Source organism: Cupressus sempervirens, chromosome 11, assembly GCF_028749045.1.
Source record: "Cupressus sempervirens isolate cs-2001-9-10 chromosome 11, ASM2874904v1, whole genome shotgun sequence".
NCBI classification, from domain to species: domain Eukaryota; kingdom Viridiplantae; phylum Streptophyta; class Pinopsida; order Cupressales; family Cupressaceae; genus Cupressus; species Cupressus sempervirens.
This window is the reverse complement of record NC_143128.1, coordinates 169,137,762-169,209,850: the sequence shown is the minus strand read 5'-3', so window position 1 is coordinate 169,209,850 and position 72,089 is coordinate 169,137,762.

Below are 72,089 nucleotides of genomic sequence, written 5' to 3'. Positions count from 1 at the left end.
ACAACTTACGAAGTCATTTTGGTGACAAAATAATTACTAGGTAATGATGGGCTGACTGAGAAGAGATTTATTAATTTGTTAGATATAAGAAAAGATCATATCTTGTGCAAGATAAGGTGTGAAATAATGTGAAGTTAATGTGATATGAATGATTAAGAAGAAAGCTTAAATGATATGCAAGCCTTATGTGGTGCAAAATCTAATGAATGATCAGAGAAAGTGACAGATACAATACTAAGACAATATTTTACGTATACCTACTCTTGTGAAGAAAATTTATTGTATATTGCATGTTAGGGCAGTGAGATCTTCTTGCATATATTATATTTGATTAACCAACTCCTACTAGGGTTGAGGCTTTTAACAAGGCCTAGTCCTCTAACAAGAACTTGAGACACTATATGTATTTCACAGACTCCTAACAGGGTCAATATCCTTAACACGATTCTTTTATTTAGTCAATCATCTTGTGGGTACCATCCCCATCAGGGTTTTCCTTGGCCAAGGTTTCACTAGTTAACAATTAATGGTGTTATGAGTTCTCTTTGTGCATGATTATATTTACTGTCAACATTGTTGGTTTACTTTCATATGCAAGTTATAAAGTAATTAACAATATTTGGTTGTGAGCAAAAGTTTGTAGAATACTAATTCAACCCCCTCTTAGTATTATCTATTTCTAACAAGCTTAATAGGAAAAGAGATGGAACCTTGTAGAGGATATACGAAACCATTACAAGTCTGAATCCAAGTATTAATTAAGTCATAAAAGTCATGATAATTCCTTTTATTATAAAGATGTTCCTTAGTGATGATGTTAACCATAGAAGTAGGATTAAAAAGACACCCATAAGAAGGATATTTTGCAATCTGAGTAGCAATATAGAGAGGACCATCTAGAGCCTTAAACTTATTAGTACAAGTGAATGAGATAGTAAGGGCTCTAATACCCTTATGTTTTAGTTTAGGTTGGTTATTAGATGCAGAGGGAATGTATTCATTAAGTGGAGGTAGAGGTTTAACTTCACATTCCACAACATTAACAATATTATGATTCTCTTGTTGTAAAGTATTGTAAGCAATATGCACTTCAGGAGAAACAAAAGAAGAATGACACTAAATGATAGTGTTTGTAGAATGCTGAGGTCAAGGATTAATATAAGTTTTAAGATTTTGATTAGAATGTGCCATATATTTATTCCCATTATCTTGACCCTCAATAGATAAAAACAATAACATCAATCAAATCCTAAATATTATGTTTCAAAGAATAAGATACTTCCGTATCATGTATGGGCTAGTGATGGTATTGAAAAAAAGATCGAGGATTGAAATGTGGACTTGATATAGAAGAAGGAAAAAGTGGTTTAACAAGTGGACATTTAATCATATTAGTACTAATCAACCTATTCATATTGGAACATGTTACCTATTTTTGTCCTTGCCAAAATTCGAATTCGAATACCTCTGCCCATCCAACGGTCACTCTCCATATTTTAATATTTAAAATGCCATGGAAATATCGAAAAAATAAAACATTTAAAACCTATAATATTTCCTAATTTTGTTTCTGCTTCCCTGTGATTTTCGTGCTATCAGATCTTATTCAGATCTATGGTGGGTGCTTCCTTGCATTTTGAAAATGCACTACCTTTACATAATGCAATGAAACCCCTTTATGACGCGTGGATCAATGGGACTATCTTCTTTGAAGCCATCAATGGCAGGGTGAGCTGGTAGTTTGATTGGTGCCTATATTCCCACATTTTGCCTTCCATTAGAGCTTCTAACACTGCGGACAAGCACCTTGGTGACATGTTTCTGGATGATGTCACAAAGGATATTCATGCAGGTTTAGAGGATACAGGTTATGTGCACCATTCGATGTGATATGATCAATGGCTGGCACATGCTTGCAAGATGAAGTTGCAAGGATGTTAAGTAATGCGGGTATGCCCCCTTGCGATGCGTAACACAGTGTGATGTCATGGGTCTGCCTTTCTCAGAGGGTGATGATGGCTTGTCTTTTGTGGTAGCTATTAGGTGAGTCAGAGTATGATAAGGGCATCTCATTGGTCTGCCCAACTAACTAGGTATATAGTCCTGCAGAGTTTTGATCATCGTAGATTCAAATGAAATCAAGGGCTGCCACTTCCCCACAATATGAAGATGCAAAGACTTTAAGTAATGTGAGAAAGTGCCTTGTTGTTGCATGTCCTTGTGGGCCTAGGCTAGTTTCATATGCTGCAAGGCGATGCCAGGAAAGCAGTACTAGTTAGATGCTAGGTTGTGTTGAGTAGGTTCATTGGGCTAGAAGTGTTAAGGGCAAAGTGCACTAATATGGAAAGTCTTTCATGATTGTAAGATCAAGGAAAATCAATAGTACTCATTAACTCACTATGTAAAGGTGCTTGAAAGTTATGTATAGTGAGGTAGTGAGCACATGCCACATGGATTGTGGGTCCTATTTCCCTTGGTGGGCTGCAAAAGCTAGGACTTACCAGACAGGTTGAAAAAGGCTAGGTTCCTATTGGTTGGTACACTGACAGGTTGGGTGTACCTTTAGGGCCATCAGATGGTGGTAGATGGACATTTTTTATTATGTCACTATGAGGAAATGATTGATCTTTAACTATAGAGACATAGCAAATATGGGACCCACCACTTCTTTAGGGTACTTGTGCAGTTTCTTCACCCTTAGATTGATTAGAAATCAACAATAAGTGCTTTTGTACAATATGGAGATGTGAGGACTTTAAGCAATGTGAGAGAGTGCCTGAAGGACACATGTCCTTGCTGGTTTAGGGAAATACATTACAATTAAGGCAGCTCAGATAGGGCTAACAGTTGGCAGTTACATCGCAGTCAGGGTTTGAGGAGGTGGTGCAGTTAGTTAAAAGATATGGTCAACCGCGTGGGGACTTTGTGGAGTGGAAAAACAAAACAAAATCATTGGCCCACATGGTCTATTCTGATCGTAGGGTTTAGTTGACCTGTTGACCTTGTTGATTCATGAGCCAAAAATGAAGAGAGATCAAATTTTCCCGCTGATCCCTATGATCAATGCCAACCACTCTTGGATGAATGCTGAACCTAAGAGAACACTCCATGCCCCCCAGTTGATCCATCTACCTGCTCAGAATGATTTAATGGCACCATTCTGTCTTCTTAGGGCCTTGTTCCAACAAAGATTAGATATCATTGCATCTTGATCTATGCTCAGATCAAATTTTCTTCATATCTCCATGATTATTCTCTGTAGGGCTTAATGGTGGTGGTTGTGGAGTAACTTTAGTTAGACGACATCTTAGTTATGCCTAAACTATAAAAGAAAATTTTGTAGATTTTGAAAAGGTCGACTCTTCTTTGACTTCTCTAATATTGCTTTGCAACTTTAGTGTAAATTCCCTTTGCCTCTAAATTGTATGGCATTCTACTTTATGTCCTTTAGCCATTAATGTGAAAGTGCAAGAACTATTTGCCTCTCATTGGTGTTTTGTAGAGATCTACAATCTTGCATGACTGTATCTCTTTTGGCCTATGAATGATATATAAGTGAATCTTGTTTTTCCTTGTGTCATTCATTTGGTTTTTCTGATATGCATGTGATTGTTAGATTAAAACAAGTTTGAATATGTATATCTTTTGGTGTCATGATGGTTCAATAGTGCATGTATGGGCAGATCTTGGTTTGAACACTCTATTTTGGTGCATCACCCCTTTAGATTAGAATAGCTAGATTTGGTTTTCATGCATTCCTTCTCCCTTTTCCTCTCCAAGAGTAGTTAGGTGTACCCTGATAGTAAAGGAAGCTGGCCTTCTTCGGAGACTCAACCTCATAGTTCAAGTCCCACAGCTTGGAGGTTGTTTCCATATTTCACAAGGTTGTCCTTAGGTAAACATTTTAGACAAGGGTGCAAAACTCTGTGACAACAGTTTTTGGCATGTCCAGTGGGACACTATTCAAAAAATTTCAAGTCTACTGGTGTCAAAAGGAAGATTTCAAGATTAATACCAAGGAGATAGTACTGGCTTTGGTGTTCAAGCCTTCAAGAGGCCCATTCTTCAAATACTTGGCAACTCTGAGCTTCAAATACATCTAGTTCCAAACCAAAGTTGTAGTAATTCATGCTCAAAGCTGAAACAAGGGTTTCTTCTAGAGGTACATTTTAGTATCAAGAATTTTCATTTTCAAATCCTAGAAGAAGGAGGACTAGAGTATCTTTATCACCAGTTAGGAGTGCAATAACAACAAATACACCTACAAGATCCATCTCTACTCCTCCTACTATTAGATCTCAACCCATATTACCATCAACACATATCAATAGATCACTTGTCTATATGGCACAGCCTAGAGCCCATACTTTTGCCACCTTTAATGGTGGAAGTCTTCTTTTATTGGCCCAAAGATATGACATACCAATAGCTACATTCAAAAGTATACTAGAGTTTACTGGTGAAACTTCTATCTCTCCCTTAGAACACATTCAAGAAGTTGTAAATTTCTGAAATATCCATGGTATTACAGAGGATGATGTTGCAATTAGGATTCTAGCCTCATCCTTGAAAGGAAAAACACTACAATGGTATAGAGGTTTGGCTCATAGTTCTATAACAGATTGGGATGGATTAGGAGCAGGACTGTGCAAACACTTTGAGAAAAAAATGACCATTTATCACTTTTAGAACAATTGACTACTATAAAAAGAGCCCCCTATGAATGTATGACTGATTTCAACTATAGATTTCAAAAGACATGGGATAGAATACCTGCTTCGGTAAAACCTACCCCTGGTAATGCCTTCTTGCATTACCATAGAGCTTTTAATAGTGACATTGCCACTTCAATCCAAACTATGGGAGGAGATACCTTGCCTAATGCCTATGACATAACGAAAAGGTCAAAAAATATCCTAATACAAGGAGGTAAGCTAGCTCTGAGGCCTCCCATGCCTTTCTTTCCTGATGTTCCAAATCACCAACCAGCAATGGCTTCTCTTACTATAACTTCCACATCACAATCCCTTGCTCTAGTCCCTCAACCTTCCACATCTTCAAATGGAATAGATGAAATCAAGGAGATGATGCAATCTATGATGCTAAACATAGATAAAAGATTGCAAGGTCAAGAGAAGAAACTGGAAGATAGCTTCTCTGTGATGCAAAAAGTGAGCAACAAGGTGGTGACTTTAGAGAGATAGCAAGCTCAAGGTAGCAAGGCTCACCAATTGCAACATCAAGATTTGAATAGTGGTAGGACTCCAAATCATAATTATGGGAACAATTCTTTTGAACCAGAATAGGCATAGTAGTCATGCTTCAACCTCAAATGTAAACCAAAGCAGGGCCATAGTTCCTCAAGACAACATGGCCCAAGATCAGGATTTTATTCCCTCCTGTAACTACTCCTATGATTGTTGTATGTGTTAAAAGGCTGAATCTTATTTGGCTTTGACCATCCAAGAGCTACCAGCAAGACAATCATACAAGGAGGAAAAATTTAAAGAGGCCTCATATATGCAAGGACAAGGAGATTGCTCCTTTATGAATCATCAGGTGGAGGAACATTGTAATGTAAACCAAGATTCCATTGCTCACAACACTAGGAGCAAAAGAAGAGCCATTGAAGATGCCACCCCTCCTCCTCCCAATCAGACCCCAACTTCAAATGTAATACCTCATGATCAATCAGCAAATGATCAGTCAAATATCTTTTAGCAGCAGAGGAAAAATAATGGCAAAAAGAATGTAAGTGATCCTCAATTTGTTCCATCTCAACCTCCTACAAGTGCAGCTCCCAAGGCTCCTACTAAAGAACCTACTACACCATTTAGTGTGGTAGAACAAATGAAGAAAAAAAATGTGAATATTTCCATGTGGGATGCTATTGCTACCATACCCATGCAAAAGAGGTTACTGCAGCAAGAATTGGAAAGTATTGAACCAAAGGATTAGCCACCCAACATGGAAAGTGCCACAAGCCTAGTACACCCATCAAGGGAGGAAGAAAAAAGTAAAAAGGTTAGACCCCCTCCATTTTATATTTCTTTAATTATAGGATATAAACTAGTCCATGATTGCATGATTGATTTAGGGGCTAGTATTTCAGTGATGCCTAGGTGTGTTGCTGATGCTTTGGGAATGAAATATGAACCCATTGTTAGGGATGTATTACAGTTGCATGGTAGTACTATCAAGACTATAAGGATCCTTAGGAATGTGGAAATGGCCCTACATGCATGCCCTGGTTGTACTATAACTCAAGATATATCCATTGTTGAAGTCAAGACACATTTTGCCATATGTTTGTCAAGAGATTTCATGGCCCAAATAGGTGGTTTCATATCTTTTGATTGGTCATATATGTCTTTTAGGACAAGATATGGGGCCAAAGCTTTAATCAAAGTAGAGCCTCTAGCTCTCCATCATACTGAACTGTACACCCCTAATCTCATCAACATGAATTGCACTATCCTAGAAATGGATGAGAATGACATATTAAATGAGCCTACTACTCCCCTAGTAAAGATACTCGATTTTATTTTAGATGAATGGGCTAATGCATATCAGTTTGATTCTATGTCAGAAACCCTTGAGACAAGCCTTAGTACATATTGTATATTAGAGAGGGATGCTCTAGTTCCCAATCTTGTGGAGAATAAAGAAGATATGAGTGGGATATGGAGCATGTACTTTGATGGCTCAAGGAATAAGAATGGATTAGGAGCTAGTGTGATGTTGATTTCTCTTGCACAAGTAAGGTACTACTTCTCCTTTAGGCTCTAGTTCAATTGCACCAATAATGTGGCTGAGTATGAATCCTTGATTCAGGGTCTCCTACTTGCTCAAAAAAGAGGAATTCAAGCCTTAAGTGTATATGGAGATAGTGAGTTGGTGGTTAATCAAGTGAGAAATTAGAATATCACCAAGAATGGTTTGCTCAAGTCTTATAAACATAGGGTATGGGATCTTCTTGAGGGTTTTAATGCATTTAATATTCAAAACATCCCTAGAAAAGAAAATAGACATGCTAATAGGCTTGCAACAATAGGTGCACCTCATGATGTTCCAAAGAATCTTGAGGAGGAGAAGAAGCAAAAAATAAAAATGGTAATAAGGCCTGCCATCCCCAACAACAACATCCATTGGAAAGTGTTTGAATCTGATGAACAAATTGTAAGCTTCTTACAGAATGAAGCAAAATTTTTAGATAGAAACCAGTCAAGACTGTAGGATCAGTGTGGTGATCAAATCATTAATCTCAGTTCCAAAAAATTGCCTAAGGGTCTCATTACCTTAGAGAGTGTTTTTAATCTTGATGACCAAGCAAGAGGTAGAATCTGTAGGAGTTTATGAAATCCAACTCCGCAGTCGCCAAGATCACCTACATGCAAATAGCTTGCTGAAGAGAAACCGAAAGAGCAAGAGCATGAAGCAAACAATGCAAGAGGAAATATTTCACAATAGGAAAATGAGATTGCTATGTGAAAAATGGATTAATTTACAATGAGAGAGAGACCGTTTAAAAAGGCCTCATGGAAGCTTGTAGAACAAGCTGGAAGGAGGTAGAGGAGAAAAATAACAACTCAGCACATATCCTCAAAAAGTGGAATATGCTAAAAAAGGAGAAAACTCCCGAGTTGTCAACAACAACCACTACATGCATTAAATACTAAATATGCATTAACCTAAGTAAGCTTAAGTAATAGAATAAATAATTAATTATTAATTATTTACTCTAACACCCCCCCTTAAGTGCAACTTAGGGGAATGCCTTAAGCTCCTAAAACTAAGATGAAATGCATAATGGGTCCCGGCAACGAGGCCATGTTAGGTACCCATGTACAATGCAACCTCTGTAAAATGGAGAAAGAGGGAAAACCCTGTGGGAAAAACCCTCCTCCAAAAAAGAGGTAAAAACAACATGCTAAAAAAACATGAAGTGAAGGAAGGAAGGCCTCAACCAATCCCCCCAAGGACAACTTCCGCCAGAAATGTTTCAAGAGACTCTCTCAAAACCATAAGTACAACCAGCCCCCCCATGAGAATAGATACCAAGCCCCCCCCATAATGATGGAGCTCCTGTAGAAATGATCGAACCAATGAAACTCCAATTCAGAAGGAACAAAGGCATGAAACAAGGAAATCCCTGCGTGAGAGGAGCAATTGGAAAGCCTAGCTGATGTCCAGAAGAGAATGTATGAGGAATCGAAAAGGGAATCCCCAAGGCAGGTGTGATGACATTGTCATGAATGTCCACTGAAGTATCTGCAACAAGTGTACCTGGAGTCTCAATAAATGAAGCTGGAAGATTAGGTAGAGTGGAAGGAGAATCTTGTAGAGAGGAAAAGCCCTCATCTGGTTGTGGTGTGGCAGTCAAAATAGGGATCTCAGGAACAATACAAAGGTTCAAGTGTCCTGACTGCACCACACGATGCTCCTGCGAAAGTGAAGTAGTGTGCTCCAACAATGGAGATGGTGGACCAAAGTGTGAGAAGGTATAGAGATGAGTGGAAGGATCAACTGCCCCTATAGCAATAAGATCTCCCATAGCACGATCTTGAATGAAGACTGAATCAGTAGTGAACTCAACTGTCTTCCCTGATCCACTGCGTGTAATCTAAGAAATTGAGAGAAGGTTGGCAGACAAAGATGGAACATACAATACATCATTGAATATACCATCTTGGATGTGAACTGAACCTTTCCCACAGACTGGTAATGCAGTGTTATTCCCCATGAGAATGTGAGGAATAGTAGAAGCCTCAAGAGTGGAGAAGACACCTTGAGAAGATGTCATATGGTGAGAAGCACCTGAATCCAGTATCCAAGGAACCTGTGAAGAAGATGCAATAGAAGCCTGTAATGCATGACCCTTTCCAAGATCTGATGTAGATGTTGAAGAGGTGGAAGAAGCCTGAAAAGAAGACCCTTGTGAGGTAGAAGAGGATGGAGAGGAAATAGTGCTCTTCTGAAGGAGAGCATGCAAATCAGCAATCTGTTTCTCATAGCCATCACATCTCTTCTGAAAACAACGTGCCTCATCATGAGATCCTTTCCCACAATAGGAACAAGTAGGAGTTGCGGTCTTCTTTTTCTCCTTCTTGTTAGAAGATGATGAACTAGTAGAAGAGGGATCTGATAGCTGCTTCAACTTCTGTTCCTGTGTAACCTTGGAAAGCAATGCCTGTGACTGAGAACTTGAAAGTGAATCCATTTGAGTAATCTTTGACTGTTCACGGGTTAACCGATTACAAAATATCTCAAATGAAGGCATCCTATGTCGATCACCCAAGGCATCCATAGTGGAGTAGAAAGTGGAAGAGAAGATCTGATACTGTCCCTTTAACTTTGAGAGTACCAAAAAGATACACTCATCATCTGGTTTGTTCTTCCCACATCCCTACAAAAGTGTACGTAGAGATTTGAACTTCATCAAGAAGTCCTCAATGGTGGGAAAGTGATCAGGTGTCAAAGAAGTCAATTCTACATCTAGTTAAAGTGCCCGAAACTCATTCACTTGTCCAAACAAAGTCTGAAATCTTAGCCAATAAGCCCGTGGAGTAGTCAAACCATCCAGGTGAAACAACAAGCTGTCTGAAATGTTGAGTGCAATAAGCCCCATGGCTTCATCCATCTTGTTCCTGTGTTGTAGAATCTCATAAGGTCGTTGGAGATTAGGCTGATGCTCATCCAAACAAGACCATAGACCTCTTGACATTAGAAGTCTAGTCATTTGTGCCTTCCATGTGTGGTAGTTGTGTGGTGTGAGATGGGATATAGATGGATCCACCATTGAGAGAAAGAAGAAGACGGAAGTAGAAGGGTCTTAACTAAAGTAAATTACAGAAAAGAAAGACACCCCCCCACAAACGTACAAAAATATCTCCCAAATACCACAAAAAAAAACAACTAAGGAGAGCAAAAAAAAAACTGGAAAGGAACCTGGATTTGTTGTGCAGAAAAAGCCTCTACTTTGACACCAAAAATGGAAGCTCAAACGAACTCAAAATCATGCGAAACTAGCACCAATGTGTCTGTCTCTGAGTCAGCTTTCCGACGCTTCTTTTAGATCGGAAAGAGACCTCCGTATGCTCAAGTTATAGCCAAAAAACCGACTGCTGCTCCAAAAAAACACTTGCTGGAAAATTACAGACATTGGCATAAATTTGACGGCCGTATGCCCGTCACAAACCAGTCACCGGAAAAAAATCCGATTATCGGGAAAAGACGTCACAGCCGGGAAGGTGACATCACTGCAGAGAAAAGATGTCGGAGGAAGCTCCGCCGGCGGCGGTGGCGCCCGGGAGGAAAACTTGGCGGCGCGATTGTCGTCGGCGGGCCTGACGCTTCCGCGGCGGTGGCGGAGGCTCCGCTGCGGCTGCGGAGAGCGGAGGCGGTGGAGTCCGACCGCGCGGCAGGAGTTTCGAAGGCACGTGGGCAGTGATCGGGTGGCCCCGCGGTGGCGCGTTGGCGCTGCTGCGGCGGTGCCCGTTTAAAATTTTTTTTTAATATATTTGGACTGTCGCGCGTCCGTACGATGGTATGGCCAGACCCTGAGACAAAAAAAATTTGCCTTCCGGAGCTCTGTCTCCAAAAATGGAAACTTTTATATGAATTTTGACTGTAAATGGCCTTCCGGATCCAATGGTGATGTCCATTTCTGCTGAAAGTGCTCCAAAAATTTGCTCTAGCCCTAATTTGAAGAAAAAATGCACAAACAAACTAGGGTTTGTGACTTCAAATCACGGCTTCAAAAATCCTTCAAACAAGAAGCAGCAGGGAGGCTCTGATACCATGTAGGAGTTGATGAAATCCAACTCCGCAGTCGCCAAGATCACCTACATGCAAATAGCTTGCTGAAGAGAAACCGAAAGAGCAAGAGCATGAAGCAAACAATGCAAGAGGAAATATTTCACAATAGGAAAATGAGATTGCTATGTGAAAAATGGATTAATTTACAATGAGAGAGAGACCGTTTAAAAAGGCCTCATGGAAGCTTGTAGAACAAGCTGGAAGGAGGTAGAGGAGAAAAATAACAACTCAGCACATATCCTCAAAAAGTGGAATATGCTAAAAAAGGAGAAAACTCCCGAGTTATCAACAACAACCACTACATGCATTAAATACTAAATATGCATTAACCTAAGTAAGCTTAAGTAATAGAATAAATAATTAATTATTAATTATTTACTCTAACATAATCATGAACTTAGCTTTTGATGAAGATGATCGTACCCCAGCCATGATTGTTGATGGAAAATCCTTAAACATGGGGAAGGTATGTTCTGAGATTGAGCAAGAAAGTTTTATTCATCTATGCCAAGAATTTAATGATATATTTACCTAAAAATATCATGATGTAAAGGGTTTTGACCCAAGTTTTTTTCAACATGCCATAGATTTAATTAATAGTGTCAAACCAGTAAGACAAAAATAGAGGCTAGTAAATCCCAAGATTGAACCCTTAATGAGAAAAGAGCTATCCAAATTGATTGAGGCCAATATAATTTTCCCCATCAAGCACTCATCATGGGTAGCAAACCTTGTCCCTGATAGGAAGAAGAATGGAGAAATTAGATTGTGTGTGGACTTTAGGGACCTTAACCAAGCTTCCCTTAAGGATCACAATCCCCTTCCGTCCATGGAGCAGATTTTGTTCAAGGTCAGTGGTTCAAAGAGATTTTCATTTCTTGATAGATTTTTTGGCTACAATCAAGTACTGGTCAAAGAATCTAATAGGTACAAGACTGTATTTACCACCAAGTGGGGTACCTATGCTTATTGTAAGATGCCATTTGGGCTAACCAACATAGGTGCTACATTTCAGAAGGCAATGGAGATGGCCTTCAAAAATGTGATTGAAAATTTTGTATTAGTTTACCTTGATGATATAATAGTATATTCAAAGAGTGTAGAAGATCATTTGGGTCATTTAAGGCAGGTGTTCTCAAGGTGTAGAGAGTTTGAGGTATCCCTTAACCTGAGAAAGTGTGTCTTTTCTACCAATCAAGGAAAATTATTAGGACACATTGTATCTAAGAATGGTTTAACCATTGATCCAAAAAGAACAAAAGAAATACTTGTTCTCCCTCTTCCTAAACATAAGAAAGGGTTGCAAAGTTTCTTTGGTAGGATAAATTTTGTGAGAAGATTTATCTCTAATCTTGCTACCATGGTCAAACCCCTCATGGCTATGCTCGAGAAAAGTATGGTATTTATATGGACCAAGGAAGGGAAGGAAAGTTTTGAAGAGATTAAGGTAGCCATAGCCTTGGCCCCCACTCTCATTAATCCAAATTTTGAAAAGGATTTCATCCTTTATACCTTAGGTGGTGAGTCAAGCATTTCTACTATCTTGACTCAAGCAAATGATAAAGATAAAGAGAAGCCCATAGCCTTCTTTACTAAAGGGCTTAAAGAGTATGAAGACAAATATAGCTATGTAGCTAAGTAAGCCCTTGCAGTCATCAGAGATTTAAAGAAATTTAGACACCTCTTGTCTCATAATAAAATTCATTTGTTAGTACCCCATGCCAGTGTGAAAGATTTTTTTTTGAGCAAAGATATTAGTGAGAAGAGAGCTAGATGGATTACTAAAGTAATGGAATATGATGTTGACATCTAGATCACCAAGCTGGTAAGAGGGAAAGGGTTGTGTAAACAAATGATATCACCTCAAGAATCAGATGAGGAAGTTGCTATGATACTAACAAAACAATAAGAGACAAGAAATGATGGCTGAAGGAACTGGATGGATGATATGAAGAATTTCTTATCAGGTAATGGATACCCTCAAAGATTAGATAGAACCAAAAGGAGACAGTATAGATTGCAGTCAATCCCTTATGTTATAGTTGATGATATCCTTTTTAGGAGAGATTTTAATGGAGCCTATTAAGATGCATTGACATAGACCAAGCTGAAAGAATGATTAGAGAGCTTCATGATGGTCCTGATGGTGGTCACTTCTTTGCAAGGACAACTACAATGAAGGTCATGAGGGCTGGTTACTACTGGCCGTCCCTATTCCATGATTGTCATAGGTATGTGAGGAAATGTGAAAAATGTGCTTTCTTTTTTGCTAAGCAAAAGCTTGTAGCTCTTCCTCTTCATCCCATTTAGGTGGATGAGCCTTTTGCTCAATGGGGATTGGATTTCATAGGCCCTATCAATCCTCCTTCCAATTCTGGTCATAAATGGATTTTAGTTGCTATAGATTACTTCACCAGATGGATAGAGGTAGTTACATTGAAGAACACCACATAATCTTTAGTTGTTGAGTTCCTTGATGGAATTGTAACTAGGTTTGGTGCCCCTTTAACCATCATTTCAAATAATGCAAAATCTTTTGTGGGAGCTCAGATTTGCACATGGGCAATTGATCATAATATCTACTTGAACACATCCTCAAACTACTATCCTTAGGGCAATGGTTTGGCTGAGTCATCCAACAAAAACCTAATTAGGATCATGAAAATAACCATAGAGGATAACTAGAGGTGTTGGCATCAAAAGTTGAGGATTGCACTGTGGGTTGACAGAATAAAACCTAAGAGGGCAATAGGGAATTCACCATTTATGTTGGTATATGGCAGAGAATCAAGGCTTCCAATTTCATTAGAATTCCCATCCCTAGAACTAGCTCATCAGCTAAAGCTAATTGAAGATGATGCCATGACAGTAAGAATGGTAGAACTGATGGAGCTGGAGGAGAATAGAAGTTAGGTCATGCAGACCCTAGAAATACATCAGCAGTAGGTGAAAAGGAGCTTTGACAAAAGGGCTAGGGTCAAAACCTTCAGGGAGGGTGATTTGGTTTTGAAATGGGATGCAGACAGGGCAAAACTAGGGAGGCACTCAAAATTTGATGCACTATGGAGTGGTCCCTATCTAATTGTTTGTTGCAAGTAGGCTAATGCTTTTCAATTAAGTAGGCTTGGTGGTGAAATTTTGCCTATCCCAGTCAATGGGATCTATCTCAAACCATGTTTCTGATAGGGCTTGAATTTTCCTATACATATTAGAGTAGTTTCCTTTTTGTTACTTTCTAGCTTTCTAAGAAGTGCATGAGCACATGTGTTTTGCTGCCGTAGAGGTACGGTTAGGGTTTTATAGTGCACTGATCTATAGTTTTATGACTCTATAGCCCAATGGATGCATAAGGTCATTGGTCATGCACATAGCTAACTTGCATCCCCTCTGAGTCACCAGAAATGTTACCTATTTTTGTCCCCACCAAAATTTGAATTTGAATACCTCGGCCCATCCAACAGTCACTCTCCATATTTTAATATTTAAAATGCCATGGAAATATCAAAAAAATAAAAAATTTTAAAACCTATGGTATTTCCTAATTTTGTTTCTGCTTCCCCGCGACTTTCACACTATCAAATCTTGTTCAAATCTACAGTGGGTGCTTCCTTGCATTTTGAAAATGTACTACTTTTACATAATGCGGGGAAGCCCCTTTGTAACATGTGGATCAGTGGGACCATCTTCTTTGAAGCCATCAATGGCAAGGTGAGCTGGCAATTTGATTGGTGCCAGCATTCTTGCATTTTGCCTTCCGTCGGACCTTATGAAAATGCGGGCAAGCATGGTGACACGTGTCCAGATGATGTTACAAAGGATATTCACATAGGTTTAGAGGATATGGTTATGTGCACTGTCCAATGTGATCTGATCAATGGATGGCACATGCCTACAAGATGAAGTTGCAAGGATGTTAAGTAATGTGAGCATGCCCCCTTGCGATGCGTGGCATGGTGTGATGTCATGGGCCCACCTTTCTTAGAGGGTGATGATGGCTTTTCTTCTATGGCAGCTATCAGGTGAGTAGGAGTATGATGAGGGCATCTCATTGGTCCATCCAACTAACTAGGTATGCAGTCCTACAGAGTTTTGATCATTGTACATTCAAATGAAATCAATGGCTGCCACTTCCCTATAATATGAAGATGCAAGGACTTTAAGTAATGTGGGTGTAGGACCAAAAAAATGGGTTAAAAGAATAACATACTATGAGAAAATCACAAAACTCAATCAACATACATTAGCACCCACTAGTCTACCATGAAAGCCAAACTAATTAAGAAAGCAATAGAAACCCCCTTTTTCGTTTGTAGCTCCCATGTTCTTCTTTCTTCTCCAAATGATTGTGGCTCCAATTCGCCTATAGTGCACACAAGGTTGAAGCCAAAACCTATGATGTGGATAATGCCATGAGAATACTTGAAGTGTGATTTTATGTGAGAGAGAGAATGCAATATGCAAAGAAGTAGAGACTCAAAGATTCAAAGATTTGGACTTTCAAAACTTAAGCATTCGGATCCAAAATGAGAGGAAGGGTGTCCATTTTATAATTTTCATGTAGGATGAGAGCATTGGATTTTTCACCCAAAAACATGCGATTTGGCAAGAGATTCCTATGATGCATATGACAGAATATGCCAAAAGTAAGATTCTATAACACATGCAAGTCAAATTTGGAAGAGAATCTATGACGCGTCATAAGATTCCTCAACCCACTTAAAGCCAAGAATCTATGATAAAGAAGCCAAATAGAGACATGTGTAAGAGGTAATAATATTTGATTATGACAAATCTCAGCCAAGTGTCAAAGGAGAATCCACGAGGTGTCATATCCAAGTGTCATGATGATGGAATATTTTATGGAATATTTGAATTAAAAATCCTCTTATTCCACAAAATAAGAATTAGTAGAAAATGGAATTAATGATGGAAAATGGAACTTAGGAAATTAAGAATTTCCATGGTTTGCAGATGATAAACCAATTAATTAATAAAATTAATTAATTGAGGATGATAATTAGGAAGAATAATTAGAAGGAATAATAGAATTAAATTATGGGTTATTTAATCCTATAGAGAAAATTAGTAGATAATTGGCCAAATTGATTAAATGAATGTGACAATATCCTTTGACGAAAATGTGACAATGATGGATATGGAATAAGATGATGAAAAGGTAGACCAAAGCCATGGTCAAATTGATTGATTGAAGTTGATAACATGCCAAGGACACATGCCATGAATTGGTTGATATGTAACATTTAACTGACATTGTAAATGCTACAGGATTGAAATTGATTGATAAGGTTTGATCATAATAACACTAACATACATTGTCAATATTATTAAAATGGTTGATGATGCCATGATCTGACATTGAAAGTCTCAACAACGTCAAAGATTGAATGACATGAATGATATTTTGACCTAGCACTGAGAGCCATGACAGTACTAAGGTCAGATTGATTGATGAGATTGATAGGTTTCCAAGGCACTGAAAGCCAAAAAAATGCCTAGGAGTGGATAAATGATGATTGATTTGAAATTTTTGATATATTTTGGGTTGATTAGGACTGATTTCAAGTGATTTTGAGTTGATTTGGGGTGATTCTGAGTTGATATGAAATTGATGTGAAGAAGGATACAAATGACGAAATATGGTCAATCTGGCCAAAAGATCAAAGTTAGAGAATGAGAAAATGGGACAAATTAGTATGAAGAAGTGATGAGGTCATAGATGTGAACCATTTTTGAGCATCTGCATTTTTCCCCTCTTTGATACAATGTGATTTAGAGCGTTGTATCAAAGAATAACTATTGAGAAAGCCACAACATGCCCCAGTAGGGATGATATATATGGGTGCCCCCTCAAAAAATTGACTAAGATAAGCATATGATAAGTCAATTTATCAACAACAAGAAGACAAAACCATAGCAACTGACGGAATGAAAATCAGAGCTAAAATGTGAAAGTTATGAGGCCTAGAGTGTAGACCCGAAACTGTGCGTGCATGCCCAAAATGATGGAAAGATGTCATAACATGAGGGAAATAATAAAAAATGGTTGTATTTGGTCAAATACGATGAGACAAATGTTAGACTGAGGTTGAACCAGGTGGAAAGCCATAGAAAGTTGATTGACAACGTAGGATGATGCAAGAATGCATGAATGCAAGATGAAGATGATTTGGTGAATCAGAAGACATGATCATGGTGATGGAGAATGAGATGATGAAGAAAGATGAGATGAGGAGATGTTAATATGATGGAAAGACTTTTACTTCTAGAAAGTGCACTATATGTCAAATGGAGCTTTATTTTGATATGTCAAATGGAGCTTTATTTTGATATGGCAAATGGAATGCAATGCATCATGGCATAAAGGGCCAGAGCGCAAATGCAAGCCTTTTGCGTAAACAAGCACAATGCAAATAGAGAATGACCTTGTCCTTCCTGAGGCATATGTACATGCCCTAGACTCTCAAAAGTACATTGTAACAGACAAAAATGGAAAAGATGACCATGAACCATCCTAGCCACTCTCATAGATCAATTTATATCATTGAGTAGCATAGGGACATGATCAAAGAAAAAACAAAGCAAAAATAAATCACTCACTAAACAGCATGAGCCAACAGCTATTCTTGTCCATTATTACGTTCTTGTTAATGTTTTAGGTGTGTAGATAGTGTTCGACATGTTGATAATGTGATAGTTCTGGTTGTGGATTTAGTTGATAAGTTGATAGTGACATGTTGGATTGATTGTTGGTTCATCCTGCACAGATATTGTGATTGGCATTGAAGGTGTAGTGCTTTGATTTTCAGTCTGCAAAGCGCAAGTGTTTATGCAAAAGGGGTGGTTATCCACAGTGAGTATGTACAAGGTTTATTGCAAATTTTTGATGAGTTTTGTGATTTTTAGGGTTTTGTGGAGACATTTGATTTTTTTGTGTAACTGATTTCTTCAGGTCATTTTATGATTTTTAGGTTTTTTTCAAGACATTTTATGATTTTTAGGGATTTTTTCAGATCGTATTTGAATTTTTAGGATTTTTTTCAGGACATTATGTGATTTTTAGTGATTTTTTTTAGGATCATATTTGAATTTTTAAGGATTTTTTCAGGACATTATGTGATTTTTAGTGATTTTCTCAAGACATTTTATGATTTTTAGGGATTTTTTCAGGATCGTATTTGAATGTTTAGGATTTTTTCAGGACATTATGTGATTTTTAGTGATTTTTTTAGGACATTATGAGATTTTTAGTGATTTTTTCAGGATCGTATTGGCATATACTAGTGTTAGCTCCAATCCATTATGCGATAGGTCCAATGGATAAAAAGCACTTAGGGATATGCCCCTAGTTCAAACTCAAGCTTACGCACCATGTAGGTAATATGCCCCTAGACAAGATGCAAATTATGTATAGAGGCCAATGACAAAGTGTGTGTGTAGACAGGTGATACTTAAGCAAGGTAATGAAGGACATTAACTAGTTCGTGAGCCATGATAAGGAACCAAGGATGTCTTGCAATATGAAGGGTATGATCAAGGAATGATAGAGGGGGAAAAGACCAGATGGAATCCCGATAGATGGAGGAGCAATAACTGATTACACATGGCACCTATTTGCCAGGTTTTCACCATGGTACTTGCCCAAAGTGCCTGTTTTCCAAGTTTTCACTTTTGGACAAAATTTTTCTCTTGACTCAAATTTTTGTGCCAAGATGCCTGTTTACCAGGTTTTCATCAAGGCATCCATTTTTTTTTTTTCATGACATTTTTCAATTTTTTTGGTATTTTTTCAGGACTTTTTGCAATTTTTTTTAATATTTTTTCATGACTTTTAGATGGAATCAACAATGTCACTGAAAAATGCTGAGAAGATATCTGATGTTGGTGCTACTAGCTGATGATCTCTGGATCCATGACTCACCATAACTATGGAGGATTTGTTCCAAGTCTGTAGCTAAAATCAAACCACTAGAAAGGCCTTGAGAGATACCATCGTGTACCGTATGTAAGACAATGTCTATCTCTTGCGAATCAAGGCATCTAAGGATAATTGGGTCAATAGAAATTTCACGTGGGATGTCACTGATGATGACATATGCAAAGGTTTGTTGGATAAAGGATTGATTTTGGTTATTGGACAAAGTAGGTAGTTGGATTTGGGGATAAACAAAGGGATATAAGGGAGGGTTGGGAGGGTTGAGACCAATGACCTTCCACATCAATGCTGATTGAGAGAGCTCCAGAAGACTTTGTGGCATGTTGAACACTGGAACATTGATATTCATGGCATCATATTTTTCATTTTGTATCAATGGGAGCTGCTTAGCTTTTGATTTTTTATAGTCTAATGGTGCCTTTTGATTTTCACCAAGAGACCTATGCTTGCTATCTTTTTCTCTTTTTGCTTTGTAACTAGAAAGTGGAGTTGGCTCCCCAAAATATGCCAATGTGTTCTCTTTAGAAGAAATTGCTTCTTTATGATCTTCAATCATAATTCCTTCAAAGTCTATTATGAGAGTGTCATCATCATCAAATTGATCAAAAATTGGTGGTCCATGTTGGTCCCAATCCAAAGGTTTAGGATAACATGAGGAGATGTCATCATTAGTGTTGAATGGGCTTTGGTTGAAGGTACATATATGGGTAACTGATTCAACTGGGTCATTGAGGTTATGCTCAGAGGCTAGGGGATTGTTGGTTTCAAGTGGGATATCCTCAGATGCCTTTTCATCATTCGAAACATCCATAGTCTTACATGTAGGTACCGTGGTACTAGGAGGACCTATTCATAATGATTTAAATCCAAGCCCCAAACTAGGATGTTGTCCTTCTGTAGTGATAGGTTCAATGATTCCTTATTTTTGAGATCCAAGACCACTATAGCCATCATAGCCTTGTTTCTGCATGATGGTAAACCCAAGTCCATACTTGCTAGGAGATATCAAAGTGGGTTCTCATTCTGCTTTTTCTTTCTCAATACATATGGATGTATTCTCATTGATAGAAGTATCATTCTTTGTACTAATGGGAGAAAGTGGTGACTCCCTAATGTGAGAGACTTGAGACATAAAGTACTCTCCACACCCATTTTCTTCAATCTTCATCTTTTCCTTGGCTTTACTGAGTATTATATCAACATCCACATACTTAGAGGAATTTGTGGGTTGTGCTTCATTATTTGTTGGGATTTGGTATGCAGTAGCATCTCTTAGATTAGCACAAAACTAAAAAGGATCTGGATCGCCAGGGATGGTAACCTTCACATTGTCATAGGAAAACTTCAAACATTGATGATATGTGGAAGGAACTGCTTTCATAGCATGAAGCCAAGGGTGTCCTAGTATCATGTTGCAATTCATTTCAATGTCTAGGACATGGAACAATGTGTCTTCAGTAGCTAGACCAACTCTGACAGGTAATGTGATGATGCCACTAGAGAAGTGTTCACCATCATCATAATATTTTATTGTGATTCTTCGAGATGGATCCACATCATCTTCAGAATAACCCAAATTGTTGACAACCTTAAGAGTACAGATGTTTAGTCCTGCTCCTCCATCTATTAAGACACGTCTGACTTTGGCATTATGGATGAAGACTTTGAGATAAAGGGGATCATTATGGTTTGGTTTGTCCTTAGGAATATCTCAGGGTGAAAAAGTATTATGTTGTGATGTAGATAGGTTCCCAACCATGGCTTGAAACTGGGCAACATCCATGTTATCTGGGACTATTGACTCTTTAAGGGCTTGCTCCAAGATCTTTTGGTGTTGGGGGGATGCACGCAGTAGGTCAAAAATGGATATTTGTGCAGGGGTTTTTCCAAGTTGTTCAACAAGGCTATAATCAGATGAAGTAGGAGCAGTAGGTCTACTTGGAGGTGCAGGTCTAGTAGAAGCAATAGGTCTAGATGGGGCTCCAAGTAGGGTGATCTTACTATGATGTGTAGTGACAGCACAACGAGGGTCTTCAACCTTCAATGTGAATGTGGATATGTGGAAGTCAGGCTCATTAAAGCAATTAATGGTGTAGTCATAGCTGGTGCGTGTGTAATTCACATTACCTTGTGAGTTTGAGTTTGAACTAGAGGGTTTCTCTTTGTCATGATTACCCAAAGGATCTTTGAAAATAGTGTGATCAGAGTTGGATGCTAACAGTGATGGATCAATTATAATGACACCATCATCAATAAGGTCTTGTATTGCATGTTTCAGTTGGAAGCATGATGAAGTCTTGTGTCCTTTGGTGCGATGGTAATCACAATACTTTTTGTCATCCCACCAATCTACTTTAGTTAATGGTTCATCTTTGATTGGGGGTAGCTACAGGAAGTTATTACTCAGTAACTGTTGTATTGCAGTCTCAAGTGGTATTCCCAATGGTGTGAATTTCCTGTCTTTGGTTCTGGGATGTCTTTTTTCTTGTGTGGAAGTCTTAATTTTTTGTTGTTGAGGTGTTGTTTGATTAGGAGTTTGTGAATTTGTAGGGTTTACACCTTTCAAAGTCAGTTGAGGTTGTGCTATGCTAATCGTGCGAGCGTCCACAATGCCATCATTAGTCACATTCTTATTTTTGGAGAAAATTTTTTCCTTGTCATTAGACGAGTTGGTGTTTGTGTTTTCTTTTTTTATCTTGAGGATTCCCTTACGGATAAGAGCATCTTCAATACTAGCCCCTTTTTTCATTAGTTTAGAAATGGTGCTTGGACTCTTGATTTTGAGTTCATACATTAAGTTCGGGACTAAGTTTTCAATGCACAAATTTACTTGTTGTTCTTCAGGAATGTCTAGTGAGCATTGACTAACTAAGCTTCTCCAATGCAATAAGAATGTGATGAATGATTCTCCTGTCTTCTGTTTAGTTGAGCACAAATCAGAAAGTGTCACCTCATTTGTAATGTTAAAGGCAAAGTGGGAGATAAACTTGTCTGCTAGCTCTGACCAAGATTTGATATTACCAGGAAGTTTGGAGTACCATTCAAGTGTAGGCCCACCTAGAGAATGACGGAAAAATCTCATAAGGTAAGTGGGCTCATCACTAAGTTCAGTACATAAAGCAAAAAATTCTTGGATGTGATCAATAAGGTTTCCTTTTCCTCGATATTTTTCAAACCTTGGAGCTTCAAAGTGTTTTGGGAATGGAGGTATATACATAATTTTATCGAATGGATTAGGACGTAGGTCCTTTTTTGTATATAGAGCCTGTTTCTTTTGGACTCCCAATGCCTCGACTTGTTTGGAAAGTTGTTTGAATTGTTGTAATAGTTCTTCATTGGGGTTTTGCATGATGGTCTTTCCTTCAAGTCTTTTCTGTCTACGAGTAGACCATTTGTTGTGGCGAGAACTATGTCTACTTGGTTCTAACATTTCTATGTCTGATGAGTCTGATGAAGTGTCACTGGGTGGTGGAGGTAAGTTGGCACCACGAAGATAGAAAGGTCCCTGTTGTTGGGGAACTTGTTGTGGTATTTGTGGGATTGACTGCTATTGTTGTACCATGTGTTGTTATTGTGCCGTGTGTTGTGGTTGTTGTTGGGATACCTATGTTGGTTGTATGTGAGACCATGTGTGTGCTTGTTGTTCTAGAGGTATCTATTGAGGTTGTTGTGGCACATGTTGTTGTTGTAACAAATGTTGCTAGTATGCAATTTGTTGCTCATGGAATTTTTGGTATTCCAACTATTGCTTGAATTGCTCTTGCTGTTTAGCAAACATCATTTGTTGTTGTTGGAATTGCTGCTGAAATTCTTGTTGATAAATTGTGTGTAAGTCAAGTATGTCCATATGGGATTGCATGTTAGAAATGTTGGATGTTTGCCCCACTTGTGGTTGTTGTCATTGTGTTTGATGTTGTTGTTGATATGTGGGATGTGTGTCAAGCAGATGTAGACTTGGTTGTGCCTTGGAAGTGTTGAGTCCTTGTACCATTGTAGGTTGTTGTTGTCATGGGGGTTGACTAAGTCCTTGAGAATTGAACATCATGTTTGTATTGTTGTTTTGGTACCTTTGTGTTTTAGATGTTCCTGCTTGCAACATCATATTGACTTGACTATGAGATACATTTCTATTGGGAATGTGTGTAATGCCAATAAGAATTTTCCTTTGTGTATCCATAGGGATGGTTGCACTTGATGTTTCACATGTTGTATTTATGAGAGGCTCCATAGTGTTTGATGTCCTAGCACTGGGTAAAGTTAGGAGCAAAGGTGTACTTTGTTGATTTGCCTCCAAAGAAGTTATGTCTGGCATCCCTAGAGCATGGGTCCCTTTAGGTGCATCTTGTTGTTGCATCATGTGACTAAAATCAAGTCTTAATGTCCTTTTGGGGTGTTTAGGGATTGGTGGTATTTCATCAAGCAAGGGGTTGACATCGATGTGTTCAAATGTACTTTGGAGGATTTCAATTGTTGGTTCTTGATGGGATCTTATAGGTGCCATTATTGCGTTTGAAAACTCCAAAGGTTTTTTTCCCTTGTCTAAGTCCAAACTTATCATGGGTTGGATGTTTTCAATTATTGTGTTGGTTTGATTTTTGGACCTAGGACCTTCCAAGTTTGGATTAAATTTGACAATTTCTTGAGTTGCCAAATGTTTGAAGTTCTTGTGAAAACTTTTGTCTTGACATACCCTAGCCATTTATTCATCAGTGATTCCATAATTAGTGTCATAGTCATCACTTAGGTGTACAATACCTTGTTGTATGTTTGATGTGTTAGGTTGGCTGAATTCAAATGAATGTGATTGTTCATCTTCAGGTGAGGTTGGTATACTTCCTTCTCCTGGTGGCATTGGCACGAATATAGGTTCAAAGTTAGGACTCCATTGAACCATCCCATGTGTGGGGGAAGTTTTTGGAGGAAATCTCATGGTAGGTGCATTGTTCAAGGTTTGATGTGCCATAGCTTAATTATGAGGATCTTGCGGATACATATTCAAGGGGTCTGCTAGTAATGGTTGTGATGCCTCGATTTGGTCTTCGTCCAAGGTTTGTTGGATTTTATTTCTTTTTCTTTGATGAGGTTTTGGTTGTTCTTGTGCCTCAAGAAACAAAGGTTGATAGAGTTCCTTAGGTCTCTAAGCTGATTGTCTCCTAGTAAGTGCTGGCATGATACCTAAGAGTGCAAATGCAATGGAATTTTTGAGTGTTTTGGGTGATTTTAGAGTGGTGGGTATGCAAGATATGAGTGTTTTTGGGATTTTCAATTGTTTAGGAATGTTATGCAATGTGAGGAAATGCTAAATGAATTATGATTTTGATGTGCAAAGTGAAAATTTCCTAGGGATATTATGAAAATGCAAAATGCAAGGTGATGTTTTGAAGCTTGACTAGAGGGGATGAAAATGACTCTAAGGTATGCAAAATGACAATTAGGGTTATGTTTTGGACTTGTTAAGGGTAATAAAGGTTGATTTATGCAAGTTATATCATGTAAAGGATGATGTTCTAGGGTTCTCAATGACGTTTGGGACATGCAAAATGAGGGTAAATGCTCAAGAAGGTAATTTGGTTGATGGACAATTTGGTAGGGTTTGGTAGTGAAAATGATGCTAAGAATTTTGATCAATGCAATATGAAGGGGATATACCAATAGGGTAAGTCAAAATGATGTTTGGGGATGCTAGGGATATGATTATGCTATGACAAGGGTATATGGAAATTTTTGAACTTAGATAAAACCTTTTGAAAGTATTTTGCCTAAGAGTTTAACCTTGTGATAAAGGACTTTGGATCTTGACCAAAAACTGATAAAAGACGAAAAGATCAAATTGATAAAAGATGAAAAGGTCAAATATATCAAGACATAGATAGATTTTGACCAAAGAAAATGATAAGAAAAGAGGTAAAAAGACTAGTCAAGATCCATTATCCGTCAACACTAGGAGATACTCTAAGACTTATACTTTGTCTAGATTTTTGACTAAATTCAAAGGTTTTGGGGGTTCAAAATGATGTTTTGAGGACTCAAAATGATGGCGGTGCTGAGAAAATATGTGATATATACAATGCCTATGATTAAAAAGGGGATTTTGGCTGCAGGATACGGTTTTGGGTTAAGTACAAAATGGGTAGGTCTAGAGGCTCCTAGATGCAGTTTTGGGGTCCTAAAGTGCAGTTTGGAGGCCAAAAATGGTCATATAGGTACCCAAGTGCACCCTAATAGTTCCAAGTGCACCCCAATAGTACCAACTACGTCATTGATGCACTTGGAGCTAGTTTGGGCGCAGTTGGTAGTTTCTAGGCGCAGTTGGTAAGCTAGGAAGAATGTTTGTTGATTCTGAGGGGTATGGTTACCAAACTGACATACCAGGAAGCCAAGATGCTAGGGTTGATGTTAGGATGGGTTGGGAGATGAAAAATTAAGGTTATGATGTATAGAATGATGTATTAAGTGAAGGTGATGACGATTAGGTTCTGTAGAATGCAGATCTGGGCAAGCTAGTGCAAGGGGAGCTAACCAGGTACCTAAGGACACTGTTGAAGCCCCAAAATGTTATCTAGAACCCAAAACTAGATCTGAAGACCACCAAGTGCACCCAGATAGTGTAGAATACATCAATGATTTAGTTGGGGCCTGGTTGGGTGCAGTTGGTAGTTTCTAGGCGCAGTTGGTAAGCTGGGCTAAAACATAGGCAATTCTGGAAGCTATGGTTTTAGGATTGATGTCACAGAGAGGTAAATGGTAGAGGACAGTGTTAGGGCTAGTATGAATGCTCACAATGATGGTTAGGACACTCAAAATTATGGATAAAGTGGTCAAGATGATGAATAGGTATGCAAAGATGCAAGGTGGTGAATGCAAAGTGTTGATTCTGAGATGGGAATGCAAAAACTAAGGAAAGTAAACTGAACCTAAATGGATGCAATATGAAAGGTAATAGATACTAAATGAGAGTTAAAAGGTGCAATATGAAGTCTATATGATGCATGAATGAGGCCTATACTAGGGTGAATGCAAGTGAAGTCTATGCAAGTGTGAGATCTACGTTTTTTCCAAGCACATTTAGGAGCACAAGTCACCATGTTTTCCAAGGTTCGAGTGTGTTGAATCAATGTTTGCAAAGTTTGATAAAGGTTGAAATGTTTTGACAATGTGTGAGGTTTTGAAAAGTTCAAATGATATCTAAGGTGTAAATTTAACAGTTTGGCTTTTATCTTGATTATGTTTTACACACACGCAAGACACATTAAGACAAGAATAGCTGTTGTAAAAAGTTAACAAACAAACCACAACCTAGGCTTTTAGGACTGTATCCACTGAATTCCTACTTGAACCGAAGTTCAGCCATGCTTATCTAGAGTGGACAACCTAGGATCTTGCCACCACAGGCTCCCCTTACAACACACTCACTTCTCAGGCTACCAAGATCCACTTCCCAAGGGGCATGACTTCCCAAGGGACTGTTGCCTCTACTAAGGACCACGAGAATGTAGGATGTCTTCACGGGCATGGGTGACCCCTTGAGCTAGTGGATAGAAAGGATTTTGGCCACTAAAACATGGTTTTTAGTAAGGGCATTCCGTTTAGCAAGTTAATGATAAACTTTTGTAGAAGGTCTCCCAGCTCGGAGAACTGAGGTTTGACGCACCACAAGGTTACTAGAGGAGAGCTATCACGCAGCAATACCGCTGACACAGATTTCACTGTAATCAAATTTTATATAGTGGCTAGAAAGTTGACCTAGCTTTGGCTCATTACTACTCTGAGGTTGTCCCCTGTCATACCCAATATCAAGTATCTTGGTCCAAGGCAGGCCTCCTATAGAAGTTACACAGATTTCTCTTACACCCAAAATCCACGAATGGTGAGGGGAGAGGATACGTCCAAAGCAACTCCTAAGGATTTAACACTGTAGACATGCCAAGAAGAAAAGAAAAAGGTTCTTTTTAAGCACCAAATGAAATGTTATCTAATCTAGGAAATCCACACACATAGTTTTGAAAGACACACAAAGCCTTCGACAACATCCTGCAAAGCACACATCAGTAGTTTGTTATGATCATATCTTCACCCAAAAATCACCACACACTGAAAATAAACCATTAGTAACACAAAATCAATTAATCTATGTGCTAGAGAGTGATAGGAACTTGAAATGTGGATTTTGACTGATGCATGTGCTTACTGTGAACCTAGGTGTGCTCCAACAGTGCAAATTGCTCCCCAAAAGGCCAAAATGGCTTTGTACATCCCCAAGTGTGCCCAAACAATGTAGACTGCATCAATAATGTAGTTGGGGCCCAGTTGGGCATAGTTGGTAGTTTTAGGGCGCAGTTGGGAAGTTAGGTGCAGGGTGTGGGGAAATGGGCGCCTAGTCAAGACCTAGAAACTGAAATTTTAAAGCTACACTCCCAAGTGCACCCAAATAGTATAGATTGCATCAATGACATAGTTGGGGCCTAGATGGGTGAAATTGGTAAGTTGGAAACAATAGAAAAAGGCTTTGGTGTCTTCTGGGCTCCTAAAACTGCTCCTAGGGGTCCCAAGTGCGCCTTGACAGAGCAGAGTGTGCCCTAGGATAGCAAGCTAACAGAATGTATGAAACAATAGCATATACACATTTTACTAGACCCCCTGATTAATCTATGTGTGAAAAGGAAGAGCAGATAGTCGTTATACCCTTCCAAATGAGCTTCTTCCTTGCACCTACAAGCACAAACAAGAAAACCCAAGTTAGATATGCATGTTCACGTTGGGTTCACCAAATGTAGGACCAGAAAATGGGTTAAAAGCATAACATACTATGAGAAAATCACAAAACTCAATCAACATATGTTAGCACCCACTAGTCTACCATGAAAGCCAAACTAATTAAGAAAGCAATAGAAACCCCCTTTTTCGTTTGTAGCTCCCATGTTCTTCTTTCTTCTCCAAATGATTGTGGCTCCAATTTGCCTATAGTGCACACAAGGTTGAAGCAAAAACCTATGATGTGGATAATACCATGAGAATACTTGAAGTGTGATTTTATGTGAGAGAGAGAATGCAACGTGCAAAGAAGTAGAGACTCAAAGATTCAAAGATTTGGACTTTCAAAACTTAAGCATTCGGATCCAAAATGAGAGGAAGGGTGTCCATTTTATAATTTTCATGTAGGGTGAGAGCATTGGATTTGTCACCCATAGACATGTGATGTGGCAAGAGATTCCTATGACACATATGACAGAATATGCCAAAAGTAAGATTCTATGACACATGCAAGTCAAATTTGGAAGAGAAATAGAAGGACTGACATTATTCTAAAATTGTTGTATGAAGGAATTAGAAATTTTATAAAATGAATCAATAGAATAAGGTGGAAAAGAGAAATACCATTTCAAATCTTTTTCATGAAAAGCTTGAGCAAACAACTTAGCTAAAATTCTTTGGTCATGAACATAGTCACTACATAGAACTTGGAAAGTCTTAAGATGTGTTATAGGATCACCTTTACCATTATAAGTATCAAGGTAATGCATGAAAACTTGTAATGGAAAAACAATATGAATGATTTCAAAATAAAAAGGACTACCCATATCACATTAGAAACATGAAACCTAGATTGAGTGAAAGAAGCAAGTTTTTGTTGTGAAGAAGATGTCGTCTGAGCCAAAGTAAGGATATTGGAATCATTAGAAGGGAAAAATAGAACATACACATTTGAAACATTAGGAAAAGTGAATGAATTGGATGGAATGGAAGAAAAACTAGGAAATATTGTAGAAGGATTAGGGTAAGTGAAAGAAACATTCTTATATGAAGGTTGTGAGGTTGACAATGTAAGATGTGGAACAATAATAGGTATATAAGGAATAGGAAGACCACTAAGAGGATTAGATACTTGAACATAAGTAGTCATAATTGGAGGAACATAAGTGGAAATTCTAGAGATAGGCACAAAGATAGGTAAAGTAGGCTGAAGAGTAGAAGTGAGAGGAGGTAATCTAGCCTCTTAAGAAACTTGAGTCAAATATTTAACATTAGTATGAACTAGATGGGTAAGAACGCACAAAAGATTAATACCATGTTTATCATTACATATCACTTTCTTAATAGAATCAAAATAAATAATACTTTTAGTATTATGATTTTCTTGTAAAAGCTCATCATGTATTTTATTGATCTCACTATAGATCTTATCAATTTGTTCTAGGGGAACTCTTAAATCCTCACCCTCAGCATGAGATGAGTGAGAAGGGTCATGTTCTAGAGAAGGATTAGGATCATGAGAAACCATGAGGTCACCAATGTTTCAAAAAATAAGAGAAGAAGAGTCTGGATAAAAAAGAGCCATGAGTCCATGACTTTTGCTAATAAAAATGCTATAAGTAGGACTAAAAGTAATATATATCACACATCCAACAAGGAAAAAAGATCCTTATGAACTCCAAAATATTAGATTGAAAATAATACAATGAACAATAATACAAAGGATGATCTAATATGTCAAAAGAAAGAGTTGATATAGTCATGTTCACCAATAAAATGTATTATAGGAAATTTAAATCAAGGACATAAAACCTAAGCTTATCACATAATCCAACTCACACATATGTTTGTTTATTTTTGTATTATGAGTGTGTAATATATAAAGGGAGATAAGGACATATGAACCTTTTAATCCTAATTCCCAAGGAATGAGATCTAACAAGATTAATGCTAACCAGGTAAACAAGGAAAATTAATTCAAACTAGCTCTAGGAGAATAGGGTAAATATAACCAATAATTCTTAAGATCCACAATATCTGTGTATGCTAAATAAAGATGTACTAAATTGACAAAGGAGGGTCAAGGAATTACCTTTTGAAATATATTGTCTATTTGTTGTACTGATCAAAATGGGAGGAAACCCTCATATCTAGGCTTGAAAATATAGGACAGAAAAAACCCATAAATCTTTTGGTGATCTGTCAGGGGTGAACTGGTGCATTAGATGTGTAGTGTGATCTTGATTGACTATCTTCAATGCTAATTCAGTTTTCATACTTTTGAAAATGGCCAAAAAGGGTACTCTGATCTGCAACCTATTTATCAATTTGGGATCCACAACCTATAATAAAAAAATGATTTTTGTTGTTGATTGGGGGTTTTCCTAGGTCAAACCCTAGTTTAGGAATTCACTTTGAATTGAAATGTCATGACTGTAAAGTAAATGTGTGAATTAACCTTACAAAGAAAAATCTCTTGAATCAAGTGCAATGTGCTTGTATCCACCAACAGATTTGTACCAAGAAGATGAAGATGAATAGATGTGGAAGATGTACCAAAGGACAATGAAGAAGATCTTGCTTGATATACTCCTTCAAATTCTTGAATGCATGAATCCTTGATCTTTAATGAAATGATTTAATGGATGCTTGAAGGCTTGAACTTGAATGCAAGAGGACTTGAGAGTCAGAGCTTGTGGATTCTTGAGCATTTGATGAGTAGATATGAAAAATGGAGGAAATGAAAGGGCATAAATAGAGACTATAACCAACTAATTCCCATAGGCCAATTAGAATAGGAGTTTGTACTTGAATAGAAAAAAATACAAATAGATGAAAATATGATATTAAGGAGAATATAAGATCTATCCTTAACCCAAATTCTCAAAAGGAATGATCCAAATTGATTAACCACAAGGAAGTGATCAATGCACAAATGAATCAAACAATAGAGAATATGAAGAAAGGAGGAAATCCTATAATCTACTATAGAAACTAAGTACTTGAAACCTTGAATGACTAGAAGAAAAATACTAACCTCAAAGTAGAGAAAATATGGAAAATACTAATTTCTAATGTTTGTGTATAATTTAGGGGAATTTTGCAACCTGCTCCAAACTAGAAATGTTGAGACAAAGAAAACCCATAAAACTTTTGTCCTTCCAAGGGTAGGTTGAACTTGAGCTAGATAACAGGGCACAATCTTACCCCAAGGCATAATTGCAACCCAAAAATTTGACCTTAACCTATACAACTCTGACCAAAATTCACATAGATCCCACAAAGTTGACAAAAAGGGTATCCAAATTTGCGCTTTAATTTGTTGTTCTGTACTTGTAGCTACAAGAAAAATGATTTTTTTGGTTAGATAGGGGTTTGTCTTAGTAAAACCTTAGTTTTGAATCAACATTGAAATATAATTGAAATTTAAATATGAATAAACAAAGTAAATGGAACTATTCACCTTGCTTATATTGAAATCCTCGCAGAGGATTCCAATCCTTGAATGCATAAGTACAGATGCTCCAAATGAATGTAGGATGTCCCCAATAAATATAATTAGATCTTAAACAAAAATATTTAATGGATATTTGTATAGGAAAAGGCTTGGATGAATATGGATGTGGATGGAGAAATCTTCAACAAGAGGGCTCCATAGAGATTGAATCCTTCAATGACTAACAATGGATCTCCTTGATGAATTGAATGCTTGAATGCTTGATAATGGATCATCTAATATAATATCTTCTCTTATGCCCTTCAATAGTAGATCTTTACTTCATAAAATAATGGATGCATGAGAAAATGGTTATAGAAAGTGGATCTCAAAACTTCATAGTATGTGGCTGTCAAAATGAGGGAAGAAGGTTTCCTTATATATAGATCTAGGGCACAAACTTCTAGAGAAGGCTGTCATTAGAGAATTAAATCCCAATTAACCTTAACACCTATAAATGGACCTAGATTAAATGAAATTTAAAAGTTTATCATTTTGAAACCTGAAATAGCTGACCCAACAACGGGAAAATGAACCTTTCTGAAGCCTGATATCTTGAAACCTCCAAAAATTGAATAGTGGACTTGAGGTCAGGGATGAGGTTGAACCTACCCTAGGCTGAGATTGAGGTCATCCTTGACCTAGGTCAAGGTTGATGTCAACCTTGACCTAGAAAGTCAAAGTCTTCACTTTCATAGAGAAAATTGTTAGAAAGAGTCTGGATATAAATAGAGAAGCAAAACAGAGGGGAAATAACCAAATCTATGCAAAGACCTATTCAAGGTGCTTGACATGATCCTAGACCACTTACTCAAAGGATAAATTCTCTTAACATGGAATTGATTCTATTTTAAGATGATAAAGTACCCAATTGTCAAAATATGATACCCAAAGAAAAAGGGGCCAAAATAGGGCCCAATTAGGGGCACAATGCACACCCAGTTGGTCCATTAGGGGTGAAACACACCACTAATGCATTAGGGGTGGATTTTATACCTTATTTCTAGGTGAAAAAACCTCAGGGACAATCTAGGGACCCCAAAATAGCTCTTAGAACGCGAAAATCATGCCTAGACTTTAAGGAAACCCTATTTTGGTGATAGATTTGGATTCCAAGCAATAAAGTGGATGGAAAGGAAGGATGTAGGGGAAAATAGATCCTACCTTGAGCTCATCACCATGAAAATATGATCTTTTAAGGAGATCTATTAGGTTTTACCTGAATTCCATCTAGGATACATGACAAAGAAGGGAGAAAGAGGGGGAGAACATGATTAACTCACATTAAATAGATACTAAACTTCATTAAATAAGAGTTCTTCCAATTTAGGATAGTATAGTCCCCTAAGAAGTATGAGTTCAATGGATATTGTTATACTTGCAACAAGTTTGGACACAAGTCTTAGAATTGCAAATCACAGAGCACATCCAAATGGATATTGAGTAATAAAGGTAAAAAAATTGAGTAGAACTTTAATACTTTATATAATTATAATGCATGCAAAAAATATGGTCACATTTCTACTAATTGCATGAGATTACACTTTGGAGAAAGAGCTAGAAACTAGAGAAATCCTAGAATGGCATGTTATCATTGTTGCAAGGTCATCCACTTAAGCAAAAACTATAGGTACCAAGTATCAACACCTAAGGAAGAAGATCCAAAAGAAAAAGGAAAAGTAAATGTTGATGAAGTTTGTGACCCCATGAAGAAGACATGGAGGAAGAAGATAGAAGGTAATAAGACATCAAATATGACTGATGGTGGCACCTCATCCAATGGAATACGTGAAACCTCCACTTCTAACTAAGCCATGAAAGTAGGTATGGAATTGCATTTCAATTGGTAAATATTACACCAATTCCTAAATATATGATGGAATGAAGTCCATATTTTCATATTGTTAGATGCATAAGGATAACTTTGGAAAGTTTTAAATTCTAGTAAAATATGACACATCTAACTAAGTGAGGCGATTATGTTTAGTACTAACTAAGCATGTGACGATGCAAGTCTAATTACTATGCTAACCAAGCTATGAATGGGAGCTCTTATCAATCGAGCATTGTATAGTAATTGAGTAGGAACTATGAGTGTGTGTGAACCAAGCATGTTGTACAAAATATTTGTCATGCATTGAATATAATTTGTTTTGCATAAAAGAGGGATTGAATAGGTAATTTGTTTACCCTACATTCACAAGAGAAAAAGAGAAATTTGAATGAAGAAGAGGAAATAGTGTGAGTGATTAATTTTTTTTAGCATGATTGAATTGAGTAAGTGGCATTCTATCGAGCTAGTATTTCAATTGTTCACCAATTATTTTCAAGAAATAATTCAAGCATATTCATGAATATGTGAAATCTCAATATCATCAATAAAGATATTTACAAGGTAAATATACTATTTAAATTTACATTTTCTTTCCTTGACCATCCTCATTTTATTTTCAAGGTTGATTCCCAAATAGGAATTTGATCAAGGGAAACCTCTTTTCATAACATTTTCCCTATATGTTTTGTATGCAAGTACAAGTGACACAACTGCTAGGACACAATTCAAAAAGGTAAAGATCTACAAGATTGACTATCACAATTTTAGATAGAAACTCGAAAAACAAAATGCACCAAGCTTCTTATTCCTAGGAAATTCACCTTAGAATTAGATCATGAGTTAGTTCTTATTTTGGATTTCTATCTCAAGTCACTATAGCTTCATGTTTATTTTCTATTAATTTATTTTTTGAAACTAATTAGTTTATCTTATTATTGTCTTTATCTTGAGTCATTAGATCATTTTATCCAAATTTTATTAACAAGTCAACTCTACATACAACTAAGAAGGGGGAGGTGTGTGTGAATAAACTATAAACAAATATACTTAATTCCAAATTATAAATATGATATTTTAAAATTAAAATAATGATGTATAACAATAGGAAACCATACACCATAACACAATAATGTATTAACTAGGGAAACCCTTGATTAGAGGGGAAACCCCAGTGGGGATGACACCCACAAGATAATGTAGTAATATAGACACATTGCCTAAATGCTCCAATAGGTGTGAAAGCCCAAACTTTTAGGATGACATATCCAAAATCATGAATTGACTAACTTGTAACTTACATGCTGAAATAGTTCCTTTGAAATCCAATTCAAACAGCCAACATTAACTCTACTCTACTTTGATCATCCAAAATGAAAGCTTGCATCATGTATCAAGACATACATCTTTCATAGACTAACGCATCCTTTTATAATAAAGGAAAAGATATTTCCTTTACACCCTTACAATTAATTAAACAAGTCAGCCTATTAGAGATTCCTCAATGCAAAATTAATTATTTAGGACCATACTAAGGTATACACACCTTCATAAGAATTATTTAAATGATTACATTATGGTTCTATATATTATAATAAAGATATTACATTTTTCAATAATGAATTACATGTTTCCTCACCATAGTCAGTTGCTAGTAAAATATACCACACACTAATCACTATTGACCTTTCTAGAATAATTCGAAAACTTCCCACTCACAAACACATGCACATGAACAAGTCTTCTATTACCTTATTTTCTCACCATGGTTAACTCATGTTCACTTATACAATATAATCAAAGCACCCACAATTATCTTTGTTGATATTTCTTGTACATTAGTCTGCTACAAGTCTTCACCAAAAACAACTGTAACTTAAGCAAATCTTCACATAAAGAATAGTGAACATAGATATGATATCTATAATTATTCTATTGCACACATTTAAGCTCTCATACATAATACCAATACCAAAAAAATTGTCTGAACTATTAAACAACCCATGATATACAAAATTTGTATATGTCATGAACATAAACACATATATTTTCATCAATGACAAAACTAGTCATTAACACAATATCTCAGCTACGAATCCAAGTGACAACAAAAGCCTTAATTCCTAAAAAATTTAGAGATGCTCATAGATGATTGGTTATATGATAAATTTCAATTCAAAAGATGTTATATTAGAGATAATCTCATCTCCCAACTTAATTAAGGCTAAACATGGTCATATAGATTTTATATTGAAAGGATGGGTAGGTTCTTTTCCATGGATGTCAAATTTAGTCATAATGATCATTGGATAACTTTTTGTTGATTTAATAGTTAGTACTCTACTTATATTTTCTTATCAATTAATGAGAATTTAATATCTTTCTAATTTTGGTTACAATTTTTTGTTGATCATAATTCAATTATGCATAAGACCATTTCCAACTGAATTGTTACTTTATGTGATTATATTCTTATGTGGCAAATGAGTAGAATAAATTTAAATAATATTTGAACTTGAAAAGTCCATTTTCTAGACACATAGTATAGAGATCACGAGTTTGTAAAGTCTTTTTGTATGGTTTCTAATCATTTAAAACTTATCCATGTTAACGTGTCAAGTAATTATAGGCTAGATGTATTATAAAGGATCTAATTGAACACAATATATTTAGCAAATTATTTGAAATTATTTCTCAAGATTGAACAAAACAAACTAGTTGGAGATTGAGCCAAATGAATTTAGGAATGATTGTGCCAAAAAATGTAAAAAATCATTGGTCAGTATCACTAGTGCACAATGATCATCTTTTTGTGTTCTTTTTGGCAAAATTGTTCTTGCAATTTATGATTTCTAGTGAGAACAAGATTCTAAACTAATCAGGTAGCTAATCTAAAGTCAATTGTAATTGGTTGAGGTATGTTTAAATACCTTATTTCCATGTTATAATTTAAGAAACCCCCCTCTAGAAAAATATATAAATTATTGGCGAATCTTTCATTATTTTGAAAAATAAAATTATTTGTATTGGTGAATCTCTCAATTTTTAAATTTTAAATATTATTTATATTCGTGATTATTTTGGAATCATAATTTTGTGTATAAATATTGGAAAATCTCAATAATAATAGGAATTTCATTAATCACCATGGAATATTACATAATCAAACTTGAATATTGTTTACCTCATGGAATATTATGAGGATCATTACATTATATTTTATATCAATAGTGAAAACTAATATTGGTGATATATACCTAAAGTAACTAATAATTATGATAATTATCAGTGAATTAATTTTAATTTCTCCAATAATATATAATATTCAGGTGAATCAAATCTAATCATGTATTGAATTTTGTAGCAAACCTTTGAGTTTAATATTTTTTATTAAAATAAATTATTGAGCAATTTTATATACTTTTGAACTAAATTTTATAAAAATGTGGCGATGTGGGTTGCATTAAATCTTAAATTATTAGTGAAAAAAAATTCTCAAATTAGCCAATTGTTGAATATTTTCCACTAAAAAATACCTTGCTTATTTCACATGTTAATCCTTCTACTACGTGAGTTAGTATTTAACTATTGAGGAATGATTAGTTTAGGTTAGTAATGGACTCTTAATGTGCTTATCTCAACAATTCCCACTAATTTTTAGTATGGTGCTAATTTCATATGTTAATTGCTTCAATCTCTTGGTTTCGCAGAAGGAGGTGCTAGTTCAATATCAAAGATTTTTTCTCTAGGTTATAAAATATCAAGCAACTCAAAATTTTATTGTCTCTTGGTTAAATGAAGGATTTGTTCACAATAAGATGAAAAATGGTCTTTCTTAGGTGATCTTGCTTCCATTATTATCCACACACACATGGTGCTTTTGAGGAAGCAAGTTAGGTAGAATTAAAACCTCAATCCATAACCATGGATGATAGGTAGAGATAACAAACATAATTTCTAGGACATCTTTGCATGTCTATTAGAGATGTTTATAAGTTTTTATGGTTGTAGACCATGGTGGATGTCAAAAATTTGAATCCTATAGGCAAGGGTCATGCCTTCAACAAGAAATAAAATTGAAATAGTTAAAAGACAAAAAGAATTCTAATCAAAATAGCCAAGAACTCACATATGATAAAACTGTTAGCATGAATGCAAATGATTTTCCTTTGGGGGAGTATTCTAAGTATTGCTAGAAAAATTGGGAAGATTGTTAGCATGATTGACATGTTGCATTCATGACTATATTTTTCATTGATGTCAACATAGTATTGTTTCTATTAAGATTGGTAGATTAGCAGATAGAGAACGAGGCCATACATACTATGTATTGATGATGAGGTAAAGCATAGTTGAGGATATGTTCTACATTGTATCTTGATGAAGTGGACAAGTTCACATATAGAGAGTCGAAGAGATGTGAGAGATATTGATGATTTACAAAGGATAGTGTGCCGACAAAGTACTTGAGAAATGGTTTTTGATGTTTAGATTGTATCTCTTAACATGGATAGAATCATGATGAGAAAATTTAGATAGTGACAATAGACAACCTGATTATGACATCAATGAGTGCATGAGGTTAGAGGTTACACATCTAAGAAGTTGAATTTACTATGAGCTGACAGTGTTTTGTAGTTATGAAAAAGATGTAATGAATTGTAATATCTTAGTGAGGTCCTATTATAATTGATTGAGAAAGTCTCAAGGCTGAATAAAAGAATTATTTTGAGGATACAGTATAAAGGAAGGTTATTTTCTTTGTGATGTAAGATGTACTTGTGTATTTGAGCAAGTAATATGTGAAGTTAGTAAATATGAGTAAGTGATCAAAGGGATCAATTGAATGTGAGTTTGAAGATCTGGTATTGAGATTTGAAAGTATTTGGTGCAATATTGGCACAATAAGAGGACAAAAAAAGAGTTCATATTGTGAAGATAAATTTCATTTCTATTATTTTGAAAGGAATAATACATAGGAAAGTTGGACAATGAGTTCGGTAGTCTTCCCCCTAAAGCTGTCTGGACAGTGAGTTCATTTGCCTTCTACAACTCCTAATAGGGTTGGCACAACTCCTATTAGGGTTGGTATGTCCTAATAGAGATTTAAAGTCTCCTAACAGGGCCTGATATGTACTGAATGTATCTCATTGGCTCCTAATAGAGTCCATCCTCTTACAAGGAACTTTTAGATTAGTACATCATTTTGTGTGTACCATCCCGATCGGGGTTTTCCCTTTGATCAAGGGTTTCCCTAGTTAACATACCTAGTGTTATTGTTGCTACAAGATTTTTGGAAGCATGAATGCTAATGATATTCCTATGAGGGAGTATTGTAGATATGTTACTATGATGGTATGTTACATTCATGACTAATTTTGTCATTGATGTCAACATAGTAGTTTTTTGTGGTATCTGACATAAGAACAACAGAAAGATCAAGTTCGTACAGATGGCTAGTTGATTATTCTCACCATCCAAACTTATGGGAGATACTTCTAAGAATCTATTATATGAAGTTAGTGTCAGAAGAAGAAATGATAAGTTTGGAAGAGGTTATGTAAGTTTTGGTGATGTTTGTTTTGAGATAGAGTTTACAGAGGTGTGTTCTGGTAATCTTGTTATATCTCTTAGCAGAGTTGATATTCTAAGAATCAAGGTTGAGTATATGAAGAAGAAATGTTGGTGATGATGTGGCTAAGATTGTTTGTCATAATATTGCATGTACAAAAATATATTCAAGTTGTAAGGTGGAAGATTAATGTTACCACTAAGTGTAACATGTTCTTAATGTGGTCCTATAATGATTAATTGAGAAGGTCTAACATCCAACTCAGGGAATTATTTTATGGACTCGATATAAAGGAAGGAAATTTTCCTTTATCATATGACATGGTTGATGATTGATGATAAGCAACATTAAGAGCAGAATGTAAAGTTGAGCAGAGTAGTGTAGAAGTGAAGGAAACTTCATTGGTAAGGTTTTTTTGAGCAATCCAAGGTTTGATATTTGGATTTGAGGTTTGTGACCTAGTATACAAGGTCTGAAAGTAATTGGTTCAATTGATAGAACAAAGGAAAGAATATAATAGTAAACTACATGTTTGAGTAGTGAGCTCTTCTTGTAGTTGAAATTGCATATTTGGATAATGGTCTCTTCTTTCATACATTGTACTACAACTCCTAATATGGTTGGCACAAATCCTAATAGGGTTGGAATCTCCTAATAGGGATTCAAAGTCTCCTAATAGGGACTCTATGTACTAAATGTTGTAATAAACTCCTAACAGGGTCCATCCTCTGACAAGGAATATTTATATTAGTACATCATCTTATGGGCATCATTCCCACTGAGGTTTTCCCTCTGATCAAGGGTTTCCCTAGTCAACATATATTGTGTAATTGTCTATGTGCATCTTATTATGGTTGTTGTTGACATAGTGTAAGGTAGGAAAATCCCCAAATGAGATGTCCTAGACCCCAACAAATAACCACACAATGGAAACACAAAAAAATGTGCAATATTTGATGCTATGTCATAATAGTTTATTCATAGATATAATTGATTACATGCAATGTGCTGGGTTGTAAGGCCTTCTCAATTACAAAAAATACAAAGCAAGTAATAGCTCTACAAAATCTCTCAAGATCCAAATCAAACCCTAGCTAGTCTAGATTCACACTCTAGTAGAAACCTCCAAGATCTCAACTTGTGCTCGCAAGCCTTCAAGCAATCTCCTTGTTTCACAAGCCTCAACTACTACTTTCATCAAAATTTTCTCTTATAGATCCTCCTCTTCTCCAAGATGGATGAATAATGATAAAAGACTTCCTCACAACCCCTGCTTATACCAATCTAAGGCACAAGTTGGCCTAGAACACACATTAAATAAAAATATATAAATTAAATGCCACAAGTCAGCCTACAACAACAATCAAATGCCCAAAATTGATATCTAAGTAAAATCACAATATCTCCTAGCTTTGATTGAATTATAACTCATGCTGTGAACTATAGTTAGGAATCTCGACCCTCTTCAATCCTTGAAATTTTAATCCTCTAACTCATTGTATAAAATTAGTTACACATCCTACAACAAGGACTAAATTCCTAAGCAAGGTTGAGCTCCATAGACCATGTCAAGCAACCAAAGACCATGCCTAGTTACCAGACCATGCCGAGAAACAAAAGACCATGCCAAGTCCCTAAACCATGCTAAGTAAGAAAAGGCCATGCTGAGTTCCTAGAGCATGCCAAGCTCCCAGTGTATGCCAAACATCAGTATCTGCCAAGCTCCACAACACTTAACCAAAATCCCTCCAAACATGTAGGATTGCAAGAAAACCCAAGATGCTCCTACATCAGACACCCCAGGTTCAAAAAGATATTCTAGTAACTGGAAGAACATCTTTTGGGATTTAGTACATAAATCCAAAACTGGTTCTTCACATACATGTCCTCCAAGTCTTAAACTTGTACATTCTTTCTCTAATTTTTCTTCTTCTTCACATCCACCACATGTGTTCCATAGGTCTTCTTTCCATGCTAATCTCCAACCTTCTTAGAATCTACCAACTCAACTTGGCTACCAATACTTAGGTTTCTCCTATTGAGCTCTTCATTTTGCATAGGATTCAGGAAAAACTTCCTAACACCTTTCTCAATCATAAACACATTTCTAACACAATCATGCAAAACCCTACAATCATACTGCCAAGGTCTACCAAGTAATACATGACAACTATTCATATCCACAACATTACTCAAGACTTGATCCTTATACTACCCAATCTAGAAATCAACAAGGCATTGCTCCCTCACTTCCAAAGCATGCTCACCTTGCAACCAGCCAATCCTATAAGGATAAGGATGCCTCACTTTCTTCAAACTAAGTTTCTAAACCATCTCCTCAACAAAAAGGTTATTAGTACTACCACCATCCACAATAACTTTACAAACTTTACCACCAGACTTACAATGAGTTTTGAACAATCTAGTCTGCTGACAAGAATCTAATGTCCTCTTACCAATCAGTACTCATTGAGCCAACAAGCTCTCTCCTTGCTCAAGTTGACTATCTAGTACTACATCCTTGTTCACAACAACTTTTGTCCTTGTAATTGGACATTCAAAAGATCTATGCCCTTCTTGGCCACACTTGAAATAATTACTTCGAAACCAACCTCCACTTGTCCTTCTTTTCTATTCACCTTCTACATTTGGTTTAACTTGTGTCAAGCTATTCTACTCCTTCCCTTAGGAACTATGTTGATTCTTCCTCTTTAGCTTCTCCTCTTCTCTCAAAGCATACTAATAATCATCCTTAAGTGAAGAAATATTCAGCATACCAACCTCATCCTAAATATTGAATCTCAAACCATTAATGTACTATGCTACCTTTTCCTTTGACAATTCTCTATGCCTAGACCGAATAGTCAACTCGTAGAACTCCTTAGTATAATCCTTCACAGTCATATCCTTCTGTTTCAAATTCTGGAACCTTTTAAATAACTCAAGTTCATAATTAGGAGGAATGAACTTAGCCTTCAACTTAGTCACCATCAATATCTACCTAGTTATCTTCATTTCACCTTCTTCTTCTCTATCCCTTTGTAGTTCCTTCCACCAAATAGTAGCATGTCCCTTCAACTTAGTTTGTGCCAATCTTACTCTAAGTGGATCTTCAATATCCTCAAGCTCAAAGTAGTTTTCTAATTCACCAATCCAATCAATTAGGTCTTCAAGATTCAAAGTAATGGAGAAATTAGAAACCTCCATCTTATGCTTCAGCTTTAACTAAAATCCAAGTCTAGCAAATAGACCAGCCCTAATTCCAATAGGTCTCTCGACATGATCAGTTCTATCCTCACTACTTGATCCAGTAACTTCAAAGTCCTTGAAAACTTCCTCATAACTACCTTTAGTACCCACATGCCTAGGTACACCACCTAAAGCACTTACAATTTTAGCAACCATGTCACTCTTCATTAATGCTATCTGAGATCTGAAACTGGCTTTAACCTCCTCCATCTCAGATCCAAAATCTACTTTAACCTTCTCTGAGATCCATTCTTCTACAACATCATGAAGATTAGAAATTTCCCTAGGGTCCAATCTTCTTGGAGGCATCTTCCAAAAATTTAGCAAACCCTAACAAACAAATCCACCAATCAAGAAGATCAATTAGCCACAAGATCAATCTTCTTTGCAAATCCTAGTGTAAACTACCTCAACTTTGGTGATCTGTCAACACACTTAGGAACAATCTTTACTTTGATACCATTTGATATAGTGCAAGGTAGGAGAATCCCCAAAGGAGATGTTCTAGCCCTTAACAAATAATCACATAACAGAAACACAAACAACAATGCAATATTTGATGCTGAGTCACTATAGTTTATTCATAGATATAACTGATTAAATGCAATGTGTCAGGCTCTAAGGCTTTCCTGATTAGAACCAAATAAAAAGAAAGTAATAGTTCTACAAGATCCCTCAAGATCCAAAAAAAATGTTAGCTAGTCCAGATGCACACTCTGGTAGAAACCTCCAAGATCTCAACTTGTGCTTGCAAGCCTTTGAGCAATCTCCTTGTTTCACAAGCCTCAACTACTAGCTTTCATCAAAATTTACTCTTCTAGCTCCTCCTCTTCTCCAAGATGGATGAATAATGATAAAAGACTTCCCCACAAATTATACTTATACCAATCTAAGGCAAAAGTCATCCCCAAACACAAATTAAATAAAAATACATAAATTAGATGCTACAAGTTGGCTTGCAACAATAATCAAATGCCCAATATTAATATCTAACTAAAATCATGATATCTCCTAGCTCTAATTGGATTAGAACTTGCACTTCAAAGTAGAGTTAGTACTCTAGGCCCTCTTCAATCCATAAAGGTTTCATCCTCTAACTCATTGTGGAAAATTATGTACATGGCATGCAACAAGAACTAAATTATGTGCTCCATAGACCATGCTAAGAAACCAAAGATCATGTCAAGTTCCCATACCATGCCAAGAAACCAAAGACCATACTGAGTCCCTAGACCATGTCGAGCAACCAAAGGCCATGCCAAGTTCCTAGACCAGGCTAAGCTCCCAGTGTATGCTGAACACCAGTATTTTCCAAGCTCCACAAAACTTAACAAAAATTTCTCCAAACATGCAGGATTGCAAGCAAACCCAAGATGCTCTTGCATCAATTGTTTACTTTAGTTGAATGGTTAAGTTTGTATAAAGAAGATAAATGTTTTGACTATGGATTATTGTTTCTAACAATTGGTATCAGAGCTTTAGGTCCTTGAAGGTAAAGTTTAACAACTTTGGGAGATCCATGGCGAGCATGTTTAGGAAAGATAGTCCTACATCTGATAAAGGAAATATTGACATCCGAATGATGGAAATTCTAGGTGAGTTGTCAAATTTGTGTAAAGAGTAGAATATTGAGTTTTTAGATCTAGAAACCTTCTATTGTATACAATGGAACAATAGCACAAGTGAGGATAGATCCAAATCAAAAGAAGACATAAAGATAAAAGAAGGTATTGATCTAATTACAAAGAGAGAGCTAGAAGGTATGAATATTTTTATTTGTTGGACATGTGAAGAGTTTGGTTGTTTTTTGAGTAGATGTCCTAAGAGATTGAGAAAACGTAGAAAGAATCTAGAATCTACTCTCTGATAAAGTTGAAGAATTTAGAGAAAGTATGGAAAGATCCTTGAAATACTGTGTTAATGAGTCTAGATTGGTTAATGAAAAACAAGTTTCAGAAGAAACAACTTTTGTAACTATTATGGAAAGTACAAATGTAAGAATTAATGAGAAATTTAGAATACAAGAGAGAATAGTTGATTATAATTCAGATGATGATGCTGTTGCTAAGCTAAGGAATGATGAGGTATTTCTTGTGACTAACAAAAATTTGCAAAATGAAGGATAGCTAAGGTAGGAACAAAGTTCAGAATCTTCAGTAGAACCAAGAGTTGAGATGGCAACTCCTACTTCAGGATAAAACATAATAAAGAATCACCCACCCAAGTAGATCATTAGAAGCAAAGATAAATGTGTGATGAAAAGAAGAAGATTCAATGAAGAACTATGTTTGATATCTCAAGTTGAACCTAAGAATGTAGATGAAGCATGCAAAAATGATTATTGGAAACAAGCTATGAAAGAGGAATTGGATCAGATAGTAAAGAATGACACATAGGAATTAGTCCCTAGATTAGAAAACAAGAATGTGATAGGAACTTAATGGGTATTCAGGAACAAGATGAATGAACAAGGTGAAGTTGTAAGGAACAAAGCAAGATTGGTATGTAAAAGTTACTCACAGCAAGAAGGAATAGATTATAAGGAGACCTATGCTATAGTGGCTAGAATAGAAGCCATAAAATTATTCTTAGCCTATGTAGCATAGAAGAAATTCAAAGTGTATCAAATGGATGTCAAGTTAGCATTTCTGAATGGAGAACTTGAAGAAGAAGTATACATTGAGCACTGAAGGTTATCCTTTAACAAATGACAAGGACATAGTATGTAGATTGAGGAAAGCATTGTATGGCTTGAAGAAAGCACCTAGAATGTGGTATGCAATGTTGGAAAAGCATTTGACAAAGCTTGGATATAGAAAAGGTATGGTAGATAATAATCTCTATTAGAAAGAAATTGATGATGGTTTGATGATTTTGGTAATTTTTGTTGATGATATCATATTTGGAGTAAATGATGAAGAAAGTGAGAAGTTTGTAGAAGAAATGAAGAAAGAATTTGAAATGAGTATGATAGGAAAAATGAAATACTTTCTATGATTGTAGATTGTATAGAATAAAGAAAGAATCTTTATTTCTCAGACTAACTACTTGAAGGATTTATTGAAAAGGTTTGGTTTGGAAATATGCAAACCCATTGGAACACCTATTGTAAGTAGACACAAGTTATCTACAAAGGTTGAGACACCTACTTTTGAACATAAGTAGCATAGATCTATGATTGAAGGATTGCAATATCTGACTCATACAAGGCTGGATATAACAAATGCAGTTGGAATTATTGCAAGATTCCAAACTAATCCTAAAGAAGCACATTATACAATAGTAAAAAGGATATTTAGATATCTGAAGGGAACATCTAAGTTTGGTTTGTGGTGTGACAGATCTAATGATTTTACTCTAAGTGCTTATATTGATGTAGATTATGTAGGTAGTATGGATGACAAAAAAAGAGCACTAGTGGTGGAGCCTTCTTTCTTGGAGGAAGATTGGTTTCTTGGTTAAGCAAGAAGTAGGATTTCACATCACAAAGTAAAATGGAAGCATAGTATGTTGTAGCAACAAACAATTGTAATCAAGTTGTTTGGATAAAGCAAATGTTGAAGGATATAAAGATAGAAATCAATGAACTTGTTGTCATACATTGTGACAACACAAGCATGGTAAATATCTCTAAGAATCTAGTGCTACATTCAAGGACTATATGCATTTCTATTAAGTATCACATGTTGAGAGAGAAAGTTGCAGAAAAGGAAATTAGATTGGAGTATGTGAGCACTAAAGAGAAGATTGTAGATATATTCACTAATCCTCTTCCCATAGAGTCTTTTGAGTATTTATGAGGTATGTTTGGGGCTATGTCCCTTCCTACATAAGAGTAGAAAATGAAAAAGTGCATCAGTCTAGTGTAATATAGCACCATTATTGTATAAACTGAATGCTAATGCTTCCTATATGGGGGAGTATCTGCGATGGACAGTCATCTAGGACTCTTGTTGGATGTTGTTTTGAATAGTGTCTTTGGACACTTGAGCTGAGTAAGAATCAGTTGATATAGAGTTTTGATGCAGTAAAGTTAGTTGTTGAAACACCTCAATGGGGAGATTGTTGCAAGATTGTTGGAAGCATGAATGCTAATGATATTCCTATGGGGGAGTATTGTAGATATGTTACTATGATGGTATTTTACATTCATGACCGAGTTTTTCATTGATGTCAACACAACAATTTTCTATGGTATTTGACAAAAGAACAGTGAAAAGATCAAGTTGGTATAGACAACTAGTTGAGTATTCTCACTATTTGAGGTTATCAGAGATACTTTTGAGTATATAGTATATGTAGTTAATGTTGGAAGAAGAAATGATAAGTTTGGAAGAAGTTATGTAAGTTTTGGTGATGTCTGTTCTAAGATAGAGTTTACAGAGGCATGTTCTAGTAAACTTGTTATAACTCTTAGCAGATTTGATATTATGATAATTGAGGTTGAGGATATGAAGAAGACATGTTGGTGATGACATGGCTAAGATCACTTGTCATAATATTGTGTGTACAGAAAAATATTTAAGTTGCAAGGTAGACAATTAATGTTATTGCCAAGTGTAACATGTTCTTAATGTGGTCCTATAATGATTAATTGAGAAGGTCTAAAAATTGACTTAGGAAATTATTTTATGGACTCAATATAAAGGAAGAACATTTTCCTTTATCATAAGACATGATTGATGATTTATGATAGGCAATAGTAAGATCAAAATGCAAAGTTGAGAAAAGTAGTGCGAAAGTAAGGAGAGTTCATTCCCAAGGTTTTACTGAGTGATCTGAGGTTTGATATTTGGATTTGAGGTTCATAACCTAGTATACAAGGTATGATAGTGATTGGTTTGGTTGATAGAATAAAGGAAAGAAGAACATAATAGTAAACTACATATTTGAGTAGTGAGCTCTTCTTGTAGTTGAAATTGCATGTTTTAGCAGTGGGCTCTTCTTGCATACATTCTACTACATTTCCTATTAGGGTTGGCACAACTCCTAATAGGGTTGGAATCTCCTAATAGGGAATCAAAGTCTCCTAACAATGACTCTATGTTATAAATGTTGTGATGGACTCCTAATAGGGTCCATCCTCTAACAAGGAATATCTAGTGTAATTTTCTAACAAGGAATATCCCATTGGGATTTTCCCTCTAATAAATGGTTTCCCTAGTCAACATATCTAGTGTAATTTTCTATGTGCATCTTATTATAGTTGTTGTATACTTTGGTTGAATGGTTAATTTTTTTTAAAGAAGATAAATGTTTTAATTGTTGGTTAACTGATTTATGCCCCCTCTCAGTTATCATGGTGGACTATTGTTTCTAACAATTGTGTATGTGTATCTTCTTATGGTTACTAATTATATTATTCACATGTTTAAGGTTCAATAAGCTTGATAAAAGTTATATTTATTTGATAACTAATTCACCCCTCCCCCTCTTAGTCATTTTGGTGGACTTTACTTTCTAACAAAAACCACTAAGGAGTTCTGACCACCAACCATTTTTTGAATATCATCAAAATTTACTAGGACTTTAAATTTCTTGCAGGTACCATCCAAACTCATCCAAACCAATTGGGAAGCCACCACAACGCCATTTCTAGTCACAGCTTGCGGCCTTTGAAGACCACCAACACCATTGCTCTCATTCATTGGGTTCTACCCATTGTAGTAAAACATCATCATATCAAGTCATTCTCTAATCATGCATAGTCCACGCCCATTGGATCTGCCATGTTAGCAGGTCAAATCTTTTTTTTCATGCCTATGACAGCCATATGGCCATGAAATTTAAACTTGCACTTTGATGATGTCAGCACGACATCATTTCTACATGCCCTTTTAAGCCTTGAGAAGCAACATTTGGTGTTTTGCTGATAACTTGAGCATCCAGACTCTATTTTCAGAAAATGAAATATCCTCGAAAAGCTGGTTCCGAGCCCGTCATGATGGTATTGGTTTCTATCATATTTTACAGCCTTTTAAATATTTATTTTCACTATCAATGACTGAACTTTGATGGTTTTTGCAGGGATATTTGCTAACTCATGCATTATCGGTTGAAGACTTCTATGAAACCACTAATCACGTTTCTTGCAGGTTCTCCTTACATGGTTTAATGCTCTTGGAAAATGAACTTGAAAATTTAAACACTTGTCTTTGAATGCATGTTGCTAAAATGAACTTGAATGTTTAAACACTTGTCTTTGAATGTATGTCGCTTAAATCAATCTTGAATGCCATGGATTAAAATCAATCTTTCTTGGAATGTATGCTTAAAACAAACAAACTCAATCTTGAATGCAAAAGATCAATTAACCATTGCAATATCTTGATGCTTGATTATCAGATCATACAATGAACAATCATCAGAAGTTAGTCCCAAATGTAGTAGCGTAATCATTATTAGTGTGAAGGATCATTGTTCTTACTTAGTGCTTAAGTTATACTTGAGTCTATTGGTTCATCCTTCTTTTGATTGTGTATTTATAAAAGTTGGACAAGTCCCTCACATACCTTACATTTTTGGTTTCACAACACATGCAAAGAAATGGGGATCCCTAGTAATTTTTCTATATCATAGACCCCTAGTCCTAGGCTTGAGATCATTTTTGGAACTCCACCTAGAGTCTGGGTCAAGCCCTGGTCCTCTGATTGATAAAATATGGTGCCAAAACTGAGACTTTTTTGAAGAAAAGGGTGAATTTTATGGTAAAGTACGTAAGAGTACACCTAGCACAATGCACAACTACCATAGGTGCATAGGTGTGTTAGATTCACCAGTGCACTTCCATCTCCCTTTGGAGATGCACAACTCCAAAGGGTACAAACTTTGATTGTGTCTATAAATACCAATCCCTCTACCCCTTCTTCATTATTCTCAACAACATCTGTAGAACCACATGTCCACACCCTTCAAGATGCACAATCCATCCCACACACAAAAAGAACCAAGTGTTAACACCCAAAGGTATGCACATGTGCACCTATTAAAGGTGTGCATATTTACACCTTTATTCACAACCTAAAAAATGCTAAAATAAATACTAACACCTAAAAGAAATGTGTGCATCTATGCACCTCCCAAGGTGCACACATGCACACCTTTCAAAAAATAGATCCTTAACACAAATAAGGGTGTTCACATGTGCACCCAATTAAGGTGTGCACATATGCACCCTTGAACACATAATTACTTTTAAAACTATCTTAGTTCCCCCCCATTTTTACATGCTTTGCAATGTGCATTGTAGCACACATCCACATGTGCGTAACTGTGCACAAAATGATCACTTAGGGGTCATTAAGTGCACCTAGTACACCTAAAGGTGCACAAGGTGTATAGATTTGTGTTCCAAAGCTCTTGGGAGGGATTTGAGTTATTTTTCAAGGTTTTGGTGTTTTGGGTTTTATTTTTTAGCAATTAGGGTTTGTTTAGGTTTTCATTTTCAAATTTGTAGACTAATGATTTTCTATTTTGTGTAGATAAAATGGATTCCTCATCATCTTTTCTTGCAGAGAAGATTACTCCAAAAATTGTTGTTTTCAATTTTCAAGGCGCACCAAAGAAATCACATTTTCAAGATGGATATTCAAAGATCAAAGATACTAAGTTGGGGCACATAGACTAGAAAACATTCCTCATAATTTGCAATAAGCCTAAAGAGACATCTACAATGGTCTCTACACTTATTCGATCCAAGTTGGTCAATGCAACATCTCATCCTACATCGGTGCAATCCTTAGAACTTATCATTGCATTGGTAGTAAACTGTGTTAGAAGAAAGAGTTGTTAAAAGTATCATAGGGGAGATAGTCCTGGACCTTAGACCTAGGAATATTTAGAAAGTATTCCATCTCCCTAGAATAGATCAATATGTGAAGATAACTTATCATCAAGTAGAAATATGGTATGGGGAGAGCGATAAGAAACCTATAGAGATCATACAATCATCAAAATTACCGATAACTAGACATTTTCATATCTGGATGGCCCATTTCATAGAGACCATCAAAATAACCAAAATGCCAATTGATTGGGCCACAATGCTGAGTAAAAACTTAGATGAACAACTGGTAGGTGTTAAAGTCAACCCCAAGTTTTACATGGCATCATATTTGGTGTCCTTATTGGCGGCAAGGACAATTGACTACCTAGGACTGTATAAGAAGAGAAGCATGAAAGATGCCAATGCATAGCCCTATGCAGTATATCCTTAGTTGGTAAAGAAGAAGCTTTCAAATTAGAGCAAGGATACCAAATTGTCAATGATTCTTTTATATTTGCAATCATCTGATTTATAGAGGGTGATTATGCTAAATAGATGTCAGTAGAGGCAACAACAAGGATCACAAAGATTGGTGCCTACTACATCTAGTTCAAAAAAATTTCTTAGCTAAGGGTAGCCAATACAATGGTGAATCCAAAAAAACTCTTGAGATATCCATCGAATAGGGTCATCTTATTGGAGATTGCTAGACAACTCACATTTGCATATGACAGAGTGAGAAAATAGCATAAGAAGACATGGGTATGACCTATTACTATAGGTGCATTTGAGGTCGAGAAAAAATAAGATATTTTGACCTTTGATTTAGAGTGAGATCAATATCCCTTTGAGGATTACAACTCCCTTCGCCTTTATTTGGATAATATTGGTAGATTTCAGCATTTGGCAGGGAAGTAGTTCATGCACTAAGATGCTAGAGAAGACCATTGGATGTAGACAATAAATGACTATGATATTTGAATAAGGGATTATTATAGGATGACTCTATATCTAGCAAAAAGGCCTTAAAAATAAAGATCTTGCTCAAGGTTGTTTAGAAAGACAATCAAGATGTCCTCAATCCATTGTACAATCGTTATAAAATCTATGATAGGCCAATCATGAATGCAGAGATAGATAGAGATAAGAATGTGGATATAAATCATATGGAAAGGAACATAATTTAGTTGATGAGGGAATGAATCAAGAAGCCTTTAAATCTTGACCTAGTTCCATAGGCTGTTAATTGTAATGTCCCTACTTAGGACATTAGGGTTTAAAAACTCAACTGTGCATATATTTCCATTTTTTCTTCCTGATGATCCTTACAAAAATGTTACTATTATGTATATATAAATTTTATAGTGTAAGAGTCACGTCCCTTCAAAATAATTATATTATATTTATACTAATATAATTATATTAATTATATATTAATAAGCTTAGTTTGTATTAAAATATATTATGTTTATATTTATATTATAATATATATTAATTTAATAATATATCAACTACATTTATTATTAGATTATAATACTTTATTAATATAGCACTTTGCTACATTAAAATGTATCTTAATCTTAATTATATTAGATTATTATTATTATTATACGATATATATGATATCATTATCTGATTATAATATAAATTTACTTTACAAAAATATTATTATTTTAATATCACTATTAATATTACTTTATATATAATATTTATTTATTATTTAAATTATATGCTAAAATGGAAATATCATAGTCCTCCCCCCTCGAATTTTCTTGTCCTCAATCAATTGATTTGATCCTTATTAATTCATAGTCTAGATTCATTCTCTTTTCTGCATATGTGTTATACACTTGCAAAGGAGACATGTTAGTATATAATAGCATTTACAAGAACATATGAATGAAGACACAAAGTAGACACATTAATGCATGAAGACACAATACAAACACGAGGTTCACATGAATGCATGAAGACACAAAGAAGAAATATTAATGCATGAAGACACGATATAGACACATAGCATACATGTTATAATCTAGCTTATAAATTGAAATAAGAAAAAGGTAAGAAAATGTTCTACCACTTTGATCGTGAATGTCATGCTCCTTTCTCTTGTCTTGAAATAAAAAGTTAGATTGAAGATGCATATTTTCTAGTACTATAATAGGGTGTATAATTCCATAGTGGATGGTAGATTTACTATGGCTCTCAGTTTGGACACGCTTAGCTTGGGGCTCCCTTAGACCTTAGTCCATATTGGGATTCATTTTTCCCCAACGTGACCAATTTACTTCTCCCCCTATGCACACTCCCTAACCACTAGGAACAAGTTTATTTTAGTTATGGATGGAAGGTTTACTGCTGCTCGAGTTTGGACATGCTCATCTTGAGGCTCCCTCAAATTTTAAAATTCATATTGGGATTCTTTCACACCAACGTGACTGATTTACTCCTCCCCCAATACACACTCCCTACCCACTAAGTACATATTTTAATTTCATTATGGATGGAAGGTTTACTACTGCTCAAGTTTGGACATGCTTAGCTTGGGGCTCCCTTAGATCTTAAAATCTATATTGGGATTTTCTTGTCCCAACACGACCAATTTACTCCTCCCCTTGTGCACACTCCCTATCCATTATGAACTGACACACAACGGGATTTTCTTCTAGTTCACTAATACTTTTTTTACTTTCAATTTATGCACAAAACATATTATACACATTTCACAATACATTATGTGCATATATCTATAATCATGATATACAATATGCCAAATTATTTTTTTCCCCTTTCAATCATAAACCAAATAATACATAATAATTTTAAATCATTAAGAATGATTAATTCTATATTTGACATGTATAAATATTATTGTATATTCAATCTCTTATACAAATATTTTGATATATATATCTTTATAATATATTATTTTCTTGTCAAATAACTAATTATGTCAAACAATGAATAACTCTATTCCAAATTTAATAAATGATCCTCCAATCAATTTTCCAATCTACATATTCATTTCAACATCATATTCATATTCATATAGTGAAGAGTTAAATACTTTCCTTTAATGTTACCTAAAAAATGAGGAGTTATTGTCCTCATGGTGCATGAGAAGGCTTGGCGGGTAAACACTTTGAATTCCAATTTTTTAAAACTTCTTTCACTTTCGATATTTATGAATTATGTGATGCCCTTCATTGAAGTATTTGTCCACAGTCCTCTCCATAACAAAGGAGGGATGTCAACTATTGTAACTCTGATGTATTGGCATTCATATGATGTCTATCTCTTTAGCAATGTGTATCCCTCTAATGTTGAATGTCACATTAATACAAATTTTAATCCATTATATTTTTTCTAAAGTATGATCCCATTACCACGTCATGTTAATTTTTTTTTAAGGATCAATGGTTCAATGCACTTGAAAATATAGTTTCACATATTAGGTATGCCCTGGCACATTGATGCCTAGATATCTCTATTCTCACATTCTATCATTGCATCATTATTTCGTTGGTGCCTAGCTTGTTGTACTGATTTAATGGAAGAGTTGATGTTTATATTTAAACTTTAAGAAATCTGATGCTTCAACTTCTCACTAATGAAGTCTCTCTTTAATCATCTATATGCTTCACTCTGTCCCTAGTTGGTTTTACACTTCACTCTCTTCCTTCTACCATACACTTTAGTCTCTTACCAGTGGCCATACTTTTCACTGCTTTTATAGTCAACCTTATATTTCATTGTCTCCTACTTAAAGATTGAAATTGAAAGGAAATGCTAGCTTATTAGATTCTCAAATTGCTATATAGGCTAACTTACAGCTCTATATATACTTATTTTTACTTTAGCTCTGAACAATAATATCTATGTTATTTTTGTCCAAGAATATATGGATATGCCCATCCTAAAATTTAAATGCTCCAACTTCAATAGACTTATCGATCCATTATCTAAATCGCTGGTTTCAAATCCCTAAAAAGTGTATAATAGTGCCTTCTTCTGCTATCACTCTCTAATCTTGTTGATAGAAAGGAACTCAAACTGATATTCTGTCTAGTATGTATTCCCTTATTATTAGTCTCACCTATATATAGGTGAGAATATTGTTTTCGTTCAAGTTATATGCATTAGTTCCCTTTGAAATTCGTCCAGTATAAAACATTTTCCTAAAGTTTGCTATACTTTTATTTTTATTTTTATTTATTGGAAGATTATTTTCTTTTTCTGATTGGCTATTCATATTTTTGCTGGGGTTTTAATTATTTTTTAATCTAAAAAAACAACATTTTTTTTTCAGTGCGGACATGTGTGAGGTAATTTGCTAAATAAGTACCCTCTCTCACGGAAGTCTGACGGCTATTTATGTTTCCCTCATGGAAGTCTGACGACAATCCCATTTCAAGTAGTGATTTAATAGAATATGACCGTTCCTGCCACTATTACAGCATGCAACAGTCACCTTCAATTAAAATTGATTTGATATTCCTATGGCTGAAAAGAGTAGAGAAATATTTAACTTTATGAATGAAAAGACATTAGGTACATTTGCTAATTGTTGTAATTATTGTAATGACAATATGTGTGCTGGCTGTGACACTTCACCTTAGAAAAAAGTGTAAGATACAAAACCTAAGTTTCTGACATGATCACTCACGCATCGTATGATGTGAATTGTCATCTTGGTTTTAATAATTGCAAAATTTTAGATTATTTCATGCCAAAAATAAGTCTTATGATTTCTCCTATGGCATTGTTTCATTTATTTTAATTCAGCCCACGTGTTTTCTACTTTGGCAGTTTTTGTGATATTTTGAAATTGCATAGTGCTTTATTTTTTAGTTTTATTTTATAAAACTCTTTTATTTTGTTTTATTCTTCTCCATATTAACACCTTATTTTGTACTTTATTGGCTGAAACCACACTTTGCTTGAGGAAAGGATAAAGGAGCAACATTATGTAAAAGAACGACAACATTAAGGATTACCATTAAAACATTAAGGGATATGATCTTTTTTGACAATAGTATTTTTCACACCAGTCTTGTTTGAAAATTCTATAAATTTTTCTTGATCTATGGTTTCTAATAATTTTATTGTATTAATATATTTCTTATTTTTTGATTTGATTGGCCATCTCTATTTTAGGTAGTGGCTTAATTGATTTTTAAATTTTAAAAATAGGATTATTGTACTTGTCTATTGCATTCTATAGGGACAATTGTTTAGGAGGATCAAATTTTTTCACATTTTTCCATTCATTAAAATACGAGTTCAATTTGTCATAATATTTACTCAACATAAATTGTTCCTAATAATCTTGTTCTCTTAAAACTTAGAACATAAAAAAATACTAATATTTTGTTTACAAAAGTTTGAAAATAATTTAATAGTTTATTTTTCTTATATTGAAATTTTAATTAGTAATGTGTATGTTTAAGCCTTGTGTGTGTTAGTCAAGTAAAAAATTATGTACTATATTTAAAATGTAAGTTTATAATATAACTTTAAACTGATATTGAAAATATTTTATTTAATAAAAAAAGATTGCTATTATTAAATGACATGCAAAATTATTTTATTTTATTATAAAGTTTCTAAATTATTATTAAAATGAAAAGTTATAAGATAAAAGAGTTGCAAATTTTTTATTTTTTAATTAGGGTATATATAAAAAATTTCTTCATTTGTAGGTTTGATTAGAGATAGAATATTACTAACATCTTGCTTAATGCTTTTACAATAATATACACCAATTGTTAGTCACATGTCATCATCTTATTGTGTAATTTACTAAAATGTAGGGATCGACAAGAAATGGTTTTCAAAAAATTGAATCTTGAATTTTAAAATACTAAGAAAAGGGATGCAAATAGTTTCTTGAGAGAGCTACTCCTAATTAGGAATAAAGATTGGTAAAAGATGAAGTGTAGGATCTACTCAAGAAGCTTGCAAGTACAAAATTCACATTGAATACTCTCTTAAATTTTAGATTCTTCCTTTGAAATTATATAAGAATTAGTAAATTCTTGTTACACAATAAGATAGACATAGATTTTGAATTTCTTTTATTGTTATCTCCAACTAGCAAACATAAACAACCTCCCTTGTGCACACTAAATTTTTCCTATGTCGGTCTTTCTATTTATGTTTCTTTCTTTGTCTCCTTAGTAGTTGTTAAAGAAAAAGGCCCACGTGCTTACTAAGAGGAATAACAAAATCTTGTTTCATTCATTCATTCATCATTCATAACACTCTACACAATTATTTTACCCTTACTCTATATATATACTTCTAACAACTGGTTGATGTATACAATGAATGATGATACAACAATTTCACACATGCTACAACATTTAGCATGCTTCACAACCTTTTTTTTTGGCGTTAGGCGGGACTTAAGCTCTACAGAACTCTTGTTGTTCATAGCTCTCAATATATACTAACTTTAGCTCAAGTGAATACTTTGCTTCAATTATTTTGATTTTCCAAGTTGCTAATTTGCCTCGAAATATTCTTCTTGTACTTTTTTCTTGTAACGAGCGTAGAGTAGACATAGAAAGATTTAATGTTTTTCCTCTTACATCAAATCCAAGAGACTCATCCTTATGCTCCACAAAGTATAGTCTTTTCCATCAAATAATGGAACGTTGTGGAAGGAATATCCTTCTTGGAAGGCCATTGTCAATTTCAGCTTCCTTCCGTTAGAGTTTAGTGGTTAATTAATTCTATAGGTATTGTCTCTTTGTAGAATGTTCTATAACTTATTATACTAGTACTATATTCATTTCTTCTTTGTTTCTTCTTATTTCCTCTTCATAGTATCTCTAAATTTAAGGCTAATTGAATCCTCTTCTTCATATATATATTTTTAAGTATTATATATTCTTTTATTCTCCTTCCCTTAACGTCGTCTTCTTTTCCAGTGATGGTTACAATCTCTAAAATATCAATGATGATTGGCTATTCCAACTGTTTTATCATGGTCCAAAATGATAAAGATATAATATTCAATGTTGATTTGAACTTCTCCTTTTTATTGGATGCATAACCATGAGATGTGTATTGCTCCTCGACTAACCCTACAAGATGGTAGGATAGACAACTCTAATACCATTTGTAGTGTCCCTACTTAGGACATTAGGGTTTAAAAACTCAACTACGCATATATTTCCATTTTTTCTTCCTGATGATCCTTACAACAATGTTACTATTATGTATATATAAATTTTATAGTGTAAGAGTCACGTCCCTTCAAAATAATTATATTATATTTATAATAATATAATTATATTATATTTATAATAATATAATTATATTATATTTATAATAATATAATTATATTAATTATATATTTATAAACTTAGTTTGTATTAAAATATATTATATTTATATTTATATTATAATATATTAATTTAATAATATATCAACTAAATTTATTATTAGATTATAATACTTTGTTAATATAGCATGTTGCTACATTAAAATGTGTCTTAATCTTAATTATATTATATTATTATTATTATGCGATATATATGATATCATTATATGATTATAATATAATATTACTTTGTAAAAATATTATTATTTTAATATCACTATTAATATTACTTTATATGTAATATTTATTTATTATTTAAATTATATGCTAAAATGGGGATATCACATTACCCTTCAAGCCATGACATGCCCAATTAAGGGTAAAGGTGAAAAAGTTATAGTACCAAATTTCCCTGCTCAATCCCCAGTCATGCCAAAAATGGTATATCAACATGAGAGTGATGTTAGGTACTTTAGGGTAGATAAATGGAAGAATAAGAGGAAAAGAGATTATCCAAAGCAAGATGAGCCTAAAATTGAAGAGCCTCAAGACAAAGAGGCAGCTCAAGCCCAAGATACTAAACAAGTGCCCCCACCTAGACAAGAACAAGAATAGGAGCTAGAAGAAGAAGCATCGGAAGTGCCACCAACTAGTCCAGATGAAGAAGCCTCACCTTCAATTGCAAAGAAGGCTAGGGTTGAGCCTATAGTGGAAAGGACAAGAAGAGGAAGTTATAGAAGAAAGTCATTCCCATCCCTCAAATTCTAAAGACCATCCCTGAGGTAGATGTAGAAGAAGATGAAGATGAAGAGGATAATCTCCCTTTGAGTCAAAGGAATTGTTTAGGTAGGTCTATTGAGGAAGAGCAAAGAAGGAGCTCCACAGTGACACCACCATCTATTCCAAGGCAAACTATTTAGGTTAGGACTCTAGAAGATGAGAAACAATAGTGGATCAAAGAATAGGAAGGGAAAGAAACAAATGTCTTTAACATTTCTAATTTTGATTTTATGCCTATGGGCACGAAAATGGTGGGTGATAAGATATGAGATATACCTATGAACAAACCTTTAGGAGATGATTGGAACAAAATGCCACCTCTACCACAAGGGTCTTTGGGTAGACCACCACCACCATTTTAGGACTTGTATTTCTTGGACAAAGGCTCAACAACTCCTCTCACTCCTATCACTAATGAAGAAGAACAAGTGGTGGATGAAGAAGAGCCCAAATAGATGCATGCCGATGAAGTATCAGAGGAGGGACATATACCTAAAGAACTTCAGAATTCTTCTTACGATACAGAGGCATGGACTTTGGATACAAAAAATATAGGAACTCCCAACATAGATCTCTCTTATAAGGAGAAGACTCCAAAAAGGAGTGATAAGGGAAAAGGGCTAGTTTTGCAAAGCTCCTTTTCAACCAAATACATTTCTCACATGGGCACTGCATTAGCCTAGCTAAAGAGGGAGGTTATGGTTTGACAAAAAAGGCAATTGAATGTGAGTGTAGAGGAGGGGTTAGATGAGCTAGTGTTAGCCATCAAGAAGCTTGAGCCACCTATGGGTGATACACAAACATTGGCCTTCATAATTAAGAATCAAGACCAAGACTTGCTTGCACATATAGCCATCCCTCCTTCATATGTTGACATTGAGGATTTGACTCCTAGTGAATACTAGATCAAGGAGGCCTTATTAGAGAAGCCCACAATAGATACTTCCAAAGTTTTGATCACTACAAGCATAAAAGAAGTATTCAAATAGATAGACATAAATGAGTTAGAGTTGATAATTCTAAGGTGAAAAAACAAGCTTATGAGAGGCTATGAACATGTAGTAGTGGGCCCCATTGATTTGGATAATATAGAGATCACTCTTGCTATGAGATTAGAGAAGAGAGATAAGGGGAGTGTATAGATGGATTCATTTTTTGGTGCATGTCAGAAGTGGTGTGACTATTATGAGAATAAAGGTGTATAGATTATATAGGTTAATTTGAACCTATTGCACCATGTTTAGTCCAGTTTACAAAAGCTAGTGTCTATGTTGAACTAGGATTTTTGGCTATTGGATGAGGTACATATTTAAGCAAAGGACCTCCAAACACTTCAAGAAATAAAGGGTCAAAGGTATCATACACTTATGGAGGTGTACTTGGCTAAGGAATTGGATTGGTTAGAGGATTGGATTGAAAAAATAGTGGCTAGTAATAAAGTAATGGAGACATTATATGAGAGTATACAAAATCCAAGACAAGTCAAAGACTAACCTCATTATATACTAATGGAGACATTACCTTGATATTTTTGAAGATGAGTCAAAGACTAACCTCATTATAGTGCAATCAAGTTGTCAAATAGTTGCAAAAAACCTTCAAAGATGCTTCGATAGAAGAAGACATCAAACAAGCATTTAGGACTAAAGAGTCATTATTAGTTGAATTGACTATGCAATCTTTTAGTTTTGGTATTTTGCATGTGTTGAAGAATTCCACTAATGTATCGAGCTGGAGAAGAGATCACCCTATTGTTCCTACATAGCTTCTTGTCTTGCATGAGTGCACATTTCGTGGCCTTGCGATTCGATGAGAAGTGAAACATCTTTCAGTTTTTACTAAGTTCCCATTGACGATTGCATTAGTGGATTTGAGGAAGCACTGCTCCTATTTTCATTGGTTTCCTACCCAATCTTTTTGACAACTTAATTTGCAGACATGATGTTACCATGGTTTATGTCTATAGGAATTTCCATTTCATGTTATTTTCTTTCATTTCTCATTACATTATCATCATTATTTGCTTTGCTAACACTTGGTTAAATTAGGAATTCATATAGTTACATTTTTAGATTACATTCATCATACAATTTAAAATACCAAAAATATATCTCTTTTATGGTTATTTTTTGAAACAACAAGCAAATTGAACATCTTATCTGAAATTGGTTAGAACCAACAAAAGCCTCCCTATGAACAAACACATTTATCTTCAACTGATGGGATCTTATTAGGTCGCAAGATTGCCCAAAACCTTGGAGTTGATCCTAGATAAGCTTTTTAAGAGAGGTATTCGAAATGATTCTTGCCATTAAGCATTGTGCAAAATAACAATGCAACACTTACTTCCATTTTTCTCTTGTAAAAGTTTTAATTTGTATATGAATTAATCCAATCTTATTTTAAGATTGATTTCCATCTTAATGACAAGAATGGTTTTGATGTAATCACATTTAATAAGTAAATGCATTTATTTTGATGATAACATATCAAGTAGCTCATTGTCATAGAAGTACAAGAATTTTGGACACATAATAACCTTTTCATCAAGTTATTTTATGTATATGAAGAATGTCTTTAGAGAGATTTTCTCCAACCACTTCTCTGCAAGGATGAAACAATATATGAAAATTTGTTAGCAAGTCAATTGTTTTTTTTTCTTCTAGCAGAATGGTGGTTACCAATTATTGATAAGATCTTTGTAAAAGATCTAGAGCTTGTAAACTCCCGTATTCTATAAAAGGGAATACATGGTCTCAGTTTAAGGTTTATAGTTGTCAATATAGGCTATTAGTCAAGTAATATTTTTTATTTATAAGTTCAGTAGGCATGAATCAACAAGTGATCTTTATTTGAACATGTATAGCTTTTATGACACTTCATCATTTGATAATTCTATTATAATTATAGAAGCAACATAGAATCAAACTCAACTATTTTCTATGTTATCCTTTTCAAATGCTATATTGGGATTCAATGAAATAAAAAATTCAAGGGTTTTGTGGTTTCTTTGTCATTCCATGACAAAAATTGCATAAATGATTCTTGAGATCTCTAAAGTAGAGATATAAAAATTCTTGAAGCATTTATATGAATCTTGCATTACATATGTGATTTTTGAATGATAACTCTTTATGTTCATATAGTTTATTAACATAAGATGTTGAATCAATAGGATAATTTTTCCTATTCTAATAATATTTCTCTTTAAAATTTACCAAGTTTCATGACTTTGTAGGTCAAATGGATAAGTCACTAGGTTTATTTGTTTGTCTTAGTAGCTTCAGTTGAATCTATAAAATCCAAACAATATCTTCTTCCTAAGCATTTTAAGTTTTTCCTCATTATTTAGCTATACTTATAGGATTAATTTCTTTCTTAGAATATCTTAAATCTCATAGACAAGCATGTAGCCAAATTTCAAGATATCCTACATATACTATTGGATACAATTGTTAATTGTGTATTGTCTTTGATGTTACACAAATATCATATTAGCCATCAGATAGAGTCTACCAAGCTCAGACGGTCAGCAAAGCAATTTACAATGTCTACCAAACGTTCCTGATCAGCACAAAGGAAAGTTAGCTCTTACTGAGCTCACTTGGGCATCAAAGGATTTTGTAGCAGAAAGTTAACGTTAACCAAGCTCCCATGGTTAACAAAGGGAAAGTCAATAACTACCGAGTTCACTCGGTCATCAAAGAAAAAGTTAGCTTTTACCGAGCTCACTCGGTAAGCGAAGGAAGGTTAGCTTTTGCCTAGCTCACTCGGTAAGCGAAGGAAGGTTAGTGTTTATCGAGTTAACTCGGTCTTCGAAGGAAGTTGAAAGGTTTGCAGTGTTTATCGGGATTCACTTGGTTAACACTAGGGAAACCATTTTGGAGTAGTGGTCATCGAGCTGGGTCGGGCAGCGAAGAATTTTATTGTTCTAAAAAATTAAGTTTAATTATTTTGTGTAGCTGACTGATTTAATGTTTTTCGGTTGTTGTAACTTGTAGTTGAGCTGACTTGACAATCCGTAAGGTATATATGAAAGGTCAAGTTGTGAATTCATAAGATGAGTAAGAGTGTGGATGCATAAGACTGCAAATGTATGAATATGGAATGAGCGCATATTGAATATATGAGCGAATGTTGAAGAAGGATTAGATATGCTTATGGAGCTGCAAAGTTGTATTCGATCAGTGAGGATCTAGTGAAGTAGAACAGAGATTTGTATTCAGCAAAGATAAGTTGCATATATTTTAGATCACTTCATTGTTTCTTTCTAATCATCGTAACAATGATTCAAAATCTCTTAATAGAGTTGGTTTGACAGCCATTTTGTAAATCCTCTAACAAGGTGACAATTCAATTGAATTGTTTTAAAGACCTATGACAAGGCCACTTCTAACAAGGTGATTAAATCCTCTAATAGGGTCACACCTAACAGTGTGTTTTGTAACCTTTAACAGGGTTGGATCCTAACAGGGTTCACTTCAGAAGAGTAAAAATTGGTAACTAGTTACTTGGTGGTTTTTCTCAAATTGGGTTTTCACGTTAAATCTGGTGTCTCTTGTGTTAATGTTATTTCTTTATGCATGCATGTTAATCACTTTAAATTCTCAATAAGGTTAATAGAACATCTATCAAGTTTTAGCATTTATTTGTGTGGTTATTGAGTATCAGCAACAACTATATTTTAAGACATCTAAGGATCTATGGATTTATTTTTGTGGTAACTGATTCACCCCTCCCCTCTAAGTTACTCCATCTCTATTTACAACAATTGGTATCAGAGCTTTTGGTGCTTGCAGAAAAGATTTCAAGGATCTAAGCTAAAGATTAGGATGTCTTACAAGAGAGAAATTCCAAGGCTTAACATAAATAACTTCTCAGCATGGCAAGGGTTGATGAGACTCCATCTAGCTTCTATTGGAGACACAGGACTAAAATACCTTGATAAAAAATATGTAGAACCAGCTGGTACACTATTTGTCAATGATATTGCTGAAAAGAAGACTCACAACATTATGATGATAGATATAGCATCTGCTCTGAGTTATGAAGAATTTGATGATATCAAGGACTGCAAATCTGCTTTTGAAATGTGAGAAAAGCTAAAAGAGATCTATGGAGGAGATGATAATGTTAGAAGAGCCAAAGCAAAAAGTCTGAGAGGACAATTTGATCAAATGAGGATGAGAGAGGATGAAAACATTGCAAAATATGTTGAAAGAGTTAAAGCATGTGTCAGTGCAATCAAAGCTTCTAAAGGAGATATCAGTGAAGAGACAGTTATAAGTAAAGTTCTCAGAACTCTACTTCCCATTTTTGCAATCAGAGTTTCTGCAATTCAAGAAAGAAGATGTGAAGCAAATCACAAGATAAATCTAGAGGCCATAGTTGAAAGATTGATTGCATTTGAACTGGACAACTTTGATAACTATGTTTTAGCTTCCAAGAACATTGAATCAGCATTTAAAGACAAGCTTTCACTCAAGGAGAAAGGAAAAAAGAAAAAGGAATCTCAGTCAAAAAGTGAAGATGAATCAAACCAAAGTTCAGATAGTGATCTTGAAGTAATTGAAGTCCTTTTAGCAAGGAAGTATTCTAGAGGCAAAGGAAAATACAAAGGTAAAGTACCTCTAATCTATTTTTCATGTGAAGAAGTTGGTCATATTGCTGCTAGGTGTCAAAACAAGCAGAATAAAGATGAAAAGAAAGATCACAAATGGAATGGCAAGAAAGACTTTAGATCATTCAAGGATAAAGGTAAGAAAACATGTTTTATGGCTAAAGATTCTAATGATTCTAATGATGAAGAAGAAGATGAAATTGTCTACATTGATGTGAAAGATGAATCTGATAATGATGAGGAAATGGCACTCATTTCTCATATGAGAAAAAATGATACATGGATCATAGATAGTGGTTGTTCTCATCACATGACTGGTGAAAAAACTAAGTTTGAATACTTTGAAGACTATGATGGTGGCAATGTAAGATTTGGTAACAATGAACTTTGTTGTATAAAAGGAAGAGGAAGAATCTCTCTAACCAAGGAACTTATATGTGATAATGCCTATTGGGTAGAAGGACTAAAGCATAATTTGTTAAGTGTGGCACAACTACTCAATAATGGATTCAAAGTAGAATTCATGCATGGTAAAGCAAGACTGTTGGATGGCAAAGGAAAGCTGATTGGATTAGGTACTCAAACTAAAGGTAACTTGTTCTATCTTGAACTAGGTGAATGTTCATGTTTCATTGCTCAAATTGAAGAAAGTTGGTTATGGCATAAAAGGTTGTGTCATTTAAATTTTGATAATTTGGTAAAAATAAGCAAATTTAAGAAAGTAAGAGGCATTCCTAACATAAAGAAACCTGAGGTCGATCTATGCAAAAATTGTCAGATTGGAAAGATGGGAAAGACTAGTTTTAAAAGTAAAAACTACCAGTCTGAAGATATATTAAAAATTGTGCATACTAATTTATGTGAACCCATTGGAATTGAAAGCTATACTGGAGAAAAGTTCTTCATTATTTTTGTTGATGATTACTCAAGAATGATGACAGTCATGTATCTAAGAAACAAATCAGAAGCATTTGAAAAGTTCAAATGGTATTTGGCCAGAGTAGAAAAGGAAACAAGGAAAAGATTAAAATGCTTGAGATTAGACAGAGGTGGAGAATTCATTTCACATGAGTTTAATAACTTTTGCATTGAAAGAGGAATCAAAAGATAGGTATTGGCCCCTGGAACACCCCAACAAAATGAAATAGCTGAAAGAAAAAACATATCCATCATAGATTGTGCAAGAACTCTAATGATTGAAAAGAGCATTGCTATCAAATACTGGAAGGAAGCAATCAACATTGCAGTTTATACCTTGAACCAAGTACAACTGAAGAAAGACTCATTCAAAACCCATTATGAGTTATGGTATGGCTATAAACCTAATGTAAGTTACCTTAAAGTATTTGGAAGTAAATGTTACATTTTGAAAGAATCTAGAAAAGAAAAATTTGATGTGAAAGATGATGAAGGTATATTCTTTGGATACTCATGTAAAAGTAAGGCATATAGATGTTTGAACTTGTCTACTCACAAAGTCATAGAAAGTGCACATGTGAAAGTTGATGAGTTTGCAGAAAGGACTAAAGAAGAAAGCAAAAGAGAACCAGAAGATTATAAAAAGTTTGTCTTCAGTGAACTTGATACAGTACTAGTTACATCAGAGAATCAAGAATCTTCTACTACCGAGTTTGAAGGACCCGAGCAAATATCTACCGAGCCAGAATAGACAGAACCTGAAGTTGAAATGCAAGAAGATAAAAATGAAATTCATTCAAAAGGCAAGGAACTTGTATTAGCTAAGTATGTCAGGAGACATCATTTAGTAGATTAGATCATTGGAGATAAATCTGAAAGAACCATGACAAGAAATAAGCTGAAAGGTACTTGTTTACTTGCTGATTTTGAACTTAGAAATATCAAAGACACATTGGAAAATGATAGTTGGATTGAGGCTATGAATGAAGAGATAGTGCAGATAGAGAAAAATAAGACATGGACTCTTGTACCTAGACCTAAAGACAAAAATGTGATTGGAGCTAAGTGGGTATTCAAAAACAAGTTGGATGAAGACGGTAAGGTATCAAGAAACAAAGCTAGACTAGTATGCAAAGGATATGCTCAAGAAGAAGGAATAGACTATGGAGAAACTTTTACTCCTGTTGCAAAATTGGAAAAAGTCAGAACCTTACTAGCATATGCTGCTCACAAAGGATTCAAAGTTAATCAGATGGATGTCAAGTCAGCATTCCTCAATGGTATACTAGATGAAGAGGTTTACATTGAACAACTTGAAGGTTTTGTTGATCCAAATAAGAAGAACATGGTTTGCAAATTACACAAGGCATTGTACGGTCTGAAACAAGCCCCTAGAGCATGGTATGAAAGATTGTATAACTATCTTATTCATATTGGTTTTCAAAGAACTAATGATAATAGTAGCTTGTATATTAAGGAAGGACCAGATAATAAGATTGTCTTGGCAGAAATATTTGTAGATGATACTATTTTCATAGGGAATGATGATCTGTGCAAAGAATTCTCAGAACATATGAACAAGGAATTTGAAATGTCTATGTTTGGTGAGATCAAATTCTTTGTTGGTCTTCAAATTCAACAGAATAAAAATGGTATCTACAACACTCAATCAAAATACATCAAGGAGATATTGAAAAAGTTTGGAATGAAAGATTGTAAACCAGTTGGGACTCCTATGTGTATTGGATTAAAACTTACCAAGGAAGATGAATCAAAAGAAGTAGATCAAACATTGTATAAATCTATGATTGGAAAGTTGCAGTATGTAGTTCATACTAGGCTAGATATTGCCCTTGCAGTTGGTATTGTAGCAAGATTTTCAGCAAAACCAAGAGAAAATCACATGATGGCAATCAAAAGAATAATGAGATAATTGAAAGGAACTGAAGAGTATGGTTTATGGTATAAGTTTGGAGAAAATTTGGATTTGAAAGTGTTTACTGATGCTAATTGGGCAGGAAACCTTGATGACAAAAAAAGTACAAGTGGAGGTGCATTCTTTCTTGGAAAGAGGTTGGTTTCTTGGACAAGCAAAAAGCAGAATTGTACATCTCAATGTACAGCAGAGGTAGAGTATGTTGCCACAGCAGTAAATTGTTCTAATATTGTTTGGTTTAAACAGTTGTTGGAAGGCATGAAGATGGAAATCAAAGAACCAGTTGTTATGTTCTGTGATAATACAAGTGCAATCAACATATCTAAGAATCCAGTGATGCATTCCAAAACCAAGAACATTGCAATAAAATATCATTTTGTCAGAGAATTGGTGTAAGATAAGGAGATTATATTGGAATATGTTCATACAAAGGAACAAATTGCTGACATATTCACAAAACCATTACCTAAGGATGCATTCTTGTATCTAAGAGGTAAGTTAGGGGTCACTCCCCTATCTGAAGTTCACTAAAATAAAGTTTTAGTGATGCATCAACTTATACAAAATTGAAGATCTATCAGTTGATGCAGCATAACCAGGAAATATTGCATATGAATCAGTACTAAAGGTACACTGAAATTCATTTGAGTTGAGTTGTCTTTGGCATGTGTTGTCAAAGAGGGAGAGTTTTACTGTCATATCTCTCTAAAATTTGTTCAAAATATAAAGAATTACAGAGGGAGATTACTATAAGAGGGAGAGTTTTCTATCTTAGAGGGAGAATTGTTATGTTGACATGTTGTGTTGCCATATAAGAGAAAGACTTGTTTTCAAATTTTATTTGTGCTATGACATGTTGTGTTGCCATCAATGCCAAAGAGGGATATTGTTGGATACAATTGTTAATTGTGTATTATCTTTGATGTTACACAAATTTCATATCAGCCATCAGACAGAGTCTACCAAACTCAGACGGTTAGCGAAGTAATTTACAGTATCTACCGAACATTCCTGATCAGCACAAAGGAAAGTTATCTCTTACTGAGCTCACTCAGGCATCAAAGGATTTTGTAGCAGATAGTTAATGTTAACCAAGCTCCCAAAGTTAACAAAGGAAAGTCAATAACTACTAAGTTCACTCAGTCATCGAAGAAAAAGTTAGCTTTTATTGAGCTCACTCGGTAAGCGAAGGAAGGTTAGCTTTTATCGAGCTCACTTGGTAAGAAAAGGAAGGTCAGTGTTTACCGAGTTAACTTGGTCTCTGAAGGAAGTTGCAAGGTTTGCAGTGTTTACTGAGCTTCACTTGGTTAACACTAGGGAAACCATTCTGGAGTAGTGGTCACCGAGCTGGGTCGGGCAGCAAAGAATTTTATTGTTCTAAAGAATTAAGTTTAATTATTTTGTGTAGCTGACTAATTTAATGTTTTTTGGTTGTTGTAACTTGTAATTGAGCTGACTTGACAATCCATAAGGTATATATGAAAGGTCAAGTTGTGAATTCATAAGATGAGTAAGAGTGTGGATGCATAAGAGTGCGAATGTATGAATGTGGAATGAGTGAATATTGAATATATGAGCGAATGTTGAAGAAGGATTAGATATGCTTATGGAGCTGCAAAGTTGTATTCGATCAGTGAGGATCTAGTGAAGCAGAAAAGAGATCTGTATTCAGCAAAGATAAGTTGCATATATTTCAAATCACTTCATTGTTGCTTTCTAATCATTGTAACAGTGATTCAAAATCTCTTAACAGAGTTGGTTTGAAAGCCATTTTGTAAATCCTCTAACAAGGTGACAATTCAGTTGAATTTTTTTAAAGACCTCTGACAAGGCCACTTCTAACAGGGTGATTAAATCCTCTAACAGGGTCACACCTAATAGTGTGTTTTGTAACCTTTAACAGGGTTGGCTCCTAATAGGGCTCACTTCAGAAGAGTGAAAATTGGTAACTAGTTACTTGGTGGTTTTTCTCAAATTGGGTTTCCACGTTAAATCTAGTGTCTCTTGTGTTCATGTTATTTCTTTATGCATGCATGTTAATCACTTTAAATGCTCAATAAGGTTAACAGAACATCTATCAAGTTTTAGCATTTATTTGTGTGGTTACCGAGTATCAACAAAAACTATATTTTAAGACATCTAAGGATCTGTGGATTTATATTTGTGGTAACTTATTCACCCCTCCCCTCTCAGTTACTCCATCTCTATTTCCAACATATACTTGATTAAATACACCAAGAACACATTTGTTAGAATACCTATAAAAAATGAATTAGAATCAATGGGGTATTTTTTGGGGTTCACATGCCTTGGTTTCATAGAGCCAAAAATAGAGAGAGTTGTAGTTAGCCCCTTATAACTACATTTAACAAAGTTGGCCACTAACCCAATACATCAAGAATTGAACAAATAGCTATTTTCATAGAAGTTCTTTGGACCATAAGATGGAATCACCAACATATGTATAGTTTTCTTTTGAATTTAATTAAAAATATGTTATTCAAATATGTGTTATTATTTATAGCCTATAATTTACCATTTATATCTAGTAGTCTTTCTTTATGTTGATTTGATGTTGGCATCTTGTTTATTTTTGGTTGCTAGTGACTCTTTTGGAATATTATTTTAAAAGAGAAGGCACCCCTTTCTACTGTAATACCCCAAAATTGGCTCATTGCCATGATCACCAATTATGCTCTATTTTACTCAATCCTAAAGTCTTATCTCATTAGGAAATTCTCATTCTGATTGTCACTCATTGACTTAATTCTCAAATGCAGAAAACCTCAATCTGTATTAATCATACTCTCTATTTAATTCCCAAAGTATTGACTCATATTAGTCACATTAAACCTATTGATTAAGATTTAATTTAAATTTAAAGTATTTATGCTTTAATTAAATTAAGTTATCACCTAAGGCTAATGTACTAAGGGATTAAATTTATTTAATTTAATAATTATGCTTATTTTAATTAATTGAATATGATTATTCAATTAAATAGAAAATGCATTAATGAGATCGTATCTCACTTTATTAAATTAAATAATATCTTCAAAATCCACTCTTTAGTTCTAAATGGAAACTTGAGTGAACTACTTCTAAAAAATGGAATCAATCTAGTTAACTTGCTCTCACACTTATGACAAGTTCAGTTAACTACTCGTCACACTCAGAGCAGAAACAATTCACTTCACCTACACAAGGAAGTTTCCATCTTAACTGAATCTTTGCTTCAATACTGACAGTCGATTAGAGTTGATCTCACCCATTGATGGATTCTAGGAATTCTATTTAAGAGGCTCATAATTCCTCATTATGGAGGTTGAATCGAATTGCTATTAAATTGTTGCTAAATTGCATACTCATCTAAAGCTTACTTTATTTCTATAGACTTTCATTTCTTAGCTTAATATCATTTAGATTTAATATTGCATACATTTAGTTAATCTTATTTCATATGCTAATAGCTTAATCACGTAATCATTTTAGAATAATTGCACTCATATAGGCTTAATCACATTTAAACCCTTCGTTCTAGCATGGTCTGATTGCCTGTACCTCAAATCTGAGAGCATAAATAGGTAAAATCCACCTAGATAGAAAGCAATAGGTCATCTTGCTGGACTCCTCTTGGGTGAACAATCCCATGTTCATTCTAGGATGAATCTGCATATAAAGACTGTGTTGAAGTATGTGTGTTAAACATAGGCCACATTTACACATACTCATCTACCAATTAATTAAAAAAATAATATAACTACATTGTGAAATGAATATATACAGTTTATCTTTCTAATTTAAATTAAATACATACATATAAATATAATATTCTTTATATACAAGTGATGAGGTTAATTTTTTGTAGTTATTTTTTGAATAAGTATATCATAACAAGATTTCATATGCATAGCTAATAATTCAAACAATCAAGACCTTAACCATCATTTAATTCATAATATACAATTTTACCTATTCATTTATGGAAACACAAAATGCATATTAAAACCATTCAAAATGCAATATGAAATTCAATTACATGAGTGTGTGCATACATGATTTTTCCACCATACCACCTATTGCTAGAGAACTAGGTCATCTCTACCTAAATCATGTTCTCACCACCAACATGTTCTTATGCTCATTCACACTCAATTCCTTGTCATTACCTTAGTCCATACATCCATCATAGAATTATGCTCTAGTATATTTCTTGAATTAGTGTTTTTTTTATCAATCAAAATTCTAAATCCAAAAGATTATTTGATTATTTTAAAAATAAATTACATTTTTTTTAGTCTTTGTTCAGTGTGGGGATCTGTAGGAAAAAATGGATCAAATAAAATCTTTGGTCTTTCCAGGGCATTATTCAATCCATAATACAAATTACAAGTTTGGAAAATGCACCCTAGACTAGTGATAGTTTGATGAGGTCCAAAGAGCATCATTTACATGTCTAGGATTTTAGAGTACTCAATAACATAATGTAACACCCTGCCAAGGGATCCAAAGAATTAACCTAAAGTTTCACTAATTTTGGTAACATTTTTTTTTAACATGAAAGTAAAGCCATTCATAACATAGTAGTGAAAGCAAATATTCATATCCATAACAGGTTACATTCTTCATGGATCCCTTAACCTTGAGTCACATTTAATTCAATTAATACTAAGTCTAACTACTACCACATGAAATAATAATGAAAAGTCCAACGTTCTTAAATTACATTCCTAATTGCTCAATCATTCGCTGTACATGCCACAGGGTATAAAATTCTTAAAAGAATAAAGTATATCATACTAACTCTAATCCATGATGCAATAACATAAATGAAACCACAAATCATACATGATACATCATCATAAAAGATAACCATTTATCACAATCATAATTAACTAAGTGCACAGTTCCTCCCAACTCTAAATAGCATCATTAGACCATTGTGGGTCCTAGCCATCCCTCCATGTGTAACATTCCAAATCATCGAAGAGATCATTGGTATTATCAAATAGGAATGTCACTCCTAAAAACATACTACATCATATGCAGAAAAAGAATCTAACATGCAAAGTAAAGCATAAGATATCATCATCTAACATATGCAAATCATCAATATAAGGATACATGTCCACCATCATAATCCATCAACAAAGAATGTATCAGCCACGGTGTCTCAGACAGATCTCAAATGGTAAGAGTGAAAAAGCACTACCACCCGACTGCGTGGTACCTAAATGGTCCAGTCCCACCGTGTTGAGGAGATAATCTCAAGTCTCAAACAGGTTATCAAATCACATAGCACAAAAACTCTCTAAGTGTAGGAATCCTAAAAGTATACTAACTCAAAGGTTCCAATCACAAAACTAACATCTAATCCCAGAGGCACACAAAGACATGTAGGAAACCTACTATGCAAGCGAGAAAGTGTCATCACACGGATCACGCTAGAGTTACCCTAGCAGTCTCTCAATAGACCCCGACCCCCTAGTGATCCCTGTGTGGCCACTAGTATCCTCTCATATTGACAAGGCATACTACGGAATGCAAGGTCGCAACCAAGTGTTCTCTCTACTACCATCCTAGTCTGTACTAGCACTTGAGGCATGGGCGAGAACATAGAATTATCTTATTAGGTTCATTTAATCCCCATTTAGTGTAAATGTTTTCACTTATTAAAAAAACTTACAATGAGTTACCCTAGCAGCCACTTAGGGCCCCGGAATGTAGTGCCTGCCCCTAGGTCACATTTTTGTTATCATTGTCGAACTCTTTTAGGGCTAGTTTTATGTTGATGGTTAGCATCATTGTTTAGAGATTATCAAATATTGTTTTAGATTCAGTTTATCATATGATGAGATTACTTGGTACTTTATATTTCATGTATGCACATGATGATTATTAGGTGATTTCAATTATTGATGATGATTAGATAGATGGTTTATTCTATGTGTTTTCTCATGGATACTTACCCCATACTTGCATGTGTATGATGTGCGTGTTTGTTTTCTTTCTGTATGGCGGTTCTAATGTGGTTAAGGAAGGGAGTCGTAGTCACCTGCTAGTCGA